Genomic DNA, 72,089 nt, shown 5'->3' with positions numbered 1-72,089 from the left:
CAGTGCCTTGCCAATGTCTCGGAAAACTTTCCCATCTATGGCGAGAGGAGTGACGAGAGATGAAATGCATTGTTGTTGAAGCAAGAAGAGATGATCGTGATTAAGAAAGAGAGTCGCCGTAAAGAAAAATGAAGGAGGATTTCATGATCCTGACCGCCGATACATTGGAAATGGACACCCAGGGGAAGGAGACACACATATACTACCAAGAAACGATCTTAAAAGAAGTCATCGATCGAATAGCGGCGCCTTCGGCATCATCGACATCAGCAGCGGAGATAGCGGCTTCGGTATTAGCATTGGCGGCATCAGGTACAACGTTAGCGTCGGCATTGACGACCACAGTTGCAACAACATAGAATACATTAGTGTTTCCATCTCTAACAACAACTTCGGGACTAGTGCAAAGTCGGCATCGTGGTTCTAGACAGTGAGGCCGAGATGCCATCGTCGTCAGGACCCAACCCGTTCTTCTAAGTTTATTTGTGTCTCGGTTCTGTAATATTCGAGACGGCGTACACGACAATCTGAGAATGTGGGATTTTTGAAATATACCATTTAAACGTGACGCAAGCTATTTCGATTTTATTTTAGTTGAAAAATATGTGTTATCGGGAACGATCTATTTTCATACGATACATCATGAAATATATTTTCATATGATAACTATAGGATATCATTTTTTATTTTTTGCGAAAATTCAGCCAATATTTAATAATCATCAACATTAGTACTGTACAAAAGACATGAAAAGTGATAAAATTACAAATAGGTATATAGACTAGCAACGACTGCAAACACACGCGCGAGCCAAAGGTGCACCACCGTCCCCTATTCCATCACTAGAGTAGGAAAAACGTGCCGTAGTAGAGTTAATGTATCATATTCGTTAATAAGTTTCTCTATAATCTTAGTCAAATTTTACTTAGATTCAATTGTAAAAATTATATAGAACTTATTCACTGAAAATTTCGGAGGTAGTGTTTGTTTAAAGCTGTGGTAGGCATTGAAGAGTACCAAGAACATAAAGCAAACTTAACTACGACCTAATGAAAGAACCAATGGGTTCATCTTACTGCACACCGGTATACCACCGAAGCCCATTATAAATACGAGCCTTTCCTAAGCTAAGATGAATAACTTATTCCTGGTCTTACTTATCTTGTTATTTTTACTAAACCTAGTTCTAGTGTGTGTGTTGTTTGGTCCGTCTCCGCACACGAGGAATCCAATTTTGATAGTTCTAGAAATAGGAGGCACCAGGAAGTACTTGTGAAGTGCGAGAATGCGAGAGCGCACATCCGGCCGGCAGGGTTATTTTTGCACGTCGTGCCTTGTTTAAGCAAAAGGTCCCCATTGTTCCGTCGACATCACAAGCTAGCGGAAGAGGTAACAGGGAAGAGGAAGGAGGCTCCTGCCATAGCCCGCGAGCCATCCTTGTAGTGGAAGATGAAAGGGGCTCCTACTATGGTGCGCCGACACCTCAAAAATTGCGGCCGAATGGTCCGTTTTAATTTTGTGGACTTTGAAATATGGTCTCGTAGCCGTGCTGATTAGCACATGCAGTTGGTCAAGTTTGAACAATCCGTAGAGCTACATGGTCGCATTTTCCAAGATTCTACCTAAAAGCATTGTACGAACGTGCCATTTAATAGACTAGAGCAAATGTACGACTAACTAGCAAATATATTCGTGGACATGCACGAATGGAACCTGGGTGCGGGCGCACCTAGTTTTTCAAAAAATGAAAAAAACGCTATTTCGAAGTTTCAAAAATATACGTAGTAAAATTTTGCATGTACATATTATGTTGATACTTATTTGTGTGCGTTTTTACGAAAAAATACCATTATATGTGACCTACACGAAAATGACAAAATGCCCAAATGACACTAGTGAATAGGAATCTGTACTATCACAGGATCCGAAATTTGCATTTTGTCATTTTTGTGTAGGCCACATACAATGATATTTTTTCATGAAAACGCACACAGGTAAGTATTAACATAATGTGAACCTGCAAAAATTTACTTCACATTTTTTCAAAACTTTTAAATAGCATTGTTTTGATTTTTCATAATTGGGTGCGCGCGTACCCAGGTTCCGTTTGGCATTTTCGATATATTCGTGGGTTATAATGGAAGAGAAAATCAGCCCGTGCAACTAGGCACCAGTGTGCCCTCTTTTAAAAGAGAATTAAAATTTGTACTTTTAAGTTTCAGAAATAATAAAGACTTATTTCAGGAATATGTATATATACATGGTCCAAGTATCCGTGTGAAGTTTCAGTAAAAAAACTCGTTCTATTTTGGTCTATAGAAAAAGAATCAAATTTCTGACAGTATATACGGGTTAATACGTGTATTTTTTTTATCAAAAATTGTCTTATTGCATTTCTAAAATATGATGTATTCCAAAACGGAAAGTTTTTTGTGTAAACTTGATGTATATATCTAGGTACGTATTTTCTTGTCGATTTTTTCAATACCGAAAAGAGTGATTACCAAATGTTTCAAAAACCAGGTTCACTGATGCTCAAGAGCACTGATAAATTTTCGGAGAAAAATAGAAAATCTACCAATATAACTTGTTCCCTGCACAATTGCATAGATATAAGCAGGCCCTTTCTACATGCAAAATATTCATTTCGAGAGCGCCAGATGCCAACCGTTGGTGGTGCATCTGAATAGTCGAGTAGTGGATGTACTCAAGCATCTCCCTGTGTATTAGTTTGGCTACAGCGTTGTGGCTCGTGATCTGCCCCAACTTACTTTCCTGTCCTGTTCTGACGGTCCTCGCGTTCCATTCTAGCGAAACTTCTTCGCTGGTATGAGACTGTTTACAGTCTAAATTTGGCTCGCAAGCGTCTGATTCTGATGCGACCTGACCCAAACTACAGTCGCGCGTGGATGAACATAGCCTCTGCCCACTTTCAGCTTGCCTGCCTCGTTCAGGTGAGCACGATACAGCATGCATGCCGTGCAGCAAAGCTGGTTTTTCCTCTATTTTCAATCTACCTGGCTCATTTCTGTAGCAGGGCACTGCTGGAGAGGTAGGGGCCGGATGCCATTGACATTTTAAGTGCTTGGTACATATCAAAGCGCCGATCGATTTTCACATGGGATAGTCAAGTTCTGAACTGGAATTATTCGTGTCACTCGCCATCCTATTCCAAGCCCAGCTATCTCTGAATCTCTGTGGCTCAGTGAAGGGAGACGCACAAACATTCTCGGAATCCAGATCACCCAATTACCAGAGGACGCCTGCTCTCTCTCTCTCTCCCAGCTCAGCCAGGCTACCCACTGGTGTGCACTCTGCAGGTAGGCAGCTACTCCAACTACGTAGAGTACTAGTACAAAGTTGATCACACCGGTCACAGGCATCGCCACATCGCTGACCACGAAGATGGACATCACCGTTCATGCTGGTCAAAGCACCGCATCGCCGACCACAAAGCCTAACGCAATGTCACCCTCCACGAAGCCTGACACCATGCCGCCACCGATGACGAAGATAGACACTACCATGGATTATCACCTCTCACTTCTCACCTATCATCACCACGTCACCCCTTATAAAGATGGCAAGAGAAAAGTTGAGCAAGAGTATTCCAAAATATAATCACACATACCTGCGTGTATGTCCACGGAAACAAAAACGTTGCAACACGAGAATCATGTGCAATGATGAGGTGAACCTACTCCTCAAAAAAAAATTCAAACGGTTAAACGTGTGTGACGAATTTGGCAAAATTTACTCAAACATTCATACACAAAATTGACGATATACGAGTGAGGAAACTCAAAACCGATTGTCGAAATGGATTCATATCATCGGCACACATCTTTTTCATATACAACTTATTTTGATTCGAAATATGGTTGTGTTGATTAAAGAGAGGGAATGTGGAGTAGTTTAAGTGAGCTAAACTATTCCACGTGCAAATGTTGCATCTATGGAGCGCACGGCTAAAAAGAACGGCCACGCCTGATTCAAGCGTTTTAGATGTTGGCTCAGGTAGAGGCTAAACCTACAGATTCACCTTTTTGGAAGGGGCTTATGCGGGTTAAACCGGAGTTCTTTACGAGAGATGTTCATGGTCGGTAATGGGATGATGGTGCGATTTTGGGAGGACACTTGGCTTGAAGATTATCCTTTATCTCTACAATATCCGTCGTTATATAATATTGTTCAACGGAAAAATGTGTTAGTTTCTACGGTATTGGCACAACAACCTCTGAATATTGGTTTTAGAAAAACTTTCAGTTATTACAAATACAATTTGTGGTTACACCTATGCCAGCGGCTTATGCCTATTCAGTTACCTAATGAACCTGGCACTTTTGTTTGGAACCTAAATGAATCTGGTTTATTTTCTGTTAAATCCATGTACCTTGATCTTATGAATGATCACACTAGATTTTTGTGGAAATACCTTTAGAAGATTAAGGTTCCTCTAAAAATTAAGATTTTCATGTGGTTTCTAAGTAATAGAGTGTTGCTCACTAAGGATAATTTGGCGAAGAGAAAATGGACAGGGTGTCAAAAATGTTGTTTTTGTAACAATAATGAAACTATTGATCATTTGTTTCTTCATTGTCCTTTTGCAAAAATTGTTTGGCGGATGATATTTTTTACATATAACATTCCACCTCCATCTAATGTAACTAATATGTTTGGTAATTGGCTAAATGGAGTGAATAAGAATCATAAAGCACATATTCGGATTAGTATTTCGGTAATTTGTTGGTCGATTTGGACTAGCCAAAATGTTATTATCTTTAATAAACAAAAGGGAACCAATTTTTTGTAGGTTATTCTTTATGCGACAACTATGGACATACATGCTCCCGGAGGACCAGTGGGGTACTATGATTACTGGATGGAACCGGCAGCTGGAGGTCACTCATGACCTCCTATTTCCAGGCTAGCGGCACGCTAGCAGAATTCTAGATGAATAGCTCTTGTGTATTTTCCATCTACATGGTTTCGTCTTTTGGTTTTAACTTTTACCAGACTCTCTTTATGTAATAAGTATTTAACTGTGATGTTTATTTAATAAATTGATGTGTGCATCGGGATGCTCTCATATCTAAAGAAAAAAAACCAAGAAGAGCCAAGAAAAACAAAGGGGTCAAATAGTACGCCCCATGGGAACCAAAGGCCTGCAGGAGTGGAGGCTACCAAACAGGCCCGTGTGCAACTGAATAAACATGTCGCCGGTCATACCCAAACAATCCCTTGTATTTAACCGGGTACAGCGTTGTGGCTCGTGAGCTGTGCCCCCCTTCCGTTTCTCTCCTGTTCCGACGGTCCTCGCGTTCCATTCTAGCGAAACTTCTTCGCTGGTATGAGACTGTTTCCATACCAAAATCGCCAAATCGGCTCGCATGCCTCTGATTCTGATCGGATGGGATCTGACCCAAAACTACAGTCGAGCTTTGGATGAACATAGCCTGCTCACTTTCAGCTTGCCTGCCTCGTTCTGATATGCACGATACAGAATACACGCTGTCCATGGTTTTCATCTATTTTCAATCTACGTGGCCAATTGCTGTAGCAGGGCACTGCTGGACAGGTAGGGGCCGGATGCCATTGACACTTTAAGAGCTCAGTACATATAAAAAGAACAGATTGATTTACTCATCGGATAGTCAAGTTCTGAACTGGAATAATTCGTGTGACTCGATCGCCATGCTATTCCAAGCCCAGCTATCTCTGAATCTCTGTGGCTCAGTGAAGCGAGACGCACAAACATTCTCGGAATCCAGATCACCCAATTACGAAAGGGCGCCGGCTCTCTCTCTCTCCCAGCTGAGCCAGGCTACCCACCGGTGTGCACTCTGCAGGTAGGCAGCTACTCCAGCTACGTACGTAGAATGCTAGTACAAAGCTGTGGGCTTTCTTGTTGTGGAGAGGCATGGCTAGTTTCAGACGTAGCGTGGTGTATAGAAAACGGAGGATTCCCATCTGTAATTGGCGCCCATAGCTCCATGTCCGGTACGTGCGCGCGCACATGGCCGTGAAGACAGAGAGAGACAGGACGGGTCATCTCATCTGGGCTGGGGTGGGCTCTGCTTTCCAGTCAACTTTGAGCCACGCCGATCCCAAACAGGTGGGGCCCGTCAGGTATCTTTTGTCACATCACCTGGGAGCCGTGTCGCCATGCATGCACATGCACGCATCCCCTCAACACCGATCATGGCCCCTCTCCACGTACGAGCTCCGTCTGGACTCTCGATCAAACATGGTTGATTTTTTCGATCAAGGAGCATAGTCTCGGCATCTGCATACAGAGAATGTACACAACTTTCTTTTTTATTATATTATTCATAATACCTTTACAAGGGGAATATAAAGATCCACTAAAAGCCTCCTTTCTAGCGGTAACTCGCTATACTTACAATGAAAGAAGGAACATGAACAAGGCCATACTCCCTGACGGTACACCAACACACATCATCCAAAAAGCAAAACACTAAGGGTGTGCCATTGCACATGTCGCAGAGTTCGCAGCCGCCATCTATCTCGAACACATCTCCAAGCGAGATCAACACATTGACCGTGCTAGGTCTGTCGTCGATGTCACCATAACACCAAACAGCTCCACCATCATGCCCGCGTCCAGCAGTTCTCGTCCGCCTTCGATACTCCGCAGCTCCACGCCGCTGAGAATCATCGACGAAAACGTGGTAGATGAACACCACTCCACGAAAAACCACCTCCATCCAGCCGCTGCTCCAAAAACGATGCCCCAAGAGGTAGCACGACGCAGGGACCGCCGTCATCGTCCCATCCTTGCTGGATCTAGGGTTTCCCCCGGAGCAGCACGAGTGAGTTCCCGCGGACTACGACGACGATGCCTTCAAGAAGGAAGCGACGCTTAACGCCGCCATCGCCCGCCAATCTTGACACGGTTTTCACCGACAGCCGCGAGTCCCCAACTCGGCGAGAGCAAACGGAGAGGCCAGCAAAGATGATGCCTTCGCAAGGAACGACGCCAATAGTCGCCGCCATCATCCGCTAAGAACGAAGTCAAGGCGCGGTGTTCACCGGTGGCCCCTTCGCCGCTAGCTCGTCGTCGACTAGATCTTCATCGCCGGGGTAGAGAGATCTCGTGATCCGCCACCCCAGCAACCAGCCGACCTCCTCCGACGAAGAAGAAGGCCGCCTCCACCGTCGAACCCAAGGTTGCTGCCTCGGGCGACCTCGTGTCGCGGAAGAAACCCGAGACCATCTCCACGCACCGGTGAGAGGCCGGAGGGAAAATGGCGCAGACCATGGGCCTGGCCGCCGGCCACCACCAGCCCCTGCCGGCGTGCTGCGGGGGGAGCCAACGGGAGGAGGGAGTCTGCAGCGTCAGGCCGCCGCCGCCCATCCATACACGCCGACCGGTCGTAGCGTCGAGGAGGAGGGAACTCGTCCGCCGTCAACTGCGCTACAACGAGGAAGGGCCCCTGCCGCCGCCACGCCCCAAGGTTTTGCCCCGTCGATGCTGCCGGCAGCGGGAGGCGGCTAGGGTTGGGAGGGCCGGGGCTGCGCGAGGGTTGGGGTTGCGGGACTGGCTTATTAGATGTAGTATGTGGACTGGCTTATTAGATGTAGTATGTGGACTGGCTTATTAGATGCAACATGGTTGATGCGATGCGGTGTAGTAATATGTACTCGTGTGCGGCTCTGCTGATCTGAACGCCGCACTGTGCGTCTTCCCTGTAGAGATCGATCCGCATGTGCACCGATGAATGATGATGATCTGCCTTTGGAAAATTCAGGGGGGCTAGTTGTACCTGTAGTGTCTCTGGGTTTAATTGCCTTGCTCCAAGGAAATAGTAGCGCCACTGTTCGATGCGCCGCATGCAGATGCTGCTGTCTCCCGGCCGTATGTACGGTGATACATGTGCACTTACTCTCCATGCATACGTACGCATGTACGTACGTATCTTGAAGTATCTAGCTAGCCTTCTCCTTGTGGCAACATACAGCAATGAGGAGTAGAGCAATTTACTGTGACGTTGTGCCGAAGACTGCTAAGCAAACCAAGTAACTCATCCCTTTCGGATATATATAAAATGTGTCCCATTTATTTTGTTTGGGTGGTCAATCCGATAGTCATGGACACATTGTCCTCCCTAGTCCCTTTGGTACGTGGCCACCTAATATTTTCCGAGGTTGATACAACATCTAGCTAACATTCTTCTTGATAAATGAAGTTTTATTACTAAAAAATTTAAGCCTTACACCCATCCTCTGCATAGTTAGATGCACACAACCGCACACGCAACTAGAATCTCATTACAAATAAAAATGTACTAAAAAGGGAAAACTGAAAGATGCACGCCTAAGAAAAAGGAAGGACGATCTGCAGATTACGCCACCATCTATGTTGGGAAAAAAATATCCTACGTCGTATCCTCCAATCGTGTAGATACCTCCATACATACCTCGCTATACTCCACGCGCTGAAGCAAAGACCATGAACTAGCAAGGCGGTGCACTGGTAAATAACCTGCACGAAAGAAGAGTTTTTATCATTAAAATCCTTGCCATTTCTACATAGCCATATCTAGCAAATAATGGCAATCGCTCCTAGCCTAATAAAAGTTTTAAACCTATGATCCACCCTATTAAGATGGTTGCCAAAATAATTCATAACGCTCCGTGGCAGATATAAGGTAGAACCAATTTGGGTTACTGACCATGTAGATGTTGCGAATTGGCACCGTAAGAAAAGGTGTTTGATGGTTTCGTTATAATGAGAGATTACACTTTTTACTTCCTTATCAATTACGCTTTGCAAGGTTGCCCTTAGTAAGCATAACCCCTGGCCCCTGTTAAGATACCATGCAAAGACCTTGGTCTTTAATGGAATCTTTTGTTTCCAAAAATACTATTTTTGTCAACTGGTATGTCTAGATCAAAGCATTATGCATAGAGTCAACAGAGAATTTAACGGTCTCATTAAAATTTCTCCGGATCTCATCAGAACCTTGCGTTAACTGGATGAACTCGAGACGTAAAAGCAAAGTATTCTAAGATGCTTACCTAGGACCAACACGATCGCGTCTGAACGGCACCTCCGATGGTGAATTTTCCATCACCCTCACAAGAATATCGGATTTGTGACGAACAATATTGTACAAAGCAGAATATTATTCACGAAAAGTGGTATTACCCAACCATGTATCTTCTCATAACCAGTAAACTAACATTTAAACTACTCCTGAACAATTTTCATGAAGTCCTGAACGAGCGAGATAACCCTAATTTAAACCCTAATGTGGCGAGATAAACCTAATAAATAATTACATTAACAAAATCCTACGCTAGGATTTTGTAGTACAGCTCATCAGGCTCCACGTATAGCACCAAGAGGACCGTATATGCATGTCGCATGATTCATTTCCTGGAACTCAAGTGGTGTAATCCTCTGACCTCATCTAGTCACCTGCATGCAATCGGCATCTCAGCATCTGCACTACACCTGCTGGACGAATACTGTCCAACCTATATCAACAACTCAAGGAGAGCTCCAACCAAAAGTATCGTGGAGCCGATCGAGCGACTACCGAGACCGACGCAGACAGAAGCGTCAATAATTCAGAGAGACACGCGGCGCCTAGGTACACGTAGGTAGGGCTAGAGTTACGGCCGGGCCACGACAATGAGTTTTTGCTTGCATGCATGCATGAACGCTCGGCCAATCCCAAGTGTACGTACGTGCGTGTGCCCGTCTGGTCAATCCATGTCGACTTATTAGCCACAGTCGGTCTCGCTGTAGCGCCCGTGTGGTACGTAGACAGCAAAGCATGCCGAGCTGTCAGCTGATGTGGCCTGCTCAACTATGTACACAGTGGCAGTGGCAAGCCCAAGCTGGCACATGCACCGTGTCTGGCACAACAAGGGAAAGCAGGGACGGAGCCAGGAGTTGAGCTCAAGGGGCAGACCTAGACTAATTAGTGACTTGATCTGCATGAGGGGGGCTAGACTTGCTAAAACACCACAGAAAAAGAGCAAACATGACTAAATTTCTTAAGAAATCCATGACCATAGGGGGGCGTAGCCCCTGCTTGTCCCCCTTGTCTTTGTTCCTGAGGAGTTAATAGCATAAAATCACCACTTTGACGGTGAAAATTATCGTATACCACCACTTTACGTTTGCGGACAAAAAACCACACGATTTTACGAGGTTTTTTTGCGGAATACGCTAAACGCGAACTGAACACGAATTGACAGGGAATCTGACAGGCCGGTCCCATTGTCAGTGCTGAGGTGGCAACACATTAGTGAACTTGATGACCTGGACATGGATCCGACTTGTCAGGCCGCATTAAAAAAATAAAAAATTCCAAAAAGCATAAAATAGGGGAGGTTATCTCCTCCCGTGAACACCGGCTGCCGGCCGTCGGAGTACTCCCGCCGCCGCCCCAGTGAGAAGGACGGCGCCGGCGAGGAGATCCCCCAGCGCCACCGGGCCCTAGCTCCACCCCCGCCGCCTGGCCCCAGCTCCCACGCCACCGTGCCCCCTGCAGCACCCGCTCCGGCGCGCCGCTGCCCTGACCCAGCCACTAGCATCGCCGCCATGTTCCGGCCTACTCGCCGCCGCTTCCCTTGCTCGCAGTCGAGTAGCACCGCCGCAGTCGAGCTGCGCCGTTGGGCCCTTGCTCGCAGTCGAGCGGCGCGGTCATGCCCTGGATTCCGCTGTGCGAGGCGCGATGCGTGAGATGGGGTCAGGTCGCCGGCCTTCGTGCACAAGCCGCGCCGCCCCTCCCTCAACCCAGAGGAGCGCCAGTCACCGCTGGTTCCGAGAGTGCACGGGGAGGACGAGGCCACGTCTTCTACCGGGAGCGCACGGTGATCACGGCGGAGGCGCTCGGGGCGCAGTGGCGGAGCAAGGGGTCGGCCCCTAGCAGGGGGCGGCAGAGACGCTCTGCAGACTACATGCGAGTCTTGCGCCGGCGGTGGCCGCCTCGCCGGTACCGGAGACGGTGGTGGTGGTCGGCGCCTCGGCAGGGAATAGAGGATCTGTGCGTTCGACCTGTCCACCACTCTAGTTGCGTCCCCTTAGACGTCTAGAAGAAAAACTCTAAAATTCAACAGAAAAAATTCATTCAAATTTTGTTATATATTACAAAGTTGAATGGAAACAATATATCTTAAACTAAAACCTAGTGTAGTCGCCGTCAGTCAGTCCACGACTCGCTTCGTCGTCGTTCTTCCCCTTGGCCTACTACTGCACCCGCCTCCCCGCCGGGTCCGCATACACATTCGCTCTTGCTTTCCTGCAGCGCTGGCCCTTTAACAACGCCCTCCTTAGGAGGACTCCTCGTTCTAGGCGCCCCACACTACTTCACGGGCGGCGGCCTAGGCACAAGGTTGAGCATTGAGCTTGAGGATCATCCACCGCTTGACTGCCATAGGGAGATCTAGGCAATGCGCTGCAAGATGGCCGCGTTGAATTCCTCTCGGTCACAGGCGGTGTCCCATTGTTGTTGCATTGTATGTAACGACGCAAGGATAGTCACCTTCTTCGGTCCGATGCCTCCGACAAGTCGTCCTATTGCATGTCCTCCTCCTCCGCCGCCTCGCGCTCCGTGTCCATGATGAACACATCATTAAACTCATCGGAGTCATCATCCAAAATGAATGGCTCCAGCACAGGCTGAGGCGGCATAGGTTTAACGGGCGGCATGTGGCCGATGCGGCCAACATAGAATACATGGTGATGCAACAACGCGGCATTCCGGCTAGGAGACTGTGGCTATGAGGTTGATGCAATGTGATGAAGGTTCCTCGCGTGCTGACCGAGATTTTATAGTCAAAGACGAGGTGGGAAACGGAGCCGGGAAGAGCGAGAAAAAGACCGAAAAGAAGTGGTGTATATTAACGTTGGTGTCTCATGTAGAAAGCTCGGCGTCGACACACGTGGAAGGCTTGGTGCCGACGAGATGTCTCGCCTGCCTCTGCATCAGGAACCATTGCCGCCATTATGAAAAGGTGAAAACCCGTGGTTATGTCTAGGATAGGCGTCGCCCACTAGGAGATATCTCGGGAACGGCTTGTGTCCGGTGCGCTCAGCACCTCCCCTGTGGGTCATAGACGGCTTGGGGAGGCTAGACAACCTATTGCGTCGTGCCGGACCAAAATGGCTTTGGAGGTGTTTTGTAGGGCGTCCCCCAAAATCCCTTTCAATGGAGGTTTGAGGGACGTGGCTCGGGCTGCTCTCATTAGCCTCCATATATAGCACCAACGGGACCAAAGGGGGGGGGGGGGGGCTCACTCATATCCTTTCCCTTCTCCCTCCTGCTAAAGTACTTGAGAGTGAACCAAGGAGAACTATTCTCGTCGGCGATGTCGGCCAGTCGGTCAGGAAGAGCTTAGGCAAGGCGCCATCACATATAGTTCAACGGAGGGGGTGGGGGGGGGGGGGCGTAAGGCTGCACCAATTAGAGATTTTAGGTGGATGCAACTGGTGAAGTTTCTCAACTATGGGGAAGAGGCGCCGTGGTTATAAATGGTCAACCATACCACTCCAGGATGTGGTGTTGTTTGTGCCGCAACTTCATTATCCTCTTGGCCAGTGTGCCATTTTGGAGGTCCTTCTGCTACTCTGTTATGGCGCTCATCGTCAAGTCATCACCAAGTGGTCTCGTCCCCAATGACCATGACGTTGAGTGCATCTTCTTCCTTGGTTAAGGACTCAATTGCCTTTTCAGATCTTTTCCAGGATCTTGTTCGTAAAATGTGAAGGCTTAGTTGTAATTTTCTTTTCTTCTGGTCCTCGTAAAATGTGAGCCCGCCATTTAATGTAGTCTAGACCCTGTTTTTCCCGTGTTGAAAAAAACATGACCAATATATGCAAGAATCATTTAATGGAACTCGAGTGCAAAGTATTCCTCGATCGTCATGCAAGGGGCTGATACTGCAAGTACTGTCGATCTGCATCTGCACTACACCTGCTGAGCGAATACTGTCCAAGCTATCAACAACTGAGAGCTTCAAGAGCCGATCGAGCGTCTACCTATGTACGGACTACATAGACGCACAGAGAAGTACATTTGATGTTTTCGCACAGAGAACCGTAAATAATTCAAAGAGACACGCGGTGCCTATGTACGTAGTGCTTGAGTTAAGGCCGGGCCACGTCACATCCATAGCCGTGACAACTAGCTTTTTCTTGCATGCATGAATGCTCGATCATCCCCACATATACACATGCACTTTCAAACAACGCGTACGTGCGTGTGACCGTCTGGTCAATCGTTGTCGACTTAGAGCATCTCCAGCCGCGTCCCCCAAAGCGTCCCCAAACCGCGCCGGATTGAGCGTTTGGGGGACGTATTTTGTTCGTGCCGCCTTTGGGGGACGTCGCTCCCCAGCCGCGTCCCCCAAACGCCACCCCAAATGAATTTTGGTGCGGCGTAAGTAAAGGTTTTCATTCAATTTTGATTATATATTACAAAGTTTAATGAAAACGGCTAGATTTCATCTAAACCTACACTACTGACCGCCCGGCGGTGCGTTCGACGGCCTCGCCCCGTCGTCGTCTCCCCTACGCCGCAGCTCCTCCTGCGCGCGCCTCCTCTCCCTGCGTTCGGCGTTGGCCCGACGGCTCCGTTCCCGCCGCACGTCCTCCTCCGCCCTCCCCTGCTGCGCCGCCTGGAGGGAGAGCTCGATGGCGCGTAGAATCTGCGCCTCTTCGCGGGCACGGGCGTCGTCCTGGAGCTTCTTCTCCGACTCGAAGGACTCGACGAGCGCGCGTTGCTGATCGGCCGTCTCGTCCGGGTGCGGCCCGTCGTCGTCGGACCACTCGAACTCGTCGTCGTCGTCGTCCTCCACCTCGGTCTCCTCCGCCTCGACCTCCTCCTCCTCCATTGGCGCATCGTCCTCCACATCTGTTGGCGCCTCCATCATCGCCGCCGCCAACACGTCGGCCTCCGCCGCCAACTGGTTCGCCCGCCTCCCCGCATCGCCGCCGGCGCCGCCTCCCTCTGCCGACGCTCCTCCGCCGCCGCCGGTGCCGGTGCTCGATCGACTCCCGCCGATCTCGCGTACGGCGCATCCCGCTCGGCCGAGCCGGCGCCGGCGCTCGCCGCCCACCGCCGGTCCATCTCCGCCCGTGCACGGCACCGTCGCGCCTCCTCGTCTCGTCGAGGCGTCGGACGCCGCAACGGTGCCGTCCCGCCGCTCTCGCCACGCTGCCGCCGCCGCGGCCTCGCCGCCAGGCGGGGCCGCGGGCGCGAACGCCGCTAGATCCGCCGCTCGCGCCGCCTCCCGCCGGCGGCGGGCCTGCTGCTGCATTGCCTCCCGCCGCTGCGCGACGGTGTGCACGCCATCGCTCTTCCCGGGCCGCTGCCGAGGGGTCGGTGTCGACCTGCGTTTCCGGGACTGCAAGTGGAGAGGACGGCGGTGGAGGGAAGTGGCCAGCCGCCGGGCGGTTCGCCATTGCTACCGGTGGTGGAGGAGACGACGGTGGAGCGACGAGGCTGTGTTTGTTGCCGGCGGGGTGTGGTGGCTACCGTTGAGCCGGGAGACCTTTTATAGACGCCGGCGTCGGGAAGAAAGCGCGGAACAGAGCGAGAAGAGGCGGGAAGATCGCGCGGGAACGGGCGGTGGCGTGCGAACGCCGGCGACGCGTGGAGGCTGCGCAGCGACCGACGAGACGTCTCGCCTGCCCCTCCGTCGCCATTAAGGCAAAGATGCCGCCGTGTGTCACTGCGCGCGAATAACTTCCATCGCGAGGTAGGCGACGGTTAGGTTAAAATTAACTGTGCCGCTAACGGGTCGGCCCCGCCACTCCCCGCCTCGCTTTTCGTTGTGTCCGGCGTGCCCGGTGCATCCCCTGTGGGACGGGGACGGGCTCGGGGCGCCGGACACCGTATGGGGGCGCGCCGGATAAAAATGGGCTTTGGGAAACGCGGATAGAACGGGTTTTTTGTCCGGCGCGTCTCAAATCCCTTTGAGGACGCCGCTGGAGATGCTCTTATCAGCTCGCAGTTAACCGGCCACTGTTCGCTCTCTGTTTAGCGGTCAGCAGGTTGAGGTTACCACAGTTGGTCTCGCTGTAGCATGCTTTGCCCCGTGCGTGCGGTAGACAGCAAAGCATGCCAAGCTGATGTTTACACAGTGCCAAAGCCCAAGCGGGCGGCAAAGACACACGCGCCGTGTCTGGCACAACAAGGGAAAGATCAGCCGGTCTGAATCGGGTCGACGATCCATAACTTCTGTTTAGATCAGTCCATCACGGTTCCGTCGATAAATCAAACCTGCACATCCCTCACGTTCGAGTTTTAGGGTTCGTTTGGTTGCTCCTAGAGAGGTTTCTCGGTTTCAATGGACCAAAATTCGCGTGTTTGCTTGCCTTGTTGATCTCTAAATTTTGATCCACACGCTCATTAAAACACCCTTTTTCATTTGGATTGGCCATTTTCAGAAAAGTACACTCTGCTCGTCTAATTAAGGATGGAGATGGCGTGAACTCATGCGCGTCCCTGAAAAGTTGGCGGAAGAAATTCCACCACCGACCGTCGTTTTGTACCGCTACATATCGTTGCTCGGCTCACTGGGAAATGCCGCGCCACCACCGCCACCCCACTCCCTTGATGGTGGTCTTGGCATCCCAAGCTTATGGCGTTAACCATTTTTTAATTTTTCATGGTTGATGTAGAGGAGAGATTGGGGCATCCCCAATCTAATGGTTTCAACCATTTTTGGATTTACCCGGGTTTGGGTTGGCTCCATTCTCTGTAAAAACACTTCAATAAAAATCTTCTCCCATTCTTTTCAGTGAAGTTTTAGTGGCATACAGATAACAAGAATGCTATTTTAAAGACATCCAAATTAATTTGGTTAATAATTTTCAGAGATAAATTTAAATTTCCAGCAACTTAAGTGATCAAGAGATTCAACGGAGCCCATGAAACGACACAAACAAGTCACTTAAAGAACTAAAGGCAGAATTTGTCCAAAACAACAACTGTTGTAAGATAATTTTTGAAACGCCACTTAGGAAATTCAGAAAAAAAAACTGAAAATTTACGAGAATGAAGGTTACAAAAAGTTAACTTACAGTGACAATATGAGCATGTTTTGAGTTACAGATACTTCTCACGAAATTATAAGGTAAACATTAACATGTAGAAATCTGCATCACATGTAATAGTGTTAATATTATAATATCCAAATGGCTTTAACTTGATATTTTATTTGAAAACTCCAGAAATTAAAATTTAAAACTCTATTCTAACATACACATAAGATAAGAAAACAAGAAGGCAAACTAATTCATGGTTCCGTAAAATATGCAAAAATGGCGGTAAAACTAGAACACGAGTTTGGAATGGTAAAAATTGAATTTAATTGAAAGAAGAGGGGGATATGGGGGGCATCCCCAAGCTTGTGGTTTTGTTAGTTATTGTCCTTTACTCCTTTATTATAATCTCATGTTTCATCTCAATCAAGGAAATATTTTCATCTCCATGATACTTTAGTGCCTATAAAACGGTTGGTTCTCCATACAAATGATGTAATAGTATCAACCAAGATGCTAAATAAATTATTGTTAGGAAACCATTTTACTCAAAAAATAAATATTTAAAACATTTAAAAAAGTGTGTCTATCATGTAGAGTTAAAACCAAAATAAAGGGGGTTATTTGGAAAATCCGCAAATTCAATGTAAAACATGGCTCTAACAATAGTTAAGATGCAAATATGATAAAATATAGCACGATAAACTATAAAGAGCATAGATGCATTTTACCTACATCAGATGGCGGAGGACGACATGACGCTATGGCTTAGGACATTCCTAGCCAAGTACTACTACATGTAGGTGCTCCATAGTAGTGTTTCTGTTGGTGACGAATGCACGACGAGGATGTTGGTTGTAAATTTCGAAGTAGACCTTGATGAAATTTATTCCAAGCGTGTATATTTTGTGAGAGGTGGTACATACTAACCCTCACATGATTGTGAACTTGAGGTGGTACGCTTACATTCTCCTTTGATGTGGTGGTTGATGTGGTGGTAGGATGACATCACAGTTATTAGTGTGATCATCTGGATTACACCAGCTGGTAGATTGAACTGGTGATGCTTTTGCCTATATGATAATGCATGCTTGTGTTCTCAACTCGATTTGGCTACTTGTCTTCCTTATGTTGCATATTGTCTATCTTTGAAGAAATACATGTGGTGTGGTTTGTCACGGGAAGGTTCCAGAAGTCTAGAAGTCATAGACGAGTGCGGAGAACAAGTGACGGGTTACAACTAAAACTTCCATAAAGGGTATAATACTAGAGAGGAGATATAAAATACCTACTCAGAGTTCTTTGTGCAAAATATTGTTGTTACCGCTACAGCTGATTATGATAGTGAACTTCTGGCCTTAGTAAGAGAATTGTTCGATGAAGTGTGGATGTTGTATTCAGGGATCTCCTATCATGTGAGTTCTAACAAGAAGTGTTTTGCTACCTACAATCCCGATGATTTTGGAGTTGTTTCTCAAGTCAATGGCGCGCCTCTGCGGATTATGGACATGGGAGATATCAATATGGTGATGAACTAGTGCTCCTGGATTTTAGATATCCATTGGGGGCTTAGGGGAATATAATCTCACTTGAGGAAGTCCATGGAAAATGCTATGTCTACCGTGTTGTTAGGGACAAATTGATCATGCGAGTCAAGAAGGACAAGAAGTTGGTGTTGAAAGGCATGAGGAATAATAATAATAACATGTACATGGAGCATGTGAGCATTATTCCAGGTGGAGCTGAAGATGATGGAGCAGTGAGGCGCAGGCTGTCTAATGAGAATTCATATGCTCGCTCATGCAAGCGATCAACAAGAGAAACCAAGTTTAACATGCACAAGTGTCCGCGGGAAAATGAGGATTTGCAAGTTGGCGACATATTCACCAAGTGGAGATTGTAGAAGTTGTGTCAAATATGTGTCTAGGCTATAATTGTACTTGGATTATGCGAGTAGGTTACATGTTCTAGTCGACCTCTATAACATGGGTCTAATACATATAAAGGCACTCGGGTAGCTAAAATAGACTAGACGTAAGTTGTTGGTTAGACATAAGTAGCTTGAGGAATAATCCGACGCCCATGACAGGGATGCTAGATTGTTGTGACGTTTGTACATTTGATGCGTGTAAATATACTTTGATAGGTTTATCATCGACGGTACTATGATAGTATTTTGGAAGGAGCGTCGGTAAAACATACCCCGGTAAATGATAGACAAGGTTTAACCAAAGTTAGCCTGGGTCGACCATGGTGTGTGATTGGCATAAAATTTCGCGGAGAACAGTTCGATTGGCGTGCGAATCGTGATTTTATTGGGAACTTTGGACTTTTTCAGACGATCCATACGTCGCCCAGATTCGGCTCTGGTGCGGCGCCTCTCGTTCTCATCAGGGGAGGGAATAGCACTCCACACCACTTGTTGGGGCTAAAGTTGCATAAAACCACAACTTAAGTTTGTTGTTGCACAAAACACCACTATTTCATGCAATTCTTTGCAGAGAACACAGTAGTACTAATTAGAAAACATAATAGGCCATTAAAAAGTTGGGGCTCAACTCATGCTCAGCCTCCACTCAATGCGACCGACTAGGCTGTGCTATCACCCGTTGCGCTCGATAGCAAACCCTCGATAGCGGTGGCCATCCATAGCTCCGACGACTTGGCGAGCGACTCTGGCAGTAGCGCTCCGGTGGCCGGATGGGGGAGCCGGAGGAGTACCCCCGACCACGAAGTATTTGGAGCCGCAGAACCAGACATTGGCTGGTTCGGAACTTGAACCAGCCTCCAATCAAGCCAGTGACCGGGGCGTGGGCGCCGGCAGTGGACTCCGTCAACACCATCTCATTCTACAGGTAAGATTCGTTCGCATGTGTGATTTTATATGATGGCCATGTTTTATATGATGAAATCTTGATATGCTCTATGCACTGTCAAAGCTGGGAAAAAACTAGGAGCTATGCCGACGGTTTAACCGCTGGCACAATCCAGATGGACATAGGTGCCGACGGTTAAATCGTCGGCATAGCTCCCTCCCTGTTGCAGTCGGGGTCACCAGACCGTCGGCATAGCTCCTGCAGGCGAGCTGTCCACGAGGGTGTGAGCGCCTGACACGTGGCCAACCTATGACCGTCGACATAGGTCATGCATCATGCATCGTTACCCCCATCTGTTAGTGTTGGAGCCCTAACGACCACATCTGTGCGGACGACCAAAGAAACCTGGTATATGCCGACGGTTATATTGTACCAATGGTTCTTCCGTTGTGTCGTCGACACGCTTTGCCGTGGATGGTGGGCCGACGGTGACCGTCGGCATAGGGATGTGCCGCCGATTTTGTGCGCTATGCCGGCGGCAAGTAGCATCGGCGTAGAGGTGTTTTCTCTAGATTTGTACAAACTGTTGTGCAAGTGCAACACATGTATGCTTAACTCGTTGAAGAATTTCAGCACACCGGTTTGGTCACATTTAGCTTGACTTGGGCTCCTAAAGGTGCGTCCAATTTGTTAATAGCCGAGTAGGCTTCTTAATTAATACTATAGTGTTTTTTGCAAAAAACTGCATGAAAAAGTGGTGTTTTGTGCAACAACAAACTGTAGTTGTGGTTTTGTACAACTTTAGAGCATCTCCAGTCGCGTCCCCCAAACCGTCCCCCAAACCGCGCCGGATTGAGCGTTTGGGGGACGTGTTTCGTTGTGCCGCGTTTGGGGGACGTCGCTCCCCAGTCGCGTCCCCCAAACAAAATTTCGCAAATTTTAAACTTAACTAGATTCGATTAGATTCGTCCAAATTTACATAGATTCGAACGAAATTTGACTAACTTTAAAACTAAACCTAATCTAGAACCGCTTGCGGCGGCCGGAGGCGTCGTAGTACTGCTTGGAAGTTGTACATCTCGTCGGTGACGACCTCCCGCTTGCCGCGCTCGTCGACGGGCTCGTCCACGGGCTCGTCCTTCACCAAGCCGCTTGGTCCTCGCCTCGCCGTCGTCGGTGAGGTCCACCAGCCGGCTTGCCGGAGTCGAGGATGGACATGGCGATAGCCGCGTCCAGGTCGCCCCTCCAGGCGTCCTTGTCGTCCATGGACGCCATGAACGCCGCCCGCAGCCCTCGGGCAGTCCTCGGGGTCGTCGGCCGCTGGCGATGAGCGCTGGCTGCCGCTCGTACTCCGCCAGCCAGCCGCCGCTCGCGACGCTTCCTCCGGCTCCTCCTTCACCTCCGGCTCGGGATGAGGAGGGCGCCGCCGCGCCTCCCTTGCTGCCGCCCGCTGCCGCTGCCGCCACGCCTTGTGTTGACGGGCGTCGCCGGCTCCTCCTTGACCTCCCGTTTGGGGACGGTGTAGGGCGCCGACCGAGTACGACGAGGACGGCGTCGATCGCGCCGGTCCCGAGGAAGAAGAGTGCGAGGAGGACGAGTACGTCGTCCTCCTCGGCTGCCATTGAGGAGACGGCGGCGGCGACGACGGCATCTCCAGCCGCGGAGCGCCGTTGCGGATGCCGCGGATGACGTTCTCGAGGGTGCGCCCCGGAACGCCCCAGAACAGGGCGCGGCCGTCCTTGTTCCAGCTGTTGGGGCCGCCGACGAGCCCGTCGGTGCTGTGCATCTCGACGTCGTACTTGGCCTTGAAGTACGTCGTCCACCAGGCGTCGTTGTTCTCGACCGCCCACGTCGGATCCCTCCGCTCCTCCGCGGTGAGTTGAGCCCGCCGGGCCATGACGGCGTCCCACCATTGGTCCGTGCGCGGCTTCGGCGGCGGCGGAACGCCAATGCCGTTCACGGCCATCCTCCAGCCCGCCGCTGCTTGGCGGCCGCATGTCCGGCGGGACCGGATACCGGGCGCGGTACAGCGCCCACGCCTCCGCCACGGTGAGGCCGCCGCGTCCGAGCCGTTCGCCGCGGCGATCTTGCGGGAGGACGACATTTTTTGAGCGGCGAGGAGAGGATCGCGGGAGGGGAGGCGGCGGCGACGAAGGATGAGCGGCGCTAACTTCAGGGCGCCTTAAAACAGCGGCGGCGGCGTGGTGGTTGCACGCAATAACTCCGGCGCGGACGGCCACGCGGCCATGCACGACGAGACGCGTCCCTGCGTCGCTCGGGAAAACAGGGACGCCATTAACGTCGCTTGACCAAAGGTAGGCGACGGGGTTTTAGCCTTCCGTGTCCGGCGACGCGTCGGCCGCGCGTCGGTTGGCCTCGCTTTGCGTTGTGTCCGGCGTCCCGGAGCGTCCCTCGTGGAACGGGGACGGGCTCGGGCGCCGGACACCGTATCGGGCCGCGTCGGACAAAAAAGGGCTTTGGGGACGCGACTGAACGCTTTTCTGTCCGCGCCTCAATCATCTGGGGGACGGTTTGGGGGACGCGACTGGAGATGCTCTTAGCCTCAACAAGTGGTGTGAAGTGCTATTCCCTCTCATCAGGGTCCCGGTCGATCAAAAGGAGGAAATGAGGAATGAGTCGGTGGCGACACCGATGATAACAGTGGAATTCCCCGGCACCGCACGCACGCACGCGCACGCGCGCACTGTGTTTTCTCCTGGCTCTTTCTGAATTCTGTACGGACAGCAAGGCCCCAGTCCCGTCACTTCAGTCTCCAGCTGCCCCCACCGTCCTCACTCCGCCACCCAATAAACGTCTCTCAACTCTGAACTCAACTGAGCGCATCGACGTTCGACGACGTCAAAAGGGCCAAACCCCACGAGAGCCCCGCAGCAGCAGCCACACGTACCAGAGCCGCCAGCCATGCCAGCCACCGTCGCCCTCCTCCTGTCCCTCATCTCCGTGGCCGCCGCGGCCATGGACCCCGCCGAGCGTGAAGCCCTGCTGCGCGTCATGGAGGCCGTCTCCTCCGACCGCGACTGGCGCTCCTCCTCCGGCCCCGACCCCTGCGCCTCCCCCTGGCCCGGCCTCGAGTGCAAGCCGGACCCCTCCTCCGCCGCCGCCGCGCGCCTCATGCACGTCACGCGCCTCGACTTCGGCGTGCCGCCCAACCCGGCCTGCAAGCCCTCCGCCGCCTTCCCCTCCCACGCATTCTCCTCCTCTCTCCCCCACCTCCAGTCCCTCTTCCTCGTCGACTGCTTCAACAACCCCTCCACCCCGACCCGCCTCACCCTGCCGCCCGCCGCCAACCTCTCCGCCTCCCGCCTGCAGCAGCTCAGCATCCGCTCCAACCCATCCCTCTCCGGCACGCTCCCGCCGCAGCTCGCCGCCCTCCGCTCCCTCCAGGTGCTCACCGTCGCCCAGAACCCGCTCGTCCACGGCGAGGTCCCGCGGGCCATCGGCGAGCTCGAGAACCTCATCCACCTCGACCTCAGCTACAACTCCCTCACGGGTCCCATCCCGGCCCGCGTCGGCGAGCTGCGCAGCCTCGCGGGCCTCGACCTCAGCTACAACTCCTTCTCGGGCCCCATCCCGCGCGAGCTCGGCGGGCTCGCGCAGCTCCAGAAGCTCGACCTCAGCTCCAACAACCTCACCGGCGCCGTCCCGCCCGCCCTCGCGGGACTCAGGTCTCTCACCTTCCTCGCGCTCAGCAACAACGGGCTCAGCGGCCGCCTGCCCGCCGGCCTCGCGGGGCTCCGGGATCTGCAGTACCTCATCATGGAGAACAACCCGATGGGCGTGCCGCTGCCGCCCGAGCTGGGCGCCATCGCGCGCCTGCAGGAGCTCCGCCTCGCCAACTCCGGCTACTCGGGCTCCATTCCGGAGACGTTCGGCCAGCTGGCCAGCCTCACCACGCTGTCTCTGCAGAACAACAACCTCACGGGCAGGATCCCCGCGGGGCTCAGCCGGCTGAAGCGCATGTACCACCTCAACCTCAGCAAGAACGGGCTGGACGGCGCCGTGCCCTTCGACGGCGCCTTCCTCAGGCGCCTCGGCCGGAACCTCGACCTCAGCGGCAACCCGGGCCTGTGCGTCGACGACGACCGGGCCGTCGTCAAGGACGTCGGCGTCGGATCCTGCCGTGGTGGCAACGGCAACGGCTACGACGACGACACCTCCTCCGCAACGGCCGTCGTCAGAGCGACGACCAGGGGAGATGTCATAAGGAGCCATGACGACGCCCCCTGGTTCGCCCTGCTCAGGCCATCGGCCTCCGTGCTGCTCTGCTGCCTCTTGCTCTGATGAATGTTTCGTCTCTCGCGTAATTGCGGCACTAATTGATCACTCTCTGTATGTAATTGTGCCACTGATGCGGCTTTGTATGTCGTCGCGCTCACGCTGCACGGGCTCGTGATCGTGGGCCCATTACGCGCATGGATTTTTTGGCTCGTTGGGCCGGGGCCCAGCGGTCAACTCCGGTTGTGTGCTCTACTGTAGGTGTGGAGCCGATCGAGCTGGTCATGCTTGAGCCCAGCTGCAATTTGCATCAGTTTGCAGTCGCTGATCTCGCTGTAGCACTTAGAGCATCTCCAACGGACGCGTTAAAAGCCCCGCGCGGCAAAAAAAACCGTCGGTTTGCCGCGCGCGGGCGCTGCCGCGCTGCTCCAGCGGAGGCGGGAAAAAGGCGCGCGCGCTAAATTTTTTGCTTCCCGCGCGCTTTCGCGCTGTCCACGCGCGGGAAACTTGCCGCGTGCGCTGCAGCGCGCTATAAACACGCCACGCGCGAACGCGTCCAACTGCCACTTCCTCCACGCGTTTGTCTTCCTCCTCGCCTCTCTCCCTCCCGCGCCGCTCCACCTCCGGCCGCTCCGCCTCCGACCGCGCCGCCTCCGCGAGATGCCTCGACGCCGCCGCCCCTCCTCCGGCTACCACGGTGTCCGGGCGCGGCCGAGCGGCCGGTTCGACGCGGAAATCCGCTCCGGCGAGGAGCGGATCCGCCTCGGCACGTTCGACACCGCGCACGAGTAGTTTATTTTAGTATTTTCGTTTAAATGTCGCATTGTATTGTTGCACTTTTAAAATATATTCGTATTTTCGATCATATTTTCATAGTTTGTTTGATGAATTTTCAAAACAAAAAACGGTCGGATTAGCAGTTTGTGACGCGCGCGCTGCAAAATAGAGCCTCTACCGGAGGTGCGTTTTTCGCACACCAACGCGCGCTGCAAAATAGAGTCTCTGCCGGAGGCAAATTCGCTATGCCGCACACCAGCGGTATACAGCGCGCCCAATCGCCGGTATAGCGCGTCTGTTGGGGATGTTCTTATACTCGCTCTGGCTTTATGCTTGCCACTCAAGGATACGGTCAGAGGGTTTGGACGAAAGAGAGAGATGGTGGATCATGCACAAATGTCAAAACGATTCATTGCTACTCCATATTCAGGTGCTGTACATCAGATTCCACAGAACTTTCAATTTGAAATCTCTACCCTACCACGTCATCTTCAACTTGTTCCTTTGTAGTCACGGTTCATTAATTAATTAGCACGATTTGATACTCGCGAAACCTGGAAAAAATATGCATAGGTTAGAGCATCTCCACTCGTCTCCCCATAGAACCCCCCACGGCCACTTTTTTTCATCCGGACGGCGAAAAACGGCCCAGTCAGGCCCCCGGTTCCTCGTTTTGGTCCGGATTTGAGCCTATTTTCGTCCGGACTCCCCATGCCATCCTCGGTTTCTCGGGGGTCTCCCGGGACTCCGGATGAAGCTAAACCAACCGCCCACGCCCACGTGTCTCCTCTTTCGTCCGGATTCCCCGAGCCATCCTCTTTTTCCCCGAGAAACGCCGCTTGGGGAGCACACGACTGGGAAACTACTCCTCCCCACGCCAAATCTTCCTCCAATCTGGACGAAAATTTCGCCGGATTTAGGCGTGGGAGCGCCAACGAGTGGGGATGCTCTTAAATTGGATTCATCAATCTTTTGGACCCTCGCCTAAATTAGCATTCAACATTTATTGCCTTGATTTATTTTTAAACCAACAGGAAGGCATTTAAATATGCGACAACTAATATAGAACAGAAGATGAGTCACCAGAAATTCTCCCCAAATAGGGATCAGACTCTGGCGCGCGGTGCCACAATGCTAACCACCCGAGCATAGTCCTCGCCCTAATGCTTTTTTTTTGGTGTGATGATCTTGTCCGTGACTACAACAATGATTTTAGCAACCCTCTCCATTCTCTAATGAAAAACCTTTTAGATATTTTCAAACCGAGTAGATATCTTTATCTCTATCTCTACTATTTAAAAAGAATGACGTTCCTCTTTTCTTCCTGTCGTAGGTTCTGTCAAGCATATTTTTAATAAGACCATTCTGCTCTTCCACTAAACCACATGATTTCAGTCACTTTCCAATTAAACCGACACCCAAATTCGCACATCTGGTCAACATCCGGGCCATCCAATTTTATCTCAAAGACTCCAAATTAGTTAACAATATAACTTACCTACCAAAGAGCCTCCACAATGATTTGGAGTCCTGAGCCGTCCGACCAGACCATCTAACGGTCGGAAACAATGCTGCTATTCCCAAACTGGCGTAACACGGTAACAGAGCATTACCGAGGCCTTTTTCATTGGAGGGCTGCTACTCTCCGTGCGGACTCTGGCCATACCAGATTTCTTGGGCCCAGAAATGTTAAAACGGCCTTATTTCTTGGTCCATGGCGTTGAAACATTCTGTCGTCCCGTAATGGTCAACCTAGGGGGCGGTTTGTAAAGAACCGAAAAACCCCTAAATATATTATTTCTCCGCTGCTTGTTTTTTCGCGTCGTTCCAATTTCATCATGGCATCATGCATCATATTATTCATGTTTTAACGAAATAAAACTATTTCTATAAACCCTAATTATTTTCTTTTCCCTTTTTTATGGTTTATTTAATAAACCTCCCTTCTATGTTTCTTTTCGCAAAACCCAAACTCCCAAACTATATAATAAATACAACTATTTTCAAAAGTTTTCAAATATCCAAATAAAGCCGACCTTGCTCTGAATTGTTTTACAAATGTTTCAAACCAGTTTTCAAAATCAAATAAAAACAGAAAAAAGCAAAACCCTAACCCGGCCATTTCCCTCTTCATGGCATTTTTCCACTTTCCTACCTGTAGGAGCCCAACCCATCCAACCCACCGCTCTCTCCCTTGCTCGGCCCAGCCCACCAGGCCGCTTACCCCTTCAAGCCAGGAGAAATATCTCCCTCATCCTCGTCACGCGCAGCGCCAACGACAGAGCACGAGAGGAGCGTGCTCGCTGCCGGCGTCGTGGTCCTTCCTCTCCCCTGCTTTATCCCTGGAGCCAGCCAACCACTCCCTCTCCTTTTCTTCGCACACGTCTCTCCTCGCCCCCTTTTCTTCTTCTTCTGCAAGCAAACGAGAAGGAGAGAAAACCCCATCGCTGCCGTCCCTGCCTCACCGTCGTTCTGCCGCCTCTGTCCACCCCAACCTACGCCACCGCCACCGTTTGATGCGCCTCGTCGATGAGCATCTCCTGGTGCGAGGAATCTTCCCGGGAGCGCCTAAATCGCTGCTGGCGTCTGCATCTTCTCCGCCACCGACGACCGCACCTTCGGCCATGGCCACGCCACCGCCTCCTCCTTCCTCCGCTGTGGCCTCCTGCGCGTTTTGGGTAACCTCCTCGTTCCTCTGGAACCCTTCGGCGCCTTCCTCCCCGCTGGTTTGCTTCCTCCCGATGGTGACCACCGTCGTTCGCTGCAGAACCTCGTCGGCGACCAAGCTTTCACTACAAGGGAAAAGCCTACTGCAGGCGCACCTAATTGGCTTATTGCCGGCGCACCGAAGCCCGCCGGTGCGAACGGGCCGGTGATAACTGCTCATTGCCGGCGCGCCTGTCTGTTCGCCGGTGGTAAGATAGCTACTTCCGGCGCACCGGCCCTGATTCGCCGGCAACTACATATTCCACTGGCGCACGTGTAGCTGCGCCGGCAGTAGGGATGCCAGCACTGGCGCGTGCTCTGTGCGCCGGCAGTAGGTCATGTAGGTGCGCCGGCAGTAGTAATCGATAATACAATTTTATAGCCTTTTTCCAGCGTATTACAACGCATATTTGCAAATTTATACAACAGTTCATATTTATACAGCAGTACGTGCAATATGAGAAGCACATAGAGAGCCAAGTTGTAACGCCCCGGAAAAACCCAATATTAGATTTTTCTCCGTTGCTTGTTTTTCCGTGTCGTTCCAAGTTCATCATGGCATATGCATCATACCATCCATGTTTTTAGAAAATAGAATTATTTTGTCACTCTAATTATTTTGTTTTCTTTCTCTCATAAGGTTTATTTATTAAACCCCCTTGTCTTCTCTTTTAATAAACCCTAACCCAAAACTATCAAACAAATAATAAAACTATTTTGTTTCCTCTATCTCCACCTCTGCATTCAAATTCTAATTTTATTTGAACTACTTTTAAATCTTTTTACAAAACAGTTTTATAAAGAAAGTTTTCAAAGAAAAAGAAAACAGGAGAAAACCCCTATCCTACCCGGGCCTCCCTCCTCTCTCTCTCTCTCTCTTTTCTGGCCTGCTTCCCCTCACCCCGGTGGCCCACCATGTTCCTCCCAGCAGCCCACCAGTCCTGGCCCGTACCCCTTCGGAGAAAGAATCTCCTGCTCGCTGTCGTCTTCCTGGCGCACGAGAGCAGCGTGATGCTGTGGTCCTCATCCTCCTCCAACCACTCCGCTTTTCCCCTCCTTTAATCCCCACCGAGGCTGCGCCCTAGAAACCCTAGAGCCATCCTCTCCTCCTCCTGTGGCCGCCGCCACGCTCTCCTTTCTCCCCATCAATTTTCTTCTCTTCTCTGTGAGCTCACGAAGGAGCACTGCCACCACCTCCCCGCCATGGCGCCGCCGCTACCGGCCGCCCCTCGATGAACCGAAGCCACCAGAAGATCCGCCTCGTCGTCCTCTCCATCTCCGTTCAAGGAATCGAGCCGGGGCTCGCTCAATCAACGGCAAATTCGCCGATTCCTCCTCCGTCTCCGGCGAGATAATCCTCAATTCCGGCCGCCCTCGTCCTCCTTCGACCAAACCGAGCCTGCCTTCGTCTTCCTGGTAACATCGCGCATCCCCTGGACCCCTTCGGTGCCTTCCTCCCCGCTGGTTTGCTCTCTTCCGACGTTGACCGTCGTTTCTCCCGGCAGGACCTCGTCGCCGGCGAACTTCCGGCGGGTTTCCGACACCATGACCGCCCCCATCGGGTCCAGCAAGTGGAGGTGCACCCCCGACACCAACTCGCGCATCCTGGTTCGCCCAGAATCTCTAGATTCGTGCTCATCTGCAAACTTCGCCATGGATGACCTCTCTGAGCTTCGTGTCCTCTGTTCAAAAGGTAGCGCATCCCAGCTTCTTCAACATCTGAACTACTAGCGCAGTGGCTTGTCCCTTGATCCTTCATACACCAGATCCTGTGATCAAATCTCAAGGGAGGCGATTTTAACCAATCTTTTTACCTCTCAGATCCGCAGATGGGCCTGGCCCCAGATCCGCCTGGCACAGCCCAACTGCCGGCTCGACCCAACACCCAGCTCGAGCCAATTTCCCCCTGTCGGCCAGGTAGCAGGCCACCGCCCAGTTTCGGCCCGTCCCTCTCTCTCTATCTCCTTTTCTATTTTTGTTTTTGCCAAATCTCCCTAAAATCATATATCTCGAACCGTAACTCGAAATAAAATGTTTTATATATGAATTTTGATCAGAAAAATGCACTGAACATGAATATGCCATCCATTGATCTGTTTGCATCTCGCATCATGTCGCATCGTGATAGTTTGTGCATATCACCTAACATAATATGCAGAGTATTTTGGATTTCCAATTAGGGATTCCCCGCTCCGTTTAATATTGAAGTAGCACACCCTTGCCTTGTCTATGCCATGCTAACCACCATTAAATTTGCCGGTAGAAGTGCAACTCCAACCTAATTTGTTTGTCCGGGTTTCGATCCCGCTTAATTTGGATAAGTTGCATCGCATCATGGTTGCCATGTCATGCATATCATCTTGATCATGCTGGTTCTTCTTTATTCGTAGTAGTAAGATTTGCATACGTTGTGTGTTCCAGCATTTGCTTCTTCCCAGATAGGATCGCGAAGTGGTGTGTGAGATACGATGAGTTCTCCGACAAGTTCTTCTGCAGCTTTTCACAGGCGAGCCCTCTCTCTTCACCTATTTTACTCTCTTCCTCGCACTGCTATCCTTATGTTGCGATTCTTTATCGAGTCACGTGTCCTATTCCACTTGTGTACCATAATAATCCTATATGTATCATTCCTTACCCATAGCCGTTGCTTGATGTTTGAGCCTTGCGAGTCGTAGGCGTGTTTAGGCTCTGTTGTTTATCTCGATCGGTTATCGGGATATGCTGGGTTGTTGGGAGGTTATCACATGCTATATCGCTTGTTGGAGATACACATGCTTTACTTACTTGTTAACAACTAAAATTGTAAGCGAGAGGCATCCGTGAGCCCCTTTGCGAAAGCATCTGAACTTTGACTCGCTAATGTCCCCTAGGACCCGAGTTCTTGTTATCTGTTCCGAGATTGAGCGCTCTACCCATGCGTGGGGACGATTATTGGGACCCCCCCTCTCCCATTACCTTTTCTCAAGTCAGTTGAAAAGGGGCCACAACCTTGGTTTTATTTGGCGCATGCATGTTTATTACTTGTTGCCTTCGGGTGTTTACTTCCTGTTGCCTTCGGGTGGTTTATTCTCGTATCGCACTCGCATAATTGCTAGACGACTTATCTAGTGCTTGGCCGTTAGAGCCCGCCTAGACGCCTACGCAACCTCCGGGTCCGTCTCGGAGTACGGCCGGACTTCGTCACGGGTAGCTTAGTTGGGTGGCCCCCTAGACTTTCTTGTTGAACTGGGAACGGTCTTGTTGTGAGACATCCACTGCGTCGTAAGTGGGTCGAGCATGCGTATGGTTACATTTGGGCAACCCCTGCAGGGTGTACATCTTATCGATAAGCCGTGTCCGCGGTTATGGACGACTTGGAATTGTATAGCTTGATCATAGAAACAACTTGCACCGTTATCTTGTTGCTAATAATCTGCTAATAACTTGCGTAGTAATATAGCGTTACTACAACCGATACCTAATAAAACTTGTCCACCGTTGAGTGCCTTTTACATTGCCTCTTCGCAATTGTTGAAGGGAATATGTGTTTTTGGCTGGGTTATGTTTGTGTAGTATTTATCTGTTACCTTATGCGCTCTCTTATCTTCTCTGAGTAGACGGATGTTGTAGTGTGTCTCTATTAGTTATAGTTCTGCTGCCGCTAAACCTACCATATAGCCCCAGGCGATATATATATATACTCGCTCGGCGAGCATAGCCATTTCTAAGTCTCGCTAAGTACGTGCCGGAGTTTGTTCCTTGGTACTTACTCTCGCCTTTTCCCTTTCTCTTTTGCTTCCTCCCTTTTGTCGGCAACCGATGGCCTGACTTTGACAGGTACGAGATGACGACGTTAGCAAGGTTACCCCTTCCGGCTTGGCCTCGGGCGGGGTTATGGACGCCATCGGTTATCTTCGGGACTCTTAGTCCAATTTGTATCTTGTCCGTACTCGGACGAATTCGATCTTCTTGTATGATTTGGATCTTTGTATTGTATATTTGTATCTTGACTCGTCGGAGTCGTTGTTGTAATATATGTTTCTTGTGGGCTCTATTGTAATCCTGTTGTAATGTTACCGCTCGTGTTAATTCCTCTGGCATCACGTGTGTGACTTGTCGCGCACGTCGTGTCGGAGGGCGTCTCAGAATCGATATCGTGCGGATTTCGGCCGGGATCGCTGGAATCCTCAGGATACCGGTTCCGGGGCGTCACACAAGTTTCATTTCGGTATCAATACATAAATACGCAAGTCTCGTTTCGGAATGTGTTGATTCATACAACACATGTGCATATGCAACACCGAACGACGAAGTTTCACAAAGTTAGAAGTCTCGGTACATAGTCGTCACAAGTATCGTCATACACCTCACAATGTAGGTCCTAACCTAAACTACAATCACATAGAACATGACCAACATGGTCATGATGACCATCATCACGAAGGCCATGGTCTTCATCCGGTTCCTCCTCATGTCCCTCATCTCTCCCGCTAGATAACGGGCGTATCTTCCTTCCGCCTCCACCCTAGTGGGGTATCCCTTGTAGCCGTTGCCGCTGAAACGGTGCACCTGTCTCCGACGAGTCCTCCCGGTCGTCGTAGACTCCAGGAACCCTCCCCCTGTACACGACATATGTCGTTGGCATCTCCATTCACAAGACAAGTAAAACGTTAGTACCAATGCAATGAACAAGTGCCAACTCAAATAAGAGACAAGTAGTATGAACTAAATAGCTTGTGCCTCATACTTTGTTGGTCGAAATAAATAATAACATACAGGGATGGGGTCAGTGAGGCTAGGTAGGATGCACAATAGATTGATATTTGTGGCCATCACACCAAGCCTCACTGGCCCCACCGCGGAGTGTACAAGTGACCGAACATTTAATCATCGTCCAATGCAATTAAGAAGTGCGAACTCAAATAAAAGACAAGTAGTACCAATTAAATAGCGTGCCTCATACTTTGTCGGTCGAAACAAATATTAACATCCAGGGATGGAGTCAGTGAGGCTAGGTAGGATGCACAATAGATTGATACTTGTGGCCGTCGCACCAAGGCTCACCGGCTCCACCCCCGAGTGTACGAGTGACCGAACATTCTAATCATCGGCGAACTCCAAATACGAGGCAAGTAGTGGTCGAGTAAATGCAAATAATTATTAAGCTATGTACGCCATAATCTTGAAATATATAGCAAAGTAAATGAAACTATAGATACATGTTCACATGCACATTCATACAACTAAATAAAAGCAACTAGTCGATTCTATGGGAATATATAGCAATTGTTACAATACGGAAGTTCAAGGACATATCGTTCAAGCTTTAGCAAGTGTTCCCGTCGTAGGATCAGGTTGTACGCCTAGGGGGAATGGACGGCAGCCCTCAAGCGAGTTGAACGGCCTCTCATCACGCGACATCTCCAAGCGGAGTTCTATCTTGTCATTAGGTGGTAGACCGTAGCCGTAGAAGAACTCGCCGGACCTATTGTTGACATCCTGCGGGATTATCGTGCAAATGAACTGCCGGATGCGACCCCGGTACTTTCTAATCTCTCTATCGGGGACATCCGCCATGTTTGCAAACCTGTTTCGAGATTCTCTCGGCAGCAACATGTCATCTGCGTACTTTATGTACTCCTACATCCGAAGGATGGCGTACCACGCGTCCATCCCATTGTCGGGCGTCGATCGCCCGAGGCGGGGAAGTTGGTTGTGTGGGTTAAGACCAAGCCTCCTCGGGATTTCCTCTCTACTTTGAGGGGGCTCGCCTTGTTGGCGAAGCCGGTGAGAGCATCATTGAGAAGGGCCTTGATGTGGGTGTAGTCTTTCTTGTGGTCCCTACCCGAGTCGAGATAGACCGCATGCGAGTGTTGCGGGTGCACGACGATGAGGGTGCAGAACTTGTCTCTGCGGAAAACACACGGATTAACCTTTGGAAATGCAAATGGAGATATAGGATAGAATGGTAATGGGGGACTAGCGAGTGATTACTTACTCGGGGAAGTAAGGGATGAGAATGGCGCCCTTTTTAATGTTCGCCAGCATGAAATCCTCGACCTGCTGGGTGGCAATCGCCCGATCCCCAGCGTTGCAGATGATGCTCTCCCGCATATAGAAGGGGTCCATTATCGCGATGGTCGGCGTCTCCTCCTTAACAATCTGGGCAGACAAGCTAAGAGCAACTAGGCGAACCACACTAAAGTGGAGCGCTTGCATGCGATAGATGCTCGAAGATGTCGTTGAACCGGATGAAGCACAAGTCCGCGGGGTACTTCTCGACGAAGTTCATGCCGGTTGGCACCTTCGCCACCAAGAGAGGGTAACCGAGGATCTTTTGATTTGAGAAGAAGGTTCTCCACATGCAAGACAAGTCTCATGCAAGCTCCTCATATCCGGGGTGAGTTTCTTCACGACATGCTCCGGCGAGCATCGGTTGACCCAAGTGATGCAGAGGTCGCCAATTGTTTGGCAACTTGTCAAGGAGTGGGACCTTGTCCTTGGATTTGGCCGCCGCCGCCTTGTCTTGGGCGTCCTTCTTATTTGCCCTCTTCCTCTTCTTGGGTTGTAGTGCTGGACCATCCATCGCCGTAGTGGCCGTAGCACGGAGTGTGTTTGGGCTCAACATATTTTTGACGGCGGCGGTGGCGACCTCCTCAGGATTTACCTCCTCAGTCATTTCTTGAGAATCGAACAGCTTCTTGGAGCACACATATTTCAAGCCCGGCGCATCCTCATGGACAACTTGTGAAGATGTAGGAATATCCCATTGGAAGTTGTCACGTTCGTATTCCTCGGCCTCTGGCGCAGCTGGCTGTTGTGGTGGGGCGGCCGACCTGCGGCGCAGCTGGCCGTTCCGGTGGGGCGATGACCACGGCGCCGCCGGCCGTCGTGGAGGGACGCCGACATGTGGCGCCGCAAGGTGCTTGTCTTTGCTTGCCGTCGACCCCGAGTAGGTGTTGATCCGAATTAGGGTCTTCGGCCATAGCGATACCCAACCCTTCGGTGAGGCCGGATTCAACGGGCTATCGTCATCGGCACCATGCGGTTGATTAGAAGGAAACAAATCCTCATAGCCCGGTAACGCCCGATCCACTTCAACCCGGTAAACGTCATCCGCCATATCTCGTGTGTGCCACTTCTTATCCAGGGGCCGAAGGATGGACCCCCTCGCGACGTCTTTGAGTTCGTCGTTTACTCTCATCAAGAAGGTGCATGGCGTTGAGAGCGCCTGCGAGAACATGTGTATGGCATTAGAGAGAGGGCAAGGATGACGAAACTAATATATTAACTTGATGTACACATTAGTTAATTACCGTGAGGGCGTTGAGCTCGGCTAATGTCGACGGGCCAGCACATGCGGCGGCGGGCGTGCAAGTGACGGAGGGGCTGCTACCCGGCATGGACGGTGAATCCCTAGCACCGGCGACATTGCCGGCGGCCGGAGGAGTCTCCATTATAACATTGTCATTGCCGGCGGACGGCGGCGCCATCGAGTTGCCGCCGTCGAAGCTAACCACTTGCATTTTCGGGGGGGGGGGGGGTTGTTTGCCACCCTCATACCACGCGTGTAGAGCGTTGAAATCTGCTTGGACCGAAGCGGCGACTTCGGCTTTGACTTCGAGTACGAGTGTAGCTTTGAGTTGCGTACCAGTTGCGGTACCAAACCAGCTTGGACTTGTGCTAGGATTGACTCCCTCATTTCCTCCGCCTCCCGCTGCTTCCTCTCATTGCGCGCATTTTTATTGGCCGCAGACGACAAGCCGTAGTGATCATGCTTGTGGCCTGTACCGGCGCCAGCCACACGGCCTCTATGCGGCCTTCTCGTAGGTGAATGCTCATTACGATGTTTAGCGCCCGTACGAGAGGCTTGTCCCATGCTACCCAGCCCGTCGACGCCTGGGACGAGGAGCTTTGGTCACCTTGAGAAAGTCTTTGTCTTTCTTCTTCCTGCGGAAGAAACGTGAACCATTTAGAAATGTTGCTACTATTATATGAACGATACTTGATCTAATCAAACCGGTAAATTGCTTACTAGTTTTTTCTCCAACGACAGGACCTTCTGGTCGTTCGTGAACCAAATTATGTCGGTTACGACATTGGGGTCCGTGACAAGTTCCCCGGTTAGTTTCTTCTTATGGTACCGGGACCTGATGAATCTTCTTTCAAGCGGGTCCTTGTACTTGAGCCAGGGGTTCTCAATGCCGGCCTTTACATACGCCTCGTCCTCCTTCGCCCAATAGGGCTCCTTTCCCTCGTACCCACGGCTCCCAAGGTTGTGGTTGCCGATGTTAAGCTCCCGCATTTCCTTCCCCCACAACTTGCGATTCTTCGTCGCTTGTAGCTCTTCATTGGCCACAAAAGCATCAAAGTCCGCCTGGGAGACATGCGGAAAGGCAGAGTGGACCTCTTTGAAACCTTTGCCGTCAGCAATCATCTTCCGCAGCATGTACTTATAGCTGCTGAGGTGTTTGGTGAACTTCAAGAGGGCTTGTGAGTTCACAATGTTCTTGGATTCATGAGTGGAGGCGTAGTCGCCTAGGAACTTGTATCGTGAGTGCAACCTCGCAATGAGCTGGGCTCACAAATGCGCTTTGTTCTCAGCTCGGAGATCCGTCTCGTTGAGATTGATGACCTCTCGGAGGATACATGCCAGTTGGTTTCCGTACCCCTTGGCAACATCCTTAGGCTCCACCGGAAAACCACTGGCGGGGTCCACCTCTTTGACTGTGTCTCTGCCGGTGCCGACCGTGTTTTGGCGCCTTGCCTTCCGCGGCCTCTTGGCTCCACTTGTCCTGGTGGCAGTACTCCCGGCGGCGCCGCTAGGATCATCGTCGCTTGTCTCGCCGCCACCCCCGGCGGTGCCGGTTGCCTCATCGCCGCTAGGCTCGTAGGTACTACCCCCGGCGGCGCCGCTTGCCTCGTTGCCGCTTGGCTCGTCAGCACTACCCCCAGCGGCATCCTCCATCTCATGGTCCTCGTCGCCGCCAACACCAGTGGCCTCGGCATCCTCCTCCGTCCTAAAGAAGTGCCTATTGTAGTGCTCGTCTAACTCTTCTTGAGACGACATGGTGGCTTGCACTAATAGAACATGAAAAAGAGTTAGAATTCACGGAAAAATTCGGCATGACCTTTGCTAAAAATTGGTCATGCCGAGTGCTAGAATTGCCGGAACGGAAATGAATCGACATTCCGGCACTCAATAGCAACTCAATCCCTGTGTAACAGAAATGCAATTCACATATATATAGCCATGAACACCATAACCATCACCATAAACGAGAGACAATATAACTTGACCATTACAGTAGGGGAGCAACTTCATTTTCATTTCACAATAACCATCAGTAATAGCACTACAGTAGCATTACAGTAGCACTTAGCATTACAGTAGATGAATGTAAATCAAATTCTCACACTCAGACAACAATGGAATTTCATCATGCTAGCCCTGGATTCAAACCAGAATTCAAACACTAAAATAAAAACCAGAATTCATACCATCTTTAGCATTTTACACCATAACCATTTTACATCAACACCATGCTACTCTCTGGCTACATAATTAAAACAGTGCCAAATAGAGCTTGTACCCACTTATAAGACAGTTCCAAAAAATCAGAAAGCTCCAATTATAAATCCCTGTGTAACATCACCAGTTTTCATTTGTGGATTATCAGAAAGCTCCAATTATAAATCAACTAAATGAACCTAGCTAGCTACTTTCCATTTGCAACAGCACATCATATATTTATTTAACATAACAGAGAAAAAATTGTTAGAATATCTGGTAGCATTTTATGAACCAGAGCACACCAAATATTTATGGGCATGAGATTGTGATCTTTTCTAAACCAGAGAATTCCTTTTCATCTAAACCAGTAGCAGTAGCATGACCATTTTTTAGTAATAGCCAGAGAACTAACTCATTTCATTTGCTAACACTAACCTACTGCAAGCATTTACCAACAAGTTAAATGAACCAAGAATTTGCTACTGCATTTCATCATTTAAAGCAAATAGCAACTAGCAAACAAACCTACTGCATTTTAAATTTTCATTTGTCATTTTAAACCAGTAGCATTTTTATTTTCAGTTCACCCAATTCATTTACAGAGAACCATGTACATCTGAATATATTTTCACTTCACCCAATTCATTACCATACTTGATACAGCCATTTAAAGCAAATAGCAACTAGCAAATAGCAAATAGCAACTAGCAAACAAACCTACTGCATTTTAAATTTTCATTTGTCATTTTAAACCAGTAGCATTTTTATTTTCACTTCACCCAATTCATTTACAGAGAACCATGTACATCTGAATATATTTTCACTTCACCCAATTCATTACCATACTTGATACAGTGCATGATCTCACAACCAATTTTTACCATACTTGATACAGCCATCTCCATTTCATTTCCATTTTAAATAGTGAACTAGCAATAGTGAACTAAACCAGAGAACCATTTTAAATGAACCAGTAGCATTTCCATTTCATTTCCACTATAATAAAAAAACCCTAATTCATTTCCAGAGAACCATGTACATCATTTTCATTTTGTTTTAAATGAACCAGAGAATGAATTAAACACTAAAGTGCTCATTTCATCATTTTTTAAATGAACCAGAGAATGAAACCTACACTAATCAGTAGCTACAACATTTTTTTTTTAAATTGCATTAGGTACATGCCCCATTTGCAAGCATCTAAGCATCAAATTCAATAGCAAAACCAATTTAGTAGTAGGTAAATGCCCCATTTTATTTTCATAATGCAAGCATTTGCAAGCATAGCACCAATTTTGCAAGCATCTGCAAGCATTTTATTTTCATAATGCAAGCATTTGCAAGCATTTGCAGTAGCTAAATCAACCATAGCACCAATTTTTATTTCGAATTTTCTTACTGCAAGAAATCAGAGGCAAAGCACCAATTTTTATGAACTAAACCTACTATATGTTCCATTAACACCATCAGTAGCAAGAACAGCACATCGTGGGAGTAGAGAGGGGATCGAAGAGGGAGGGGAAGAGGGAAGGGGAGAGGATGCTTACCGTGGCTAGCGTGCGGGGCAGGTGGTGGGGGCTGGTGGAGGGGACGGTGGCGCCGACGTCCCCGGCCTGCTACGTGCGCTCCTCTCGGCGATGGTGGCCCGCACGTGACGCCTCCTCCTCTCGGCGACGATGTCGACTGCTCCTCCACTCGGAGGTGACGCCCTGCTCCTCCTCGCGGCGGCGTTCTCCTCCTCTCGGCGGCGCGAAACAGGGGGCGGGTGCAAGGCGGCGGCGCGGTAGGGTTTGTTTGGGAATGGGGAAGAAGGAGAGAGTCGCGTGTGCGGTTAAGTCCCAGGTATAGCTGGACCATCTTATTGCCGGCGCACCACTTGTTTGGTTCGCCGGGGACAACTATACCCCCGGCGAACCAAATAGGTGGTGCGCCGGCAATAAGGTGGGTCCGGCTATACCTGGGACTTGTCCCCCAGCCCCTGGCTAGCCATTTTCTTTTCTTTTTTTATTTTCTTTTTCTGTATTTCTTTATTTCTTTTCACTTTCTTTTATGTTTCTTTTCTTTTCCCCCAAGTCCTATACAAAAATGAGTTATGCATTACAAAAAATATGAGTTATGCATTGCAAAAAATATTAGTTATACATGTTAACCAACACAATATTAATTAGTCATACATAAAATATTGGCCATGACCATATGAGTAGTTATGAATTACACAAAATATGAGTTATAGATTGCAAATAAAGTTTTACATCATCGATTGAGAAGATTGTTTCGCTTTCTTCTTGCTTTTCTTGCTCGTCGTTGAATAATTTAGCCCCGTGTCGTGACTTCTTCTTTTGAAGGGTCGACCTGACCTCGGTAGCGTGGTCCTGCTTCTTGTTGTGGTGTATGTTGTGTCTTCGTCCTCGGATTCTTCCATCATTGGGTCTCCGACTTGTCCTTCGAAGTCTTCCTCGTTGGCGACTCCATCCATTCCGACGATGGTCCTCTTGCCTCTCCTCACAATAACACGGATAGGCCTGGATGGGTCGGTTATGAAGAAGCATTGGTGCACGTGTTCACGAGTACCCATGGCTCATTCTGCGCGGTGGCGTTCGTGGACTTTGATTTGTTGGCTTCGGGTAGAAACATGGTGGTGAAATACCGGTCTTCTTTTGTGACGCTCTTAGCCCATCTGATACGGAACATCGGCACTTTCTCCCCAGCGTAGCTAAGCTCCCAGATTTCCTCGATTCTTCCGTAGTATCTAGTATTTACGTCACCCGTCCAGGAATCCATCGTTACCCCTGAGTTACGGTAAACATCTGTTCTTGTCTTTTTCTTCCGTGTAGAATGTGTACCCGTTGATATCGTACGCTTGGTAAGTCATGATGTTGGGCGCGGGGCCATGTGACAAGGCCAATACTAGTTTATCCTTGTCGGAATCCATTGGTGGGGGATTAGCATCAATGTGGTCTTTGAACCAGCGCGCGAAAGAGGAGTTGTGCTCTCTGTATATTTACGCTTCCGTCATCATCGGCTTGCCACTGTTCTCTATCATGGTTTTGTGCTCTTTCAACCAAGGATCGATCAAGTCAATGTGTTATAGCGCTACTAAGTTGGCCCTGTCAAAGTCGGAAGTCCGACCGGACATGTGCACGTGCGGTTCCTTCCTTCCATTTTTGTGGCCTACTCCCTCGAACCTGCGGAGGTGCTTGTTTTGAGGCAAACCAACGGGGTCCTCGATGTCTAGATAATTCGTGCGAAAGAGATGCACTCTTCGGTGTGCCAGCCCTGGATGATGCTTCCATCCGGATGTGACCTCGTTACGAACGTATCCTTTAATGACCCCATTCATTCTTTCAAACGACATCATGTTGTGTAAGAATGCCGGCCCTAGATCGACGATATCATCCATGATATGGATCAACGAGATGGAACATCACATCAAAGAATGCGAGCGGGAAGTACATCTCCATCTCACATAGGATCACCACGATCTCTTCCCGGAGCCTTGCGGGTTTCTTCACGCTTATCGACTTCCGAGTTATGACGTCGAAGAAGTTACAGAGCCCGGTCGGGGTTGCACGGACATGGTCATCCATTATACCTCGGATTGCAACCGGAAGAATCTGCGTCATCATCACGTGACGGTCATGAGACTTCATGCCGCTGAAGTTTCGTTTCTTGGGGTCCATGTATCCGCTTATTAGCCCGGAGTAACCGAAGGGCACTCGACTCCTAGAAGGCAACTGAAAAATTGATCGACCTCGGCCGGACTAAAAGTGAAGCGGAGAGGGGGACGGTAATAGTCCGGCTGCTTAATCCTTTTGCGCTTCGACCGCCGTCCGCCTCCTCCTCCGATCTGTCCCTCTTGGGCCGGCGGGATCCGAAGCTCTTCCCCGATGCCCAAAACTTTCAGGTCGTGTCTTGCTTTCGGCCCATCTTTGGTCCGGTCCGGCATGTTGAGAAGAGTGCCAAGCAAGCTCTCGCACACGTTCTTTGTAATATGCATGACATCAAGGCGAGTGAGGTGTATCGAGAATTTTCCAAGATCGACAAGTCCCAAAACACGGACCTCCTTTTCCATACACCAATGAGCGGCGTCGTTTGCTTTTTCTTCTTCTTCTCTCCGGGCTTTTGACGAATCTTTCCCGGCGCAGGGCACTCCTTCCAACCTTTCGAGTAATGTATCGATATCTTCGCCGCTCTTCTTACGTGGAGGTCCTCGGGGTTCATTTGTACCATCGAACGGATCTCCACGCTTTCTCCACGGGTCGGTCTTCCGCAGCCACCTTCGATGCCCCATGTAAATTGTTTTCGAAGAGCCGGGATCCTTACCAAGCTGCAAAAACATCGTCTCTTCCATGCACCTGACACATGCCTTGTGTCCATGGCACACCTGGCACGAAATGTAACCGTATCAGAGGTAGTCCTGCACCGTCGTGATCAACGCGTCTCTCAAAGGGAAATATTCTTCCGCAACGGCGTCCCATGTATCTACCCCTTCCTCCGCCCACAATGTTTCAAGCTCCTCCTTTAATAGTTCGAGATACATGTTGATATCGTTTCCTGGCAGTGTCGGCCCTTGAATTAGCATACCCATTTGTATGTACTTCCTCTTCATGCACAGCCAGGGTGGGAGGTTGTAGATCAATACAAACACGGGCCATGTGATATGTGTGCTGCTCTGGTTTCCGAACGGATTGAATCCGTCCGTGCTCGCACCCAACCTGATGTTTCTGGGATCTGCCCCAAAACTTCCAAATTCATTGTCTAATGCTTTCCACTGGCTTGCACCCGAAGGGTGCGTCAGCACTGGGTGCTCAATCCGCTCTTCATCATTCAACACTGCCTCCTTTCTTTCTGCGTGCCAGCGCATGAGCTTTGCTTCCTTGCGGTCCGCGTAGAACCGTTGAAGCCGGGGAGGGCGAGCGGGAAGTACCACACAACTTTACGAGGAGCTTTCTTCTTCCCTTTCTTGTACCGTTCAGCCTCACACACAGGACATTTGGTCTTGTCCATGTGCTCCTTGCGATACATGATACAGTCGTTGATGCAGGCGTGATACTTTTCGTGGGGTAAGTCGAGAGGGCACGTGATTCTCTTGGCTTCGGCTAGACTACCGGGACACGTGTTCCCGGCAGGAAGGAGATCTTTCACGTATTCCGGGATGTCGTCGACGCTTGTGTCCGTCCATCCGTGTTTCGCCTTCATCCGCAGCACATCGAGAGCTACTCTCAAGCGAGACTCCCTCAACCCGCGACCTGAGTCGTACAACGGAGTATTCGAGTCTATCTCGAGTTGCTCAAGCTTTGATTTCCGCTTGGCGCCTTTCGTCTTTTCGAGAAGCAGATCTTGAAGATGAGGTTCCCGCACGACTGAAGCTAGCGGCACCTCTTCGTCGTCGTCAAGGTTATTGTCGTCGTCAAGGTTATTGTCGTCGTCAAGGTTATTGTCGTCGTCAAGGTTATCATCCTGTGCGACAAGCTCTTCATCATCATCAATATCATGATGCCCTCCTTCTTGCCGGCCATTATTACCACCTGCTGCCGTCGCCCCATTGACCTCCGCGCCATCATCACTCATCCATTGAGTGTGTCCATGCATGAAACCATTAGTGAGCAGGTGCCCCTGCAATTTGCTCGAATACGGGTCAAACCATTTCCCTCGTTTGCATCTCCGGCACGGACACAATACCTCCGTGCGGTTATTTTCATACATGTCGATGATCGCGTGTTTCAGATATCTCATCACGATGCTTTCACTCATCTCGATAACCATTATCGCCTGCATGGTAAGATTACATAATTGATTAGAACCATGCATCCGTCGGTAGTTTTCACGGAAAATTTCGGCATGACCTTCTGATACGTCTCCAACGTATCTATAATTTCCGATGTTCCATGCTTGTTTTATGACAATACCAACATGTTTTGTTCACACTTTATATCATTTTTATGCGTTTTCCGGAACTAACCTATTGACGAGATGCCGAGAGGCCAGTTCTTGTTTTCTGCTGTTTTTGGTTTCAGAAATCCTAGTAACGAAATATTCTCGGAATCGGACGAAATCAACGCCCAAGTTCCTATTTTCATCGGAAGCATCCAGAACACCCGGGAAGGACCAGAGGGGAGCCCTGGGGGCCCCACACCACACCCCGGCGCGGCCAGGGGGGGGCCGCGCCCCCCTATAGTGTGGGCCCCCCAGAGACCCTCCGACTCCGATTCTTCGCCTATTTAAGCCGTCGTGACCTAAAACTTCGATACCAATTGACGAAACTCCAGAAAGACTCCAGGGGCGCCGCCACCGTCGCGAAACTCCAATTCGGGGACGGAACTCGTTCCGGCACCCTGCCGGGACGGGGAAGTGCCCCGGAAGGCTTCTCCATCGACACCGCTGCCATCTCCACCGCCATCTTCATCACCGCTGCTACTCCCATGAGGAGGGAGTAGTTCTCCATCGAGGCTCGGGGCTGTACCGGTAGCTATGTGGTTAATCTCTCTCCATGTACTTCAATACAATGATCTCATGAGCTGCTTTACATGATTGAGATTCATATGAGTTTTGTATCACAATTCATCTATGTGCTACTCTAGTGATGTTATTAAAGTAGTTCTATTCCTCCCGCACGTGTGTAAAGGTGACTAGTGTGTGCACCGTGTGGTTCTTGTCGTAGGCTATGATCATGATCTCTTGTAGATTGTAGAGTTAATTATCATTATGATGGTATTGATGTGATCTATCTGGTTATGTTGATCTATCTTACACTATAAGGTTACTTAAATATGAACAAATTGTGGAGCTTGTTAACTCCGGCATTGAGGGTTCGTGTAATCCTACGCAATGCGTTCATCATCCAACAAGAGTGTAGAGTATGCATTTATCTATTCCGTTATGTGATCAATGTTGAGAGTGTCCACTAGTGAAAGTGTAATCCCTAGGCCTTGTTCCTAAATACTGCTGAGTTACTACTGCTTGTTTACTGTTTTACTGCGTTACTACTGCTGCAATACTACCACCATCAACTCCACGCCAGCAAGCTATTTTCTGGCACCGTTGCTACTGCTCATACTTATTCATACCACCACTACTAGGGAAAAGCCTATAGGTGGAGGCAAGTTGTGCCGGCGCACCACCTTGTGCATGCGCCGGTGGAAAGGATTGCCGGCGCACCACATTTCAGCCGCGCCGGCGATGAAGGGCTACTGCCGGCGCACCTCGGGGAAAGGCTCGCCGGCGATATTTCTGGCATGGCCCCGGCCGGTTCGGGCCAGGCCCAAGAATCATTGCCGGCGCACCGGCCCGGTGGTGCGCCGGTGGAAAGTTTGCTATTGCCGGCGCACCCCCGGGCCGGTGCGCCGGCAATGATTCTTGGGCCTGGCCCGGTTGTGATATAGCCGAAAGGGGTATATGTTGCCGGCGCACCATGGTCCAGGTGCGCCGGCAATAACCTGGCAGTTATTTCAGCCACCAACCAGCCCACTCACTCACACACTCACTACACTCCACTTCTCCACACAAACCCGAGCCTTCTCCCAACCCAGCTCATTTTTGCCCATTTCTATCCCCAATTTCACCAATTTGACCAAACAAAATCAAAATTTTTGAGCAAATCTTCCCTTCCTACATGCATCTCCCACATCCCCCTATGTAGATCTAGATCTACTATCCCGCATTGACCGCTCAATCTAGATCTAGATCTAGAAAGTCGGCTTCCATACGCCATTGTCGCGGCGCGTCGTCTCGATCTTATCGAGGAATATATCAAACAAATAGGTGATTAATGAACAAATTAAGGAATGAAATCGATGTATGTTGGACATTTGAAGAAAAGCTCTCGTGTGTGGCATATATATATGTTGTGCTTGTGCTTGTGTGTGTGTTGGCGTTGAAAATGAGTTGCCAACGTTGCGCCGAAATGTTGATTCTTCAAGTTTCCGTTTCGGCACATTTACGGCGCTCCTATGTCCTACCGTGTAGGAAGGTCATGCCGAAATTTTCCGTGAAAACTACCGACGGATGCATGGTTCTAATGAATTATGTAATCTTACCATGCGGGCGATAATGGTTATCGAGATGAGTGAAAGCATCGTGATGAGATATCTGAAACACGCGATCATCGACATGTATGAAAATAACCGCACGGAGGTATTGTGTCCGTGCCGGAGATGCAAACGAGGGAAATGGTTTGACCCGTATTCAGGCAAGTTGCGGGGGCACCTGCTCACTAATGGTTTCATGCATGGACACACTCAATGGATGAGTGATGATGGCGCGGAGGTCAATGGGGCGACGGCGGCGGTTGGTAAAAATGGCCGGCAAGAAGGAGGGCATCATGATGCCGATGACGATGAAGAGTTTGTCGCACATGACGATAACCTTGACGACGACAATAACCTTGACGACGACAATAACCTTGACGACGACGAAGAGGTGTCGTGCGGGACCCTCATCTTCAAGATCTGCTTCTCGAAAAGACGAAAGGCGCCAAGCGGAAATCAAAGCTTGAGCAACTCGAGATAGACTCGAATACTCCGTTGTACGACTCAGGTCGCGGGTTGGGGAGTCTCGCTTGAGAGTAGCTCTCGATGTGCTGCGGATGAAGGCGAAACACGGATGGACGGACACAAGCGTCGACGACATCCTGGAATACGTGAAAGATCTCCTTCCTGCCGGGAACACGTGTCCCGGTAGTCTAGCCGAGGCCAAGAGAATCACGTGCCCTCTCGACTTACCCCACGAAAAGTATCACGCCCGCATCAACGACCGTATCATGTATCGCAAGGAGCACATGGACAAGACCAAATGTCCTGTGTGTGAAGCTGAACGGTACAAGAAAGGGAAGAAGAAAGCTCCTCGGAAAGTTGTGTGGTACTTCCCGCTCGCCCCCCGGCTTCAACGGTTCTACGCGGACCGCAAGGAAGCAAAGCTCATGCGCTGGCACGCAGAAAGAAAGGAGGCGGTGTTGAATGATAAAGAGCGGATTGAGCACCCAGTGCTGACGCACCCTTCGGATGCAAGCCAGTGGAAAGCATTAGACAATGAATTCGGAAGTTTTGGGGCAGATCCCAGAAACATCGGGTTGGGTGCGAGCACGGACGGATTCAATCCGTTCGGAAACCAGAGCAGCACACATAGCACATGGCCCGTGTTTGTATGGATCTACAACCTCCCGCCCTGGCTGTGCATGAAGAGGAAGTACATACGGATGAGTATGCTAATTCAAGGGCCGACACAGCCAGGAAACGATATCAACATGTATCTCGAACTATTAAAGGAGGAGCTTGAAACGTTGTGGGCGGAGGAAGGGGTAGATACATGGGACGCCGTCGCGGAAGAATATTTCCCTTTGAGAGCCGCGTTGATCACGACGGTGCGGGACTACCTCGGATACGGTTACATTTCGTGCCGGGTGTGCCATGGACACAAGGCATGTGTCGGGTGCATGGAAGAGACGATGTTTTTGCAGCTTGGTAAGGATGGCTCTTCGAAAACAGTTTACATGGGGCATCGAAGGTGGCTACAGAAAACTGACCCGTGGAGAAAGCGTGGAGATCGGTTCGATGGTACAAATGAACCCCGAGGACCTCCACGTAAGAAGAGCGGCGAAGAGATCGATACATTACTGAAAGGTTGGAAGGAGTGCCCTGCGCCGGGAAAGATTCGTCAAAAGCCTGGAGAGAAGAAGAAGAAAAAGGAAACGACGCCGCTCATTGGTGTATGGAAAAGGAGGTCCGTGTTTTGGGACTTGCCGTACTCGGAAAATTCTCGATACACCTCACTGCCTTGATGTCATGCATATTACAAAGAACGTGTGCGAGAGCTTGCTTGGCACTCTTCTCAACATGCCGGACCGGACCAAAGATGGGCCGAAAGCAAGACAGGACCTGAAAGTTTTGGGCATCAGGGAAGAGCTTCGGATCCCGCCGGCCCAAGAGGGACGATCGGAGGAGGAGGCGGACGGCGGTCGAAGCGCAAAAGGATTAAGCAGCCGGACTATTACTGTCCCCCTCCTGCTTCACTTTTAGTCCGGCCGAGGTCGATCAATTTTTCAATTGCCTTGTAGGAGTCGAGTGCCCTTCGGTTACTCCGGGTAATAAGCGGATACATGGACCCCAAGAAACGAAACTTCAGCGGCATGAAGTCTCATGACCGTCACGTGATGATGACGCAGATTCTTCCGGTTGCAATCCGAGGTATAATGGATGACCATGTCCGTGCAACGCTGATCGGGCTCCGTAACTTCTTCGACGTCATAACTCGGAAGTCGATAAGCGTGAAGAAACTCGCAAGGCTCCGGGAAGAGATCGTGGTGATCCTATGTGAGATGGAGATGTACTTCCCGCCTGCATTCTTTGACGTGATGGTCCATCCGTTGGTCCATATAATGGATGATATCGTCGATCTAGGGCCGGCATTCTTACACAACATGATGCCGTTTGAAAGAATGAATGGGGTCATTAAAGGATACGTTCGTAACAGGTCACATCCAGATGGAAGCATCGTACGGGGCTGGCTCACCGAAGAGTGCATCTCTTTCCGCACGAATTATCTAGACATCGAGGACCCCGTTGGTTTGCCTCAAAACAAGTACCTCCGTAGGTTCGAGGGAGTAGGCCACAAAAATGGAAGGAAGGAACCGCACGTGCACATGTCCGGTCGGAGTTCCGACTTTGACGAGGCCAACTTAGTAGCGCTACAACACATTGACTTGATCGATCCTTGGTTGAAAGAGCACAAAACCATGATAGAGAACAGTGGCAAGCCGATGATGACGGAAGCGGAAATATACAGAGAGCACAACTCCTCTTTCGCGCGCTGGGTCAAAGACCACATTGTTGCTAATCCCCCACCAATGGATTCGACAAGGATAAACTAGTATTGGCCTTGTCACATGGCCCCGCGCCCAACATCATGACTTACCAAGCGTACGATATCAACGGGTACACATTCTACACGGAAGAAAAAGACAAGAACAAGTGTTTACCGAACTCGGGGGTAACGATGGATTCCTGGACGGGTGACGTAAAGACTAGATACTACGGAAGAATCGCGGAAATCCGGGAGCTTAGCTACGCCGGGGAGAAAGTGCCGATGTTCCGTATCGGATGGGCTAAGAGCGTCAGAAAAGAAGACCGGTATTTCACCACCATGTTTCTACCCGAAGCCAACAAATCAAAATCCACGAACGCCACCGCGCAGAATGAGCCATGGGTACTGGCAGAACACGTGCACCAATGCTTCTTCATAACCGACCCATCCAGGCCTAGCCGTGTTATCGTGAGGAGAGGCAAGAGGACCATCGTCGGAATGGATGGAGTCGCCAACGAGGAAGACTTCGAAGGACAAGTCGGAGACCCAATGATGGAAGAATCCGAGGATGAAGACACAACATACACCACAAGAAGAAGCAGGACCACGCTACCGAGGTCAGGTCGACCCTTCAAAAGAAGAAGTCACGACACGGGGCTAAATTATTCAACGACGAGCAAGAAAAGCAAGAAAAAAGCGAAACACTCTTCTCAATCGATGATGTAAAACTTTATTTGCAATGTATAACTCATATTTTGTGTAATTCATAACTACTCATTGTCATGGCCAATATTTTATGTATGACTAATTAATATTGTGTTGGTCTATTTTCTGCATGCATGTATAACTAATATTAATTGCTTGGTTATTATCTTGAAAAGAGAAGGAAATAAAATAGTAACTCACATATCTTGGTTATTAATATGGTGTTGGTCAATATTTTTGTGTATATGTAACTCACATATCTTTTTGTTTTTGCATAATAACACTCACATATATTTTTGTTTTTGCATAATAACACTCATGTATAACTAACATATCTGAATAAAGAAACATAAAATAAAGAAAAAGAAAAGAAAAAGGAATCAAAAAAATAACCAGGGCCTATAGCTATCTGTGAATTTGGTTAAGTCGTAGCTATAGCGGACTAGCCTTATTGCCGGCGCACCGGGGCATTGGTTCGCCGGGGACAAGGTTATCCCCGGCGAACCAATGCCCCGGTGCGCCGGCAATAAGACTAGTCATATGACTTAGTCGTTTCGGCCGAACCCCCATCTTCCCCAAACGTAACCATCTCCCCCTCCGGAGTTCGAGCGCCGCCGCCATCCGGAGTTCGAGCGCCGCCCCTCTCGAGCGCCGCCGTTCTGCCCCTCCACCATCCCCTCCACTAGCCCCCACCACCTACCCCGCACCGCCGCCGCCGCCGCGGAAGAGGACCCGTACGCTACCACCGTTGGAGGAGGGGACGTCGGCGCCGCCGTTGGAGAAGAAGGAGCCGCGCGCTAGCCACGGTGAGCTTCCCTTTTCCCCTTCCCTCTTCCCTTCCCTCTCCCTTCCCTCCGCCTTCGCTCTCCCCTCCTCGGTAGGGTTAGGATTTACCTACTGCTAGTTAGGGCTAGGGTTCCTGCTAGATGCTCTCTAGTTGCATAGATAGATTGCATCATATTGTTCATGTTGAAAATGAAATTGAATGTTATTCATACATTCAAATGAACTACTGCTAAAATTGTTGAATAAGAAAATGGAACAATTAAGTTCATGTTGCTCTCTGGTTAGGAAAATGAAATTGCATCATATTCCTTGTATTTGAATGTATGAATTGTGGCTGAATACAATGCAATTTGGTGAAAATGTAGTAGTTTCAATTTCAAAGCTTCTTTCTCTGTGAACCAATTCAACTAATGATGCACATACTTCTAGGATCGACCAAAATTGCATGAAGGGCTTGCATATGCTTAGGTTTAGTTTCTAGGAACATGATTTTGGCCTATGGTCACCATGTCCTACACAAATATATCTATTGAAAATATATTTAGATGTACATGGTTCTCTGTAAATGAATTGGGTGAAGTGAAAATAAAAATGCTACTGGTTTAAAATGACAAATGAAAATTTAAAATGCGGTAGGTTTGTTTGCTAGTTGCTATTTGCTTTAAATGATGAAATGTAGTAGCAAATTCTTGGTTCATTTAACTTGTTGGTAAATGCTTGCGGTAGGTTAGTGTTAGCAAATGAAATGAGTTAGTTCTCTGGCTATTACTAAAAAATGGTTCATAAAATGCCAGCAGTAGGTTTAGTAGTCATTTTTGAAAGGAAAGGCTAATGGAAAGTAAGCTCTGGTTCATAAAATGCTACCAGATATTCTAACAATATTTGAAGTGCAGTGCTACTGCTATTGCTAGGTAATTAATGCTATGCTACTGCTAGCTCATATTCATTAGGTATTTAGTTCATTAGGTGGAGTTCATTGCTGGTTACTATTTAGGGTTTCAATTTATGTTTCACTAGGCAGTACACTAAAATGAATTAGTTATGCTACTGCTAGTTAGTGCTAGGTAATGCTATGGTACTGCTATATTGGCGGAGACTAAAGTGGTCAAGTTCTATTGTCTCTGGTTATATTTGTGTTGTTTTAGTTGATAAAGTGGTTCTTCATTTAAATGCCTACTGCCAAGAATTGGTTGATATATAAAATTCACTATGTTCATTCTCCGGTTTTAAATGGATGCTTGTCAAGTGTTATTTTTATGCTAATGTAAAATGCCACCGTAATGTATATGCTGAAATGCTACTGTAATTTATATGGTGATGGTTATTATGGTGATGGCATGGTTATGCTGAAAAACTAATTAAGCATCAAATGCTACCAGTAGCAAGTTTGAGAATTTATGCTTGTTTGAGAATGTATTCTGGTTCAATTCATTCTTTTAAATTCATTCTCTGGTTCAATTCATTTATGCTTGTTTGAGAATTTGAGATATGGTGGTATGGTGGTTCAATTCATTCTCTGGACAAAAGAAAATGCCATTGCAGAGAAAATGGTCCCCTTAACCAGAGAAAATGGTCCATGCTATTGTAAAATACATGTTATTCTCAACATTTATATGTTCCCTTAACCAGAGAAAATGCTCTCTGCCATTTATATGTTGTATGAAATGGAGGTTGTCAAGTGTTATTTTTATGCTGATGTAAAATGCCACTGTAATGTATATGCTAAAAAGCTAGCTACTGTAATTTATGTGGTGATGGTTATGGTGATGGCATGGTTATGGAGATGGTTATGGTTATGGTTATGGCATTTATATGTTTGCATTTCTATTACAGGGATTGAGTTGCTATTGAGTGCCGGAATGTCGATTCATTTCCGTTCCGGCAATTCTAGCACTCGGCATGACCAATTTTTAGCAAAGGTCATGCCGAATTTTTCCGTGAATTCTAACTCTTTTTCATCTTCTATTAGTGCAAGCCACCATGTCGTCTCAAGAAGAGTTAGAGGAGCACTACAATAGGCACTTCTTTAGGACGGAGGAGGATGCCGAGGCCGCGGGTGTTGGCGGCGACGAGGACCATGAGATGGAGGATGCCGCTGGGGGTAGTGCCGACGAGCCGAGCGGCAACGAGGCAAGCGCCGCCGCCGGGGGTAGTACCTACGAGCCTAGCGGCGATGAGGCAACCGGCGCCGCCGGGGTGGCGGCGAGACAAGCGGCGACGATCCTAGCGCCGCCGCCGGGAGTAGTGGCACCGGGACAAGTGGAGCCAAGAGGCCGCGGAAGGCAAGGCGCCAAAACACGGTCGGCACCGGCGGAGACACGATCACGAGAGGTGGACCCCGCCGGTGGTTTGCCGGTGTTGCCTAAGGATGTTGCCAAGGGGTACGGCAACCAACCGGCATGTATCCTCCGAGAGGTCGTCAATCTCAACGAGACGGACCTCCGAGCTGAGAGCAAAGCGCCTTTGCGAGCCCAGCTCATTGCGAGGTTGCACGCACGATACAAGTTCCTAGGCGACTACGCCTCCGGTCATCAAACCAACAACATTGTGAACTCACAAGCCCTCCCGAAGTTCACCAAACACCTCAGCAGCTATAAGTACATGGTGCGGAGGCTGATTGCTGAGGGCAAAGGTTTCGAAGAGGTCCACTCCGCCTTTCCGCATGTCACCCGGGCGGACTTTGATGCTTTTGTGGCCAATGAAGAGCTACAAGCAACCAAGAATCGCAAGTTGTGGGGGAAGGAAATGCGGGAGCTTAACATCGGCAACCACAACCTTGGGAGCCGTGGGTACGAGGGAAAGGAGCCCTATTGGGCGAAGGAGGACGAGGCGTATGTAAATGCCGGCATTGAGAACCCCTGGCTCAAGTACAAGGACCCGCTTGAAAGAAGATTCATCGGGTCCCGGTACCATAAGAAGAAACTAACCGGGGAACTTGTCACGGACCCGAAGGTCGTAACCGACATAATTTGGTTCACGAACGACCAGAAGGTCCTGGCGTTGGAGAAAAAACTGGTAAGCAATTTACCGGTTTTATTAGATCAAGTATTGTTCATATAATAGTAGCAACATTTCTAAATGGTTCGCGTTTCTTCCGCAGGAAGAAGAAAGACAAAGACTTTCTCAAGCCTCCCAAGGTGACGAAGGCTCCTCGTCCCAGGCGTCGACGGGCAGGGTAGCCTGGGACAAGCCTCTCGTACGGGCGCTAAACATCGTTAATGAGCATTCACCGACGAGAAGGCCGCATAGAGGCCGTGTGGCTGGCGCCGGTACAGGCTACAAGCATGGTCACTATGGCTTGTCGTCTGCGGCCGATAAAAATGCGCGTAATGAGAGGAAGCAGCGGGAGGCGGAGGAAATGAGGGAGTCAATCCTAGCCCAAGTCCAAGCTGGTTTGGTACCGCAACCGGTACCGCAACTCAAAGCTACACTCGTACCTGAAGTCAAAGCTGAAGTCGCCGCTGGAGTCCAAGCAGATTTCAACGCTATGCAAGCGTGGTATGAGGGTGGCAAACAAGGCCCCCCCGAAAATGCAAGTGGTTAGCTTCAACGGCAGCAACTCGATGGTGCCGCCGTCCGCCGGCAATGACAATGTTATAATGGAGACTCCTCCGGCCGCCGGCAATGTCGCTGGTGCTAGGGATTCACCGTCCATGCCGGGTAGCAGCCCCTCCGTCACTTGCACGCCCGCCGCCGCATGTGCTGGCCCGTCGACATTAGCCGAGCTCAACGCCCTCACGGTAATTAACTAATGTGTACATCAAGTTAATATATTAGTTTCGTCATCCTTGCCCTCTCTCTAACGCCATACACATGTTCTCGCAGGCGCTCTCGACGCCATGCACCTTTTTGATGAGAGTAAACGACGAACTCAAAGACGTCGCGAGGGGGTCCATCATTCGGCCCCTGGATAAGAAGTGGCACACACGAGATATGGCGGATGACGTTTACCGGGTTGAAGTGGATCGGGCGTTACCGGGCTATGAGGATTTGTTTCCTCCTAATCAACCGCATGGTGCCGATGACGATAGCCCGTTGAATCTGGCCTCACCGAAGGGTTGGCTACTGCTATGGCCGAAGACCCTAATTCGGATCAACACCTACTCGGGGTCGACGGCAAGCAAAGACAAGCACCTTGCGGCGCCACATGTCGGCGTCCCTCCACGACGGCCGGCGGCGCCCGTGGTCATCGCCCCACCGGAACGGCCAGCTGCGCCGGAGGTCGGCGCCCCACCACAACAGCCAGCTGCGCCAGAGGCCGAGGAATATGAACGTGACAACTTCCAATGGGATATTCCTACGTCTTCACAAGTTGTCCATGAGGATGCGCCGGGCTTGAAATATGTGTGCTCCAAGAAGCTGTTCGATTCTCAAGAAACGGCTGATGAGGAGGAAAATCCTGAGGAGGTCGCCACCGCCGGCGTAAAAAATATGTTGAGCCCAAACACACTCCGTGCTACGGCCACTACGGCGATGGATGGTCCAGCACTACAACCCAAGAAGAGGAAGAGGGCAAATAAGAAGGACGCCAAAGACAAGGCGGCGGCCAAATCCAAGGACAAGGTCCCACTCCTTGACAAGTTGCCAAACAATTGGCGACCTCTGCATCACTTGGGTCAACCGATGCTGCCGGAGCATGTCGTGAAGAAACTCACCCCGGATATGAGGAGCTTGCATGAGACTGTCTTGCATGTGGAGAACATTCTTCTCAAATCAAAAGATCCTGGTTACCCTCTCTTCGTGGCGAAGGTGCCAACTGGCATGAACTTCGTCGAGAAGTACCCCGCGGACTTGTGCTTCATCCGGTTCAACGACATCTTCAGCATCTATCGCATGCAAGCGCTCCACTTTAGTGTGGTTCGCCTAGTTGCTCTTAGCATGTCTTCCCAGATTGTTAAGGAGGGGACGCCGACCATCGCGATCATGGACCCCTTCTATATGCGGGAGAGCATCATCCGCAACCACGGGGATCGCGCGATTGCCACCCGGCAGGTCGAGGATTTCATGCCGGCGAACATTAAGAAGGGCGCCATTCTCATCCCTTACTTCCCCGAGTAAGTAATCACTCGCTAGTCCCCCATCACCATTCTATCCTATATCTCCATTTGCATTTCCAAAGGTTAATCCGTGTGTTTTCCGTAGAGACAAGTTACTGCACCCTCATCGTCGTGCACCCGCAACACTCGCATGCGGTCTATCTCGACTCGGGTAGGGACCGCAAGAAAGACTACTCCCACATCGGGGCCCTTCTCAATGATGCTCTCACCGGCTTCGCCAACAAGGCAGGCCCCCTCAAAGTAGAGAGGAAATCCCGAGGAGGCTTCGTCTTAACCCACACAACCAACTTCCCCCGCCTCGAGCGGTCGACGCCCGACAATGGGATGGACGCGTGGTACGCCATCCTTCGGATGCAGGAGTACATAAAGTACGCAGATGACATGTTGCTGCCGGATAATCTCGGAAACAGGTTTGCAAACATGGCGGATGTCCCCGATAGAGAGATTAGAAAGAACTGGGGTCGCATCCGGCGGTTCATTTGCACGATAATCCTGCAGGATGTCAACAATAGGTACGGCGAGTTCTTCTACGGCTACGGTCTACCACCTAATGACGAGATAGAACTCCGCTTGGAGATGTCGCGTGATGAGAGGCCGTTCAACTCGCTTGAGGGCTGCCGTCCATTCCCCCTAGGCGTACAACCTGATCCTACGACGGGAACACTTGCTAAAGCTTGAACGATATGTCCTTGAACTTCCGTACTGTAATAATTGTTATATATTCCCATAGAATCGAGTAGTTGCTTTTATTTAGTTGTATGAATGTGCATGTGAACATGTGTCCGTAGTTTCATTTACTTTGCTATATATTTCAAGATTATGGCGTACATAGCTTAATAATTATTTGCATTTACTCGACCACTACTTGCCTCGTATTTGGAGTTCGCCGATGATTAGAATGTTCGGTCAATCGTACACTCGGGGGTGGAGCCGGTGAGCCTTGGTGCGACGGCCACAAGTATCAATCTATTGTGCATCCTACCTAGCCTCACCGACTCCATCCCTGGATGTTAATATTTGTTTCGACCGACAAAGTATGAGACACGCTATTTAATTCGTACTACTTGTCTTCTATTTGAGTTCGCACTTCTTAATTGCATTGGCCGATGATTAAAATGTTCGGTCACTTGTACACTCCGGGGTGGGGCCAGTGAGGCTTGGTGTGATGGCCACAAATATCAATCTATTGTGCATCCTACCTAGCCTCACCGACCCCATCCCTGTATGTTATTATTTATTTCGACCAACAAAGTATGAGGCACATGCTATTTAGTTCATACTACTTGTCTCTTATTTGAGTTGGCACTTGTTCATTGCATTGGTACTAACGTTTTACTTGTCTTGTGAATGGAGATGCCGACGACATATGTCGTGTACAAGGGGAGGGTTCCTGGAGTCTACGACGACTGGGAGGACTGTCGGAGACAGGTGCACCGTTTCGGCGGCAACAGCTACAAGGGATACCCCACTAGGGTGGAGGCGGAAGGAAGATACGCCCGTTATCTAGCGGGAGAGATGAGGGACATGAGGAGGAACCGGATGAAGACCATGGCCTTCGTGATGATGGTCATGACCATGTTGGTCATGTTCTATGTGATTCTAGTTTAGGTTAGGACCTACATTGTGAGGTGTATGACGATACTTGTGACGACTATGTACCAAGACTTCTAACTTTGTGAAACTTCGCCGTTCGGTGTTGCATATGCACATGTGTGTTGTATGAATCAACACATTCCGAAATGAAACTTGGCTCTCTATGTGCTTCTCATATTGCATGTAATACGGTATAAATATGAACTGCGTTTAAATATATACTGCTGTCAAATATGTATTGTAATATGCTGTCAAAATTGTATTGTAATATGCTGGAAAAAAGTGGAAAAAAGAATTTTCGAATTAATTGCCGGCGCACCTAAATGACACATTGCCGGCGCACGTGGCATTCGCCAGTGCTTGGAAGCACTACTGCCGGCGCACCGATAGTGCGCCGGTGGAATAGATCTTTGCCGGCGAAGCGGGGTGGTGCGCCGGCAGTAGCGGAGATATCGCCGGCGCACAACCTGGTGCGCCGGCAGTGTCCGTTTATCACCGGCGCGTTCGCACCGGTGGGCTCGTGGTGCGCCGGCAATGGGGGTTTTAGGTGCGCCGGCAATGGGCCTTTCCCTAGTAGTGCACCTGTATTTCACTATCTCTTCGCCGAACTAGTGCACCTATTAGGTGTGTTGGGGACACAAGAGACTTCTTGCTTTGTGGTTGCAGGGTTGCACGAGAGGGATATCATTGACCTCTTCCTCCCTGAGTTCGATAAACCTTGGGTGATCCACTTAAGGGAAAACTTGCTGCTGTTCTACAAAGCTCTGCTCTTGGAGGCCCAACACTGTCTACAGGAAAGGAGGGGGAACGTAGACATCAAGTACTTTTCTGGCGCCGTTGCCGGGGAGGAAAGGTAAAAGGTACTCACACTCCGGACCTTGGCTACCAAGCTATTTTCCGCCATTGTAAGTACTCGAAGCTATTTCCTTTAGATCCTGCAATTGCAACTTTTTGTTTCTTGTTTACACTAGTTAGGCATAATGGAAAACAACAAAAAAATTGGTGAGCTTTTTAATCTTTTTCCTGATTTAGAATTGTTTGATGCGAAAATTAAAAAACCTATGGAACCTTATTTGCATGCTAGTAGCGATGTTATTAGTATGAATGCAATTACTGCTAATGCTATGAAGAAGTCTAAGCTTGGGGAAGCTAGTTTTTGTGGTCTTTTTAGCTTCCCATCTTTAGGGGAGAAAATTTGTTCTGATAATGCTTTATCTTCCATATGCGATAACTCTAATGATGCTCCTGATATTTTGAATCCACCTGCTGAAAGTATTCCGTATAAAATACCTATGAAAATTATTGAACGTGTTATGGATAATCACTATAAAGGGGATGGAACTGTCCATCCTAGAGATCATTTACTGTTTTTGCACGAATTATGCGGATTATTCAAGTGTGCAGGTATCTCTATGGATGAAGTGAGGAAGAAGCTATTCTCTGTTTCGTCTGTGCGGTAAAGCGGCGCATTGGTATAAATTGTTGGAGAATAGGCATTCTCTTGGTTGGGAGGAAATTGCATCTCTCTTTTATTCTAAATTTTATCCTCCGCATGAAGTGCATATTGATAGGAATTATATTTATAACTTTTATCCTCGTGATGGAGAGAGTATTTCTCAAGCGTGGGGGAGATTGAAATCTCTAATGCTCAAATGTCCCATTCATGAGCTCCCCCGTAATGTTATTGTTAACAATTTTTATGCGAGACTTTCATGACAACACAAGGACTATCTGGACGCGTGTTCGGAGGGATCTTTCACAAGCAAGGAGGTTGAAGCTAGGTGGGATCTCCTTGATCAGATTGAGGACAATGCTGAAGGATGGGAGAACGACAAAGGTAAAGAGTCGGGTATAAATTATGATTATGAATGCATTGAAGCTTTTATGGATACCGATAAATTTCGAAATATGAGTGCTACTTATGGCCTTGACTCTCAAGTTGCTGCAAATCTTTATAAATCCTTTGCTTCTCATTTTGAATTGCCTAAGAAGAATTTTGATAAGTATCATGAACCTTTTAAAGAGGCTTGCATGAAGAATGAAATTGTTGTTAATTATTGCAATAAGCATGCTCAAACTCCTAAGAATGCTATTTCCTATAAGCATGTTAATTTTTGTGGAATGCATAGGCCTTGTGGAATTAATCAAGTCAAAGATGAATATTGCATCCATCATATTAATGAAAAAACTAGAAAGTGGTTTAGGGCTCTAGATGATCTTGGTAAAAAAGTTTGTGCCCTCTATCCTTTTATTTGTGAAGTTTGCCATGAAGTGGGTCATTTTAATTTTCAATGCTCCTCTAATGATAATTTGAACCCAATGAGTGCTGCAAATTTGTATTGTGATGATGAAATTACTCCTAATCAGCATGATGAACTTACTTTATTCTTGGGGTGTGAAGAACTGTCGAGAAAAATCTCTTTGTTACATATGAGTGATCTTGATATTGATGATGTCCTGCATGGGTGTTTTTCTTATTGCATTGATAATAGCCATACAAATACTTACATACAAAATATTTTAGAAGATGACACCTTGCCAAAATATGATAGGACCGCTGTGTGTTTTCAACTAATTAATGAAAAGGAGGGATCCTCCCAAGTTTCTTCTATTGTTTCTGAAAGTAAATCAGGTTATGCGGACAAGCCACCCTTCAAGCCTCTTCCTCCTGAAGAAGGGAACGAGGAGAAGGAAGAGAAGAAAAAGAAGAAGGGAAAGAAGAAGAAGAAGAAGAAGAAGAAGAAGAAGAAGGAGAATAAAAAGAAAGAGGTAACGGCGTATCCCCGCGTGAATGAGATAACGCTAGGTAACCGTAAGTATGTTGCTCCTAATGATTATTGTGATAATGAATCTGAATATGATGATCTTCCTATGCCCTTTACATACATTAGAAATCATGATTTGAATGAGCACACTACTTTTGATATTGCAAATCTCCGGGAAATTAATTCTGAAAATGATGATGATAATAATTGCCATAGTGTCAGTGCTATCCATGCTTCCTCCCATAATGATATAGAAAGCTCTAAGCTTGGGGAAGAGGTGTTTGAAAATCCTTTAGCTACTGGTCATTATGTTCTTGATACATCTCCTTCCAATAACAATGATGGTATGGATACAGATAAACCGCCTGTGAAAGATAACTATTTTATTTCCTATGATGACAATGTGCCTCCGATCTCTGATGATTATTACAAAGAATGCTATGATATAGGTTCTAACTATCCTTATGAAACTTGTCATAGTCATGATTGGGTTACCAAAAACAATCCCCTTAATATGCAACTTGTTTACCATGTTCAAATTCTTGATAATAATCTTGCTCCAATTACTATTAATGAGAATAACTCTTCTTATGCCAAATTTAATGATACTTCTATGCATATGAACCATGATAAGCATGTTTTAAGTGATGGGTATATTGTGGATTTCATCAATGATGCTACTGAAAGTTATTATGAGAGAGGGAAATATGGTTATATGCATCTTAATAATATTAAGTTTCCCCTCTTTATGTTGAGAATCTTGAAGTTACTCGTGTTTTATCCTCTTATGCTTGTCACTTTGTTCTTCATGAATTCATTTGTGTACAAGATTCCTCTTCATAGGAAGCATGTTAGACTTAAATTTGTTTTGAATTTGCCTCTTGAAGCTCTCTTTTGCTTCAAATACTATTTCCCGCGAATGGATTATTAAAACTGCTGAGCCCATCTTAATGGCTATAAAGAAAGAACTTCTTGGGAGATAACCCATGTGTTATTTTGCTACAGTACTTTGTTTTAAATTTGTGTCTTGCAAGTTGTTTACTACTGTAGCAACCTCTCCTTATCTTAGTTTTGTGTTTTGTTGTGCCAAGTAAAGCCGTTGATAGAAAAGTAAGTACTAGATTTGGATTACTGCGCAGTTCCAGATTTCTTTGCTGTCACGAATATGGGTCCACCTCCCTGTAGGTAACTCAGAAAATTAAGCCAATTTACGTGCATGATCCTCAGATATGTACGCAACTTTCATTAAATTTGAGCATTTTCATTTGAGCAAGTCTGGTGCCATTTTAAAATTCGTCAATACGAACTGTTCTGTTTTGACAGATTCTGCCTTTTATTTCGCATTGCCTCTTTTGCTATGTTGGATGAATTTCTTTGATCCACTAATGTCCAGTAGCATTATGCAATGTCCAGAAGTGTTAAGAATGATTGTGTCACCTCTGAATATGTTAATTTTTATTGTGCACTAACCCTCTAATGAGTTGTTTCGAGTTTGGTGTGGAGGAAGTTTTCAAGGGTCAAGAGAGGAGGATGATATACTATGATCAAGAAGAGTGAAAGCTCTAAGCTTGGGGATGCCCCGGTGGTTCACCCCTGCATATATCAAGAAGACTCAAGCGTCTAAGCTTGGGGATGCCCAAGGCATCCCCTTCTTCATCGACAAATTATCAGGTTCCTTCTCCTGAAACTATATTTTTATTCCGTCACATCTTATGCACTTTACTTGGAGCGTCTGTATGTTTCTTGTTTTTTTTTGTTTGAATAAATGCTTGTGTGGGAGAGAGACACGCTCCGCTGGTTCGTATGAACACATGTGTTCTTAGCTTTTAATTTTCATGGCGAAGGTTGAAACTGCTTCGTTAATTATTATATGGTTGGAATTGGAAAATGCTACATGTAGTAATTGGTATGATGTCTTGAATAACTTGATACTTGGCAATTGTTGTGCTCTTGTTTAAGCTCTTGCATCATATACCTTACACCTATTAGTGAAGAGATACATAGAGCTTGTTAAAATTTGGTTTGCATGAGTGGTTTCTCTAGAGTCTAGATATTTTCTAGTAAGATGTTTGAACAACAAGGAAGACGATGTATAGTTTTATAATGCTTGTAATATGTCTTTTATGTGAGTTTTGCTGTACTAGTTCGTGCTTGTGTTTGCTTCAAACAACCTTGCTAGCCTAAACCTTGTATCGAGAGGGAATACTTCTCATGCATCCAAATCCTGAGCCAAACAGCACTATGCCATTTGTGTCCACCATACCTACCTACTACATGGTATTTCTCCGCCATTCCAAAGTAAATTGCTTGGGTGCTACCTTTAAAATTCCATCATTCACCTTTGCAATATATAGCTCATGGGACAAATAGCTTAAAAACTATTGTGGTATTGAATATGTAATTATGCACTTTATCTCTTATTAAGTTGCTTGTTGTGCGATAACCATGTTCATCGGGGACGCCATCAACTATTCATTGTTGAATTTCATGTGAGTTGCTATGCATGTCCGTCTTTTCTGAAGTAAGAGAGATCTACCACCCTATGGTTAAGCATGCATATTGTTAGAGAAGAACATTGGGCCGCTAACTAAAGCCATGATCCATGGTGGAAGTTTCAGTTTTGGACATATATCCTCAATCTCAAATGAGAAAATTATTAATTGTTGTTACATGCTTATGCATAAAAGAGGAGTCCATTATCTGTTGTCTATGTTGTCCCGGTATGGATGTGTAAGTTGAAGAATAATCAATAGCGAGAAATCCAATGCGAGCTTTCTCCTTAGACCTTTGTACGAGCGGCATAGAGGTACCCCTTTGTGACACTTGGTTAAAACATGTGCATTGTGATGATCCGGTAGTCCAAGCTAATTAGGACAAGGTGCGGGCACTATTAGTATACTATGCATGAGGCTTGCAACTTGTAAGATATAATTTACATGATACATATGCTTTATTACTACCGTTGACAAAATTGTTTCATGTTTTCAAAATCAAAGCTCTAGCACAAATATAGCAATCGATGCTTTTCCTCTATGGAGGACCATTCTTTTACTTTCAATGTTGAGTCAGTTCACCTATCTCTCTCCACCTCAAGAAGCAAACATTTGTGTGAACTCGTGCATTGATTCTTACATACTTGCTTATTGCATTTGTTATATTGCTCTGCATTGACAACTATCCATGAGATATACATGTTACAAGTTGAAAGCAACCGCTGAAACTTAATCTTCCATTGTGTTGCTTCAATGTCTCTACTATGAATTTATTGCTTTATGAGTAACTCTTATGCAAGACTTATTGATGCTTGTCTCGAAAGTACTATTCATGAAAAGTCTTTGCTATATGATTCAATTGTTTACTCATTGCATTTACATTGTTTCGAATCGCTGCATTCATCTCATATGCTTTACAATGGTATGATTAAGATTATGTTGGTAGCATGTCACCTCAGAAATTATCTTTTATCGTTTACCTACTCGAGGACGAGTAGGAACTAAGCTTAGGGATGCTGATACGTCTCCAACGTATCTATAATTTCCGATGTTCCATGCTTGTTTTATGACAATACCAACATGTTGTGTTCACACTTTATATCATTTTTATGCGTTTTCCGGAACTAACCTATTGACGAGATGCCGAGAGGCCGCTTGCTCGTTTTCTCGCTGTTTTTGGTTTCAGAAATCCTAGTAACGAAATATTCTCGGAATCGGACGAAATCAACGCCCAAGTTCCTATTTTCATCGGAAGCATCCAGAACACCCGGGAAGGACCAGAGGGGAGCCCTGGGGGCCCCACACCACACCCCGGCGCGGCCAGGGGGGGGGCGCGCCCCCCTATAGTGTGGGCCCTCCAGAGACCCTCCGACTCCGATTCTTCGCCTATTTAAGCCGTCGTGACCTAAAACTTCGATACCAATTGACGAAACTCCAGAAAGACTCCAGGGGCGCTGCCACCGTCGCGAAACTCCAATTCGGGGGACAGAACTCTGTTCCGGCACGCCGCCGGGACGGGGAAGTGCCCCCGGAAGGCTTCTCCATCGACACCGCTGCCATCTCCACCGCCATCTTCATCACCGCTGCTACTCCCATGAGGAGGGAGTAGTTCTCCATCGAGGCTCGGGGCTGTACCAGTAGCTATGTGGTTAATCTCTCTCCATGTACTTCAATACAATGATCTCATGAGCTGCTTTACATGATTGAGATTCATATGAGTTTTGTATCACAATTCATCTATGTGCTACTCTAGTGATGTTATTAAAGTAGTTCTATTCCTCCCTGCACGTGTGTAAAGGTGACTAGTGTGTGCACCGTGTGGTTCTTGTCGTAGGCTATGATCATGATCTCTTGTAGATTGTAGAGTTAATTATCATTATGATGGTATTGATGTGATCTATCTGGTTATGTTGATCTATCTTACACTATAAGGTTACTTAAATATGAACAAATTGTGGAGCTTGTTAACTCCGGCATTGAGGGTTCGTGTAATCCTACGCAATGCGTTCATCATCCAACAAGAGTGTAGAGTATGCATTTATCTATTCCGTTATGTGATCAATGTTGAGAGTGTCCACTAGTGAAAGTGTAATCCCTAGGCCTTGTTCCTAAATACTCGCTGAGTTACTACTGCTTGTTTACTCGTTTTCTTGCGTTACTACCGCTGCAATACTACCACCATCAACTCCACGCCAGACAAGCTATTTTCCGGCACCGTTGCTACTCGCTCATACTTATTCATACCACCTGTATTTCACTATCTCTTCGCCGAACTAGTGCACCTATTAGGTGTGTTGGGGACACAAGAGACTTCTTGCTTTGTGGTTGCGGTGGTTGCACGAGAGGGATATCTTTGACCTCTTCCTCCCCGAGTTCGATAAACCTTGGGTGATCCACTTAAGGGAAAACTTGCTGCTGTTCTACAAACCTCTGCTCTTGGAGGCCCAACACTGTCTACAGGAAAGGAGGGGGAACGTAGACATCACCTTCCTATACGGTAGGACATAGGAGCGCCAGAAATGTGCCGAAACGGAAACTTAAAGAATCAACATTTCGGCGCAACGTTGGCAACTCATTTTCAACGCCAACACACACAAGCACAAGCACAAACACAACATATATATATATATATATATATATATATATATATATATATATATATATATTTATATATATATGTATATGCCACACACGAGCTTTTGCTTCAAATGTCCATTATATATCGATTTCATTCCTCAATTTGTTCATTAATCACCTATTTGTTTGATATATTCGTCAACGAGATCGAGACGTCGCGCCGCGGCCACGACGTATGGAAGCCGACTTTCTAGATCTAGATCTATATTAAGTGTTCAATGCGGGATAGTAGATCTAGATCTACATAGGGGGATGTGGGAGATGCATGTTGGAAGGGAAGATTTGCTCAAAAAATATGATTTTGTTTGGTCAAATTAGCTAAATTGGGGATAGGAATAGGCAAAAATGAGCTGGGTTGGGAGAAGGCTCGGGTTTGTGTGGAGAAGTGGAGTGAGTGAGTGTGTGAGTGAGTGTGCTGGTTGGTGGCTGAAATAAGTCCCAGGTTATTGCCGGCGCACCTGGACCATGGTGCGCCGGCAATATATGCACCTTCCGGCTATAGTTGCTCCGGGCCAGGCCCAGGAAACGCTGCCGGCGCACCAGCCCAGGAGCGCGCCGGCAACAACAAATTACCGCCGGCGCGCTCCTGGGCTGGTGCGCCGGTAGCGTTTCCTGGGCCTGGCCCAAATCGGCCGAGCCCCTTCCAAACTTTGTCCCCGGCGCGTCATTTCCCAAGGTGCGCCGGCAGTATGCCTCCATCGCCGGCGCGGCGGAAAAGGGGTGCGCCGGCAACACTTTCCACCGGCGCACGTGCAAGGTGGTGTGCCGACACATATTGCCTCCACCTATAGGATTTTTCCTAGTAGTGTTTGGTGACCGCCCGCTCTCGGCGCCACCCCTCCTCGACTCGCCGCAACAATGCGCACCTCCGATGCCTCCTCGCTTGTCCCGGCTCGCTCCACAACCTCGAGGCCGTGCTCGACTTCCTCTGCATTCGCACAGATGCAGCACGCCTCTGCTTCATCCCCATCGCCCCCGACGGCCTCCGGCCCCATCCGTTCCATGTCGACCACCCCGGTGAGCGCCGCGCCCAAATCCATCCTCTTTTCTTTGCTCTTCCGCCGCCCGCTGTTGGTCACCGACGCCGTTTCTCTCCGCCGCGCGGGTGTACAGGTTCAGTATCATCAGAAAGAACCAGCGCACAAGGTTGCCACGTTGGCGCCACGTTGGCGTTGTGGGTCCCAACCATCAGAGACCGTGTCTAGCAGCACCCAGGGTGAGAAACCCCCCAACCCAGATCTGCATTTTTTGCAATCTAGTCCCTGCATGTATCAATTCGTCAACCCGCGGTCCTCTTTCCTGTCTCTCTTTTGACTTTTGATAACCCCCTGAATCTTTTACAAAATAACCCAGGCCCCCTGAATCCGATCTGGTTTTTAGATCCTTTTGAAATTAAATGAAGGCCCCTGGCCCTTTTTAAAATGTTTAAAATTCAAACTTTAATAACTTTTACATGGCAATTCCAAATAACAAGTGGTATGTATGAAAGTTGATCAGAAAAATGTGCTGAACATGAATATGCCATCCATTCATCTGTTTGCATCTTGCATCATGTCGTTCATTGATGATCATGTATTTTCACCCCTAATGACAAAGCTGGAGTTTTTCGGACACCGCCTAGGGTTTCCCCCGCTCCGTTTAATTTTGATGTAGCGCACCCCTGCCATGTTGTGTCATGCTAATCAATATTTAACCTTGACGGTACAAATGCAACTCGAACCTAAATATTGCTTTTCCGGGGTTCCGACTCCGATTAAATTGGATAAGTGCTTCGTATCATCGTTGCCATGCCATGCATACATATCATCTTGAGCATGTTGATTCTTCTGTCGTAGTAGTAAGACTTGCATACGTTATGTGTTCCAGCATTTGCTTCTTCCCGGATAGGATCGCGAAGTGGTGGTGAGATACGACAAGTCTTTCGGCTATTTCTCGGAAATCTTAACAGGCAAGCATTTCCTAAACTCCTGTCTCTGCAGGAGTCGCTCACCTATTTTATTTTGCCTTCTCCCTTACGTTATCCTTGAGTTGCGTTCTTGTCACGTTCCCTATCCACATGTTACCTCAAGCATCCCATAATGCCCCAACCACCCTCCTACCGCTGTTGTTGGTTTATCAGGTCTGCCTTGCAAGTCATAGTGCATGCAAACTGTTTATATCTTGTTACCGTTATTGTTATCTTATCGGGTTATCTGTTCAATTGTTGGCAGGTTATCACATGCTACATCAGTTGTTGGAGATAATCATGATCTACTTAATTGTTAACAACTAAAATTGTAAGCAGTGGCATCTGTGAGCCTTTTTGTGAAAGCATCATATCTTTGTCTCGCTAATGTCCCCCCTAGGACCCGAGTTCTTGTTATCTGCTCCGAAATTGAGCGTTCTACCCGTACGTGGGGATGTTTATCGGGACCCCCCTCACCCATTACCTTTTCTCAAGTCGGTTGAAAAGGGGGCCACAACCTTGGTTTTATTTTCCTATGCCATGTATGCCATGCTTTACTTACTGTTTCCTTCGGGTGTTTACATTCTGTTGCCTTTGGGTGTTTATATTCTGTATTGTACCCTGCGGGACGTTTAGCGAAAGCGTGTGGTTCGCACGCCTAGTCACCGTCGCAAACCCTGAATCCGCTTCGGAGTGCGGCCGAACTTCGATACGGGTAGCTTAGTCGGGTGGCCTCCCTAGACTTTCTTGTTGATCTGGGAACGGTCTTGTTGTGAGACTTCATTGTCGCTAGGTGTGGTAGATCATGCGTATGGTTACATTTGGGCAACCCCTGCAGGGTGTACATCTTATCGATAAGCCGTGTCCACGGTTATGGACAACTTGGAGCTGTATAGCTTGATCATAGAATACCTTACACCTTTATGTTGCTACTAATAATCTATTAATAACTTGCGTAGTAGTTTAGCATTACTACAACCGATACCTAATAAAACTTGTCAACAGTGTGAGTGCCCTTGTAAGTACTTCCTTAGCGAAGGGGGGAACACATCGGCTGGGTTATGTTTGCAGAGTATATAATTGTTAGTTGTGCGCTCTCTCACCTTCTCTGATAGACAACTGTTGTAGAGTGTCTCTATAGGTTTTTAGTGCTTGCGTGCTGCTGCTTAACCCCACCATATTGCCTATGAAGTTTCTCTTGCATCCTCTAAGCCCCGTGCGTGCCTCAAGTACAAAGGACGACTGGTTGACGAATGCTATACGTATTGAAGTCTTGTTAAGTACGAACCCGTACTTATTGCTGCTTTGGGACATAACCGGGCAGGTATGAAGACCGGTGCGATGAAGAATGACATTAGCAAGGTTACCCTTCCGTCTTGGCCTGGGCAGGGTTATGTACGCCATTGGTTATTGATACGTCCAATTTGCATCACTATTTTTTATTATAATCTACTATTATTTATTGATATATTTCATATTTAGACATGATACTTATGTTATTTTATCTATTTTTGCATGTTTGATGATTTTCACAGGATTTGCTGTCGGAGCTGGAATTCTGCTGGAAAAGTGGTCATCACGGTACCATACTTCGCAACATCAGAAAATTCCAGAAACTTTCACGAAGATCTTATTTTCCCGGATGACGGAGATAGCTAGAAGGAGGACCTGAGGGGGGCCACCATTGGGAAATACAATGCCCAGGCGTGGACCCTACCCTGGCCACGCCTGGGGCATGTATGGCCACCCTGGCCCACATCTAACGCCGCCCTTTCGCGTATATCATCCCCACGAAAACCTAAGATCGGGGGCAGCTAGCAGATATATTCCACCGCCGTTACGAGGCGAAAAACACCAGAGAGAGAAAAGCTCTCCAATAGATAAGAATCTGCCGGGGGAAATTCCCTCCCAGAGGGGAAAATTTTCGCCATCGCCACCACCATCGAGCTGGACTTCATCGTGATCATCATCCTCATCATTTCCACCATCAGCACCATCATCACCGCCATCTCCACCTCGTCCCGCTGTAACTATTTGGGTTGTACCTCGCATATTTCGAAGGGGAAACTCTCCCGGTATTGATTACTTGTTGTATTTGATGCTATTGATTTAAACCATAGGATTAAGGTTTATGTCCATATTGTTATTCATCATTATATACCCACTTATCATGTTCCATATGTTGTCCCGTGAGTAGTTCATTTAGTTCTTGAGGACATGGGAGAAGTCTTATGTTAGTAGTGGAGCTATGTGAGTAATATGTATTGATATGATATTTAAGTTGTGGTGTTATTGTTCTAGTGGTATCAGGTGAACATCGACTACACAATACTTCGCCTTTATGGACCTAGGGGAATGCATCGTGTATTTGGCTACAAATTGCGGGGTTGCCGGAGCGACATAAACCTGAACCCCCGTTAGGAAACCATTGCATGAGGGAGCGTACGATCTCAGAGTTTAAGGTTGTAGTTAGATTTTATCTTAATTACTGATGGCGTGTATTTCACACGTTCGTTGGGCAACCCCAAGAGGAAGGTATGATGAGCACAGCAGCAAGTTTTCCCTCAGAAAGAAACCAAGGTTTATCGAACCAGGAGGAGCCAAGAAGCACGTTGAAGGTTGATGGCGGCGGGATGTAGTGCGGCGCAACACCGAGATTCCGGCGCCAACGTGGAACCTGCACAACACAACCAAACTACTTTGCCCCAACGAAACAGTGAGGTTGTCAATCTCACCGGCTTGCTTGTAACAAAGGATTAACCGTATTGTGTGGAAGATGATTGTTTGCGAGAGAAAACAGTAAAAACAAGTATTGCAATGAGATTGTATTTCGATAAAGAGAATTGGACCGGGGTCCACAGTTCACTAGAGGTGTCTCTCCCATAAGACGAACAAGCATGTTGGGTGAACAAATTACAGTTGGGCAATTGACAAATAAAGAGAGCATGACAATGCACATACATATCATGATGAGTATAGTGAGATTTAATTGGGCATTACGACAAAGTACATAGACCGCCATCCAACTGCATCTATGCCTAAAAAGTCCACCTTCGAGTTATCATCCGAACCCCTCCGGTATTAAGTTGCAAGCAACGAGACAATTGCATTAAGTATGGTGCGTAATGTAATCAACAACTACATCCTTAGACATAGCATCAATGTTTTATCCCTAGTGGCAACGAGCACAACACAACCTTAGAACTTTACATCACTCTGTCCTGGTGTCAATGCAGGCATGAACCCACTATCGAGCATAAGTACTCCCTCTTGGAGTTAAAAGCATCTACTTGGCCAGAGCATCTACTAATAACGGAGAGCATGCAAGATCATAAACAACACATAAGCATAACTTTGATAATCAACATAACAAGTATTCTCTATTCATCGGATCCCAACAAACGCAACATATAGAATTACATATAGATGATCTTGATCATGATAGGCAGCTCACAAGATCCGACAATGATAGCACAATGGGGAGAAGACAACCATCTAGCTACTGCTATGGACCCATAGTCCAGGGGTAGACTACTCACACATCACTCCGGAGGCGGCCATGGCGGCGTAGAGTCCTCCGGGAGATGAATCCCCTCTCGGCGAGGGTGCCGGAGGCGATCTCCGGGATCCCCCGAGATGGGATCGGCGGCGACGGCGTCTCGGTAATGTTTTCCGTATCGTGGCTCTCGGTGCGGGGGTTTCGTCACGGAGGCTATTTGTAGGCGGAAGGGCAAGTCGAGAGGCGGCACGGGGGGCCCACACCACGGGCCGGCGCGGCCGGGGGTGGGGCCGCGCCGCCCTAGGGTTTGGCCACCCCGTGGCCCCTCTTCGTCTCGTCTTCGGTCTTCCGGAAGCTTCGTGAGAAAATAGGCCTCCGGGCTTTTATTTCGTCCAATTCCGAGAATATTTCTTTACTAGGATTTCGAAACCAAAAACAGCAGAAAACGACAATCGGCACTTCGGCATCTTGTTAATAGGTTAGTTCCGGAAAATGCACGAATATGACATAAAGTGTGCATAAAACATGTAGATAACATCGGTAATGTGGCATGGAACACAAGAAATTATCGATACGTTGGAGACGTATCGGCATCCCCAAGCTTAGTTCTGCTCGTCCCGAGCGAGGTAAAACGATAACAAAGATAATTTCGGAGTGACATGCCATCATAATCTTGATCATACTATTTGTAAAGCATATGTAGAGAATGCAGCGATCAAAACAATGGTGATGACATGAGTAAACAAGTGAATCATAAAGCAAAGACTTTTCATGAATAGCACTTCAAGACAAGCATCAATAAGTCTTGCATAAGAGTTAACTCATAAAGCAATAATTCAATGTAAAGGTATTGAAGCAACACAAAAGAAGATTAAGTTTCAGCGGTTGCTTTCAACTTGTAACATGTATATCTCATGGATATTGTCAACATAGAGTAATATAATAAGTGCAATAAGCGAATATGTAGGAATCAATGCACAGTTCACACAAGTGTTTGCTTCTTGAGGTGGAGAGAAATAGGTGAACTGACTCAACATTGAAAGTAAAAGAATGGTCCTCATAGAGGAAAAGCATTGATTGCTATATTTGTGCTAGAGCTTTGATTTTGAAAACATGAAACAATTTTGTCAACGGTAGTAATAAAGCATATGCATCATGTAAATTATATCTTATAAGTTGCAAGCCTCATGCATAGTGTACTAATAGTGCCCGCACCTTGTCCTAATTAGCTTGGACTACCTGGATTATCACCGCAATACATATGCTTTAACCAAGTATCACAAAGGGGTACCTCTATGCCGCTCTGTACAAAGGTCTAAGGAGAAAGCTCGCATTTGGATTTCTCGCTTTTGATTATTCTCAACTTAGACATCCATACCGGGACAACATAGACAACGAGATAATGGACTCCTCTTTTAATGCTTTAAGCATTCAACAACAATTAATTCTTTTCTCATTAGAGATTTGAGGATGTTTGTCCAAAACTGAAACTTCCACCATGGAACATGGCTTTAGTTAGCGGCCCAATGTTCTTCTCTCACAATATGCATGCTCAAACCATTCAACTCGGTGTAGATCGCCCTTACTTCGGACAAGACGAACATGCATAGCAACTCACATGAAATTCAACAATGAGTTGATGGCGTTCCCCGAGTAAACATGGTTATCGCACAACAAGCAACTTAATAAGAGATAAAGTGCATAATTACATATTCAATACCACAATAGTTTTTAAGCTATTTGTCCCATGAGCTATATATTGCAAAGGTGAATGATGGAATTTTAAAGGTAGCACTCAAGCAATTTACTTTGGAATGGCTGGAAAATACCATGTAGTAGGTAGGTATGGTGGACACAAATGGCATAGTGGTTGGCTCAAGTATTTTGGATGCATGAGAAGTATTCCCTCTCGATACAAGGCTTAGGCTAGCAAGGTTGTTTGAAGCAAACACAAGGATGAATGGTACAGCAAAACTCACATAAAAGACATATTGAAAACATTATAAGACTCTACACCGTCTTCCTTGTTGTTCAAACTCAATACTAGAAATTATCTAGACCTTAGAGAAACCAAATATGCAAACCAAATTTTAGCATGCTCTATGTATTTCTTCATTAATGGGTGCAAAGCATATGATGCAAGAGCTTAAACATGAGCACAACAATTGCCAGGTATCACATTACCCAAGACATTTATAGCAATTACTACATGTATCATTTTCCAATTCCAACCATATAACAATTTAACGAAGGAGAAACTTCGCCATGAATACTATGAGTAGAAACCAAGGACATACTTGTCCATATGCTACAGCGGAGTGTGTATCTCTCCCATAAAGTGAATGCTAGGATCCATTTTATTCAAACAAAACAAAAACAAAAACAAATCGACGCTCCAAGAAAAAGCACATAAGATGTGGCCGAATAAAAATGTAGTTTCGGGGGAGGAACCTCGATAATTTGTTGATGAAGAAGGGGATGCCTTGGGCATCCCCAAGCTTAGACGCTTGAGTCTTCTTGATATATGCAGGGGTGAACCGCCGGGTGCATCCCCAAGCTTAGAGCTTTCACTCTTCTTGATCATGTTGCATCATACTCCTCTCTTGACCCTTGAAAACTTTCTCCACACCAAACTCGAAACAACTCATTAGAGGGTTAGTGCACAATATAAATTGACATATTCAGAGGTGACACAATCATTCTTAACACTTCTGGACATTGCATAATGCTACTGGACATTAGTGGATCAAAGAAATTCATCCAACATAGCGAAAGAGGCAATGCGAAATAAAAGGCAGAATCTGTCAAAACAGAACAGTTCGTATTGACGAATTTTAAAATGGCACCAGACTTGCTCAAATGAAAATGCTCAAATTGAATGAAAGTTGCGTACATATCTCAGGATCATGCACGTAAATTGGCATAATTTTCTGAGCTTCCTGCAGGGCAGTGGGCTCAGATTCGTGACAGCAAAGAAATCTGGAATTGCGCAGTAATCCAAATCTAGTACTTACTTTTCTATCAACGGCTTAACTTGGCACAACAAAACTCAAAACTAAGATAAGGAGAGGTTGCTACAGTAGTAAACAACTTCCAAGACACAAAATAAAAACAAAGTACTGTAGGTAAAAACATGGGTTGTCTCCCATAAGCGCTTTTCTTTAACGCCTTTCAGCTAGGCGCGAAAGTGTGTATCAAGTATTATCGAAGGGTGGTACTTCTACAGCGGGGTGTGGGCTTTTCTCAACCAGGCATATTATATTAGATACATAAGTTTCAGCATCTCCCTTTTCATTAGTCTTAGGCGTGCTACTCTCATCAAACAAATTTTCAGGAACAAGCCAAGCATAGTTATTTTCTAGTGCATCATTCATAGCTAGGAGCTTACATGGTATTGGTGCTTTGATCTCCCCTCCATCATCAATATCATTAGTGTATCTTATTCTATCCATATCCATCTTTTCAAGGAGACTAACAAAATTAGTAGGAGAACCAAGCATATTGAATTTAGCAAATACCTTTCTAGCTTCTCTTGCTAGACCACCAAATTCTCTAAGAAGGGTTTCTAATACAAAATCTTTCTTTTCCCCTTCTTCCATATCACCAAGTGTGAAAAACATGTGTTGGATTATAGGATTAAGATTAACAAATTTAGTTTCCAACAAGCGAACTAAATGCGCAGCAGCAATTTCATAAGTAGGCGCAAGATCTACCAAGTGTCTATCTTCAAAATTTTCAATGGTACTAACATGGTTGAA

The 72,089-nt window shown here is 48.0% G+C and overlaps 1 protein-coding gene and 1 long non-coding RNA gene across 2 annotated transcripts; both read left to right on the top strand.

Moving 5' to 3' along the window:
- Nucleotides 1-21,765: 21,765 nt before the first annotated feature.
- On the top strand, nucleotides 21,766-23,145 carry LOC124648038 (receptor like protein 29-like). Its single transcript, XM_047187869.1, has one exon. It carries the CDS (start codon nucleotides 21,766-21,768, stop codon nucleotides 23,143-23,145), a length of 1,380 nt encoding a protein of 459 aa, XP_047043825.1.
- Nucleotides 23,146-27,589: 4,444 nt separating this feature from the next.
- LOC124650055 lies at nucleotides 27,590-29,033 on the top strand. The gene is made up of 4 exons (XR_006986866.1): nucleotides 27,590-27,978; nucleotides 28,068-28,255; nucleotides 28,384-28,479; nucleotides 28,984-29,033. It is a non-coding gene; the product is annotated as an uncharacterized LOC124650055 (long non-coding RNA).
- The last annotated feature ends 43,056 nt before the right edge of the window (nucleotides 29,034-72,089 follow it).

This window comes from Lolium rigidum, chromosome 4 (assembly GCF_022539505.1).
Source record: "Lolium rigidum isolate FL_2022 chromosome 4, APGP_CSIRO_Lrig_0.1, whole genome shotgun sequence".
Taxonomy (NCBI): Eukaryota; Viridiplantae; Streptophyta; class Magnoliopsida; order Poales; family Poaceae; genus Lolium; species Lolium rigidum.
The sequence above is the reverse complement of the archived record's forward strand: the minus strand, read 5'-3'. Positions and strand labels throughout refer to the sequence as shown.

What these genes read in the sequence shown, in the direction of transcription:
- LOC124648038 (XM_047187869.1), top strand. Translation starts at nt 21,766, where the DNA reads ATGCCAGCCACCGTCGCCCTCCTCCTGTCCCTCATCTCCGTGGCCGCC.